The sequence below is a fragment of the Pan troglodytes genome, chromosome 15 (genome assembly GCF_028858775.2).
Source record: "Pan troglodytes isolate AG18354 chromosome 15, NHGRI_mPanTro3-v2.0_pri, whole genome shotgun sequence".
NCBI classification, from domain to species: Eukaryota; Metazoa; Chordata; class Mammalia; order Primates; family Hominidae; genus Pan; species Pan troglodytes.
In genome coordinates this window covers 102,583,391-102,644,338 of record NC_072413.2, presented here as the reverse complement: position 1 = coordinate 102,644,338, position 60,948 = coordinate 102,583,391, and the positions used below count along the sequence as shown (strand labels likewise).

Genomic DNA, 60,948 nt, shown 5'->3' with positions numbered 1-60,948 from the left:
TCTCTTATAAAAATGCCTGTGCAAGCACACAAACATATGTGTACAGGAATGTTCACATGACAGCATGTGAGACAGGAAAAACTGGAGACACAAAACATCCACCTTAAGAGGAATAGTTATGCAGATTGTGGAATCATCATTATAATGGAGTCTTATGCAGTTATTAAAAAGAACAAAATAGGTGTATGTGTAGGCAGGGAATAATCTCCTTGACATTTTGTTGAATAAAAGAATCAGCCTTCAAAAAACTATGTATGGTATGAAGCATTTTTATTAATTCTGTGTGTGTGCTTATGTGCTTAGCAAAATGTCTAGAAAAATAGATGCCAGGCTATTGAAGTGGTCACCCCTGGTAGTGTGATGGGGTAGGGGAGGGGGATGAGGAGAAGGCTTTCTATTTTATTGTATACATATCTCTATTACTTGACTTAAGAAATGAGCATATATTACTTAGTCAATAAAACAAAAAGATTTTTTAATGCTTGCAACAAAAATGCTGATGGAATTTTAAACCAGGAGGAGCAATGTTAGGGCTTCCTCACTCTGGGAATTGGACTAAAGGTGACTTAGTCTTAAAGGCAACTAGAAAAGGCATTAATTCTATTAATTAATGCCTCAGCGATTTCCATCTCAGCAAAGATGTCTTAATGAGGCGCTCGGGGCACCCATTATTTATCTTACAAATGCAGCTCCAGGGTCCTGCCCGTGTCAGGCAGTGTAACACACGTCCCCGCGGAGGGCTGGCGCTGCAGAAGCTCCCGGTCCACCCCCTCCTGCCCACACCTGGCCTCACCCTCCCCATCTCTTCGAGGATGACCTCTGTCCCAGTCCCTTGCACCCCGACTCCTCCACGATCTGGCCCCTCCCCTCATACGTTGCATTTCGGGACCCCCGCAAAGGAATCACTTCAGCCTGGACTGCAAACCGCACTCCTACACCTCACTATGAGCACCTTGGGGGTGTCCTCCAACACCCCCCACCCCGCCCTCTCTCTCCTGGTCTCCTTTCTTTAGAGCTGATGAGGAACTGACGACCCAGAGTCGGCCTGTGTGAGGCCCGTACAGGTGGCTCCCGCAGTCTTTAGCGGCACAGGGTCGGTCTCCCCAGGCCGACCTGGTAAAATTCCCGCATCTCCCGCAGGCCGCCCTTCTCTGGCTTGGCCGGGACTGGCCCCTGGACCCCGGGCTCCTGGCCCGCACGCACCAGGAGCTGTCCGCGGTGCTGACCGCAGGCGCTTCCCGCGCTCGGCCGATGCGCACGCGTCCCGGGAGGGGCGCGCGGGACCCGCCGGCGCCGCCACTGCGCAGCCTCCCGCGGCCTCCCCGCCCGGCGCAGCCTCCCGCGGCCTTCCCGCCGCCGCTGTCGCCCGGGCCGGCCATGGCGCTCAACAATTTCCTTTTCGCTCAGTGCGCCTGCTACTTCTTGGCCTTCCTGTTCAGCTTCGTGGTGGTGATCCCGCTGTCCGAGAACGGCCACGACTTCCGCGGCCGCTGCCTGCTCTTCACCGAGGGCATGTGGCTGAGCGCCAACCTCACGGTGCAGGAGCGCGAGCGCTTCACGGTGCAGGAGTGGGGCCCGCCGGCCGCCTGCCGCTTCAGCCTGCTCGCCAGCCTCCTGTCTCTGCTGCTGGCCGCCGCGCACGCCTGGCGCACGCTCTTCTTCCTCTGCAAGGGACACGAGGGGTAAGTGGGGGCCGCTCCCGGCGCGGCGCCCCTTCCATGCCCCCAGCGCCCCCAGACCCACCTCCCGGGGGAGGCGCGCGAGTCCCTCCGTCTCTCAGGCAGCTCCGAGGCCCGCAAATGTCAACAATCCGCCCTCACCCCCTCCACTCAGACCGCCCTTTGTCTACACACACATCCAGGGACCATGACGACCACCGGTCCTGCGTACAAGGCCAGTGCCTCCCCTCCCCAGGTGCGCATCGCCTCCCGCTTCTGGGCATCTGCCCCCTTGGGTTGCAGATGTTGCACCGTCATCACCCAGCAGGCCTGGACCTTCCTGGGCGGGCTCAGCCGGGCCACACTCGCCAGGACCGGCGACAACTCCCAGCCCGGTCTAGGGCTTGCACTGAGCTCTCCAGGTCCCAGTGACAAGGCGAACTGGGGAGCCCCACCCGGCACCATCGCCCCGGGAAAGGGACGGCAGACGGCTGTCTGGAGGGGAGCCACCCAGGCCCACCTCGAGCTCAGGCCTTGGATGGGGAGCTGGAGAGAGACTGCAGGGCGAGGGCTGTGCCTTGTGGGCTAAGCGCCTTCCTCCTCCTGGCCTGCATTTTCCTCTTTCTCTTTCCTGCTCCGGCTAGATACTGGAGCCCATACAACCTGGTTCACCTGGGGTGCGGTGACACCCTTAGCCAGTGGCACCCTGGGGGCCCTCTGGGGGCCCACCCACTCCCTCTGCAGGTGCTCTCTGTGAACCCTCCCACTCCCTCTGGGGGCCCACCCACTCCCTCTGTGAGCCCACCCACTCCCTCTGTGGGTGCCCTCTGTGAGCCCATCCACCACCTCTGTGAACGCACCCGCCCCCTCTGAGCTCACCCACCCCCTCTGTGAGCCCACCCACCCCCTCTGTGAACCCACCCACCCCCTCTGTGAACCCACCCACTCCCTCTGTGAGCCCACCCACCCCCTCTGTGAATCCACCCACCCCCTCTGTGAGCCCACCCACCCCCTCTGTGAATCCACCCACCCCCTCTGTGAACCCACCCACCCCCTCTGTGAACCCACCCACTCCCTCTGTGAACCCACCCACTCCCTCTGTGGGCCCTCCCACTCCCCTGGCTGAGGCCTGCTGTGCCCAGGAGCAGCCTGAGATCCTGTAGAGGTTCCGGGAGAGCACTCATGAAACCCAGGCTCCTCCCAAACTCTGCCCTCACCCCCATCCTTTGTTGTAGGTTTTCACTTCCTGCACACAGGTGGGAGATGAGAAGGGCTCAGAGGGGTGCGGGCGGCAGGAGTGGGGAAGCCCTCCTGTTGCCCCCGCTGTGAGCCCACCGCTTGGTTTTGGCTGAGAGAGGGGCCAGAGAGGGGAAGAAGAGGGGCTTCAGGGAGAAGGGAGGGAGCCAGGACTATGCTGAGTGGGGCTGCAAAATCTGGAGGAGGGGTGAGAATCCCAGTGCCTGTGGGTAGGAGCGCCCTGGGGCTGCTGCAGCACAGTTGCACCAACTGGACTGAAACCCACTTGTCCCACCACCCTCTGCCGCTGTCCTCACAGGGCGCCTTTGCTCTGCTCTGTCCTCCCTCTTTTTACAGGGACACCAGTCACTGGATTCAGGGCCCACTCTAAACTCAGGGAGATATCCTGAGATCCAGAGCTTAATTACACCTGCAAAGATACTATTTCCAAACAAAGTCACAGTCACGGGTACCAGGGGTGGGACTTGGGCATATCTTTCGGGGGACACCATTCAACCCACGACACTAAGGTTCTGGATGGGGGTCAGTAGCAAGCTGGCTGTCAGCCTGGGAGGACCCAGGTACTGTGGGGCCATGGGCCCAAATTGTGTGGCTGGACCCCTGCTCAAGGTGGGGTCAGGCCGGGCGCAGGGTGGTGTCCTGCCCATTTGCAGCCGTCCTCCTTCCCTCAGCCCACTCCAGGGCTGGTGTCCCAAGAAGAGGCTTGAGACGTCATCTGCACCCATGTTGCCAAACCGAAGAGTTGCCCAGTCCATGCTGTGCATGCAGGGCAGGCAGGTGGAAGCCTCCCTGAATGAGACAGGTGTGAAGAGGGAGTGGGACAGCCAGCGAGTAGGGTCAGCCTCCCAACGCTTGAGGTCCCTTTAGTCTGGGAAGCTGAGGGTGAAGGGTGCAGGCCAGGTGGGGCCACAGTTGGTTCATCGCTCACGCACGTCTTCTTCGCCTCCTGGGTGTCCCTCAGGGTGCCTGTGGTCCAGCTGGGGCTGACAGAGGGTGGCTCTCTAGATAGGACCCAGCTATGTGGTCAGAGTGATGGGAGATTTTATAGGGGGTTCCACCAGAAGCTGGGGGACAGGGAGAGGGGAGAAAAGAGCCCCAGAGCTTGCAAGACAGGAGTCCAGGTCGCACAGGGTATGGTCTATTTCGCACACACTGGGCGGCAGACCCAGGGATGCCGTAACAGCAGCTCTGCCTCTTGCCATCTCATGGAAGGTGACTGTCTGTCAGCCATGGCAAACTGCCAGCACCATCTCCTTCCAAAGGCAGAAAGCAGATTCCTGGGGAGTCTGCAGGCCTTCCCAGCACTCTTTGTGGTGTTCCATCCTCCCAAGGGGTGGAGCCGGCTGGGATGCAGGCCAGCTGTGTGGCCTCTGCTGCAGCTCTGCTGACCGGCCCATATGGGATTTAGGAAGCCTTAGACGGCCTGGTGTGCTCAGGCCTGTGGGGGTTAGGGTGAGGGTTAGGGTTGTCGAGGGGGGCTACATTGTGGAGGCTCACCATGGCCTTGACCCCACTGGAGGTCAGGTCCGGGCAGCTCCTGCTGTCAGGGAGGGGCCTGTGGTGGAGCATTTCAGGTTCAGCCCCTTTGCTTCAGTTCAGGGGTTCACCAATCCTCCCACCACTGACCTCCGCCCAGCCTGCTCTTTTCCAGGGACATCTGGTGCCTGTGTCCTTCTTGACCATCAGGAATTAGTGGCTGAGTTCACGTGGTCATGTGGCCACCTGTCCCCCACCTCATGCACTGCACAGTGCATTGGCAGATGGCTTGTGGGGTGACATCTGTCAAACGTGTCAGCACTCCATTGAGTTCTGGTTGTAGGCGAAGGTTGACGCTCTCAAGAGCCATCTCAGGCCATGGGTCCCCACCCTAGGGGACCCCACCCTAGGGGACCCACAGCTGGGTGAAGCCAAGGCAGACATGCACCTTATTCATCTCTGTGTCCTTAGGGCTGAGCACAGGGGATGGTGCGTAGGAGTCCCCAGATAATGTTTGTTGAATGACTGACAGAAAGATGCCTGGGTCCTGAGGCCTGCTGCCTTCTGGTCACTCACCTGGCCCCGATACCTGTGCAGACTCAGTTATCTGGCCTACAGGTCCACCCTTCAGACTTGCCATGTCAGGAAGTTCTGGACCCCTGGGAAGATGGGGTCTGCAGGGTCCAGCGACAGAGCAGCCAAGTCCAACTCAGTTGTTGGTCCAGCTGCATAGACTAGGTGAGCAAGTGCCAGGTAGGTAAAAGGGACTCAGGACCAGCCACGGAGCTGAGACGGGCCTTTACAGGGAGCTCATGTGGTGGACAAGGGCTCTCAGGGCCATCGACGGCCACTGGACGTCCAGCCCAGGGAGGAGCCCACTGACCCCATCAGACTCTGGCCGCTTGAGGTCTGGGCCTGGTTAGGACAGCACATGCTCTAATCCTCCAAAGGGGACTCCACCTCCAGGGGCCACCCGGCTGCCCTCCTGCCAGTGTGAGGGCAAGGCCTGTTTGAGGTCTGTTTGAGGGGCACACGGCAGGTCCAGAGCTTGTGGAGCAGAGGCCATGTCTCAGGTGCCAGCTTCCTCTTCCTATGGGGGTGTCTTTTATGCAGAGTCTGGGCCCTGAGAGCTCGTGCCCAGAAGTGTGAAAATTAGTCTGGGGGTAGCTTTTTGCAGAGGAGTGTCATCTTGATGCTCCATTATTGGCTGCTGAGTGAATGAGTGAATGAGTGAATGAATGAATGAGTGAATGAATGAATGAATGAATGAAAGAATGGATGAATGAATGAATGGAATGGCACCTGTGCTTCAGAGGGGCTTGCCATTTCGGGGCAGAAGGGTTTGCTGAGGCAGCCGTGGGCCTGGGGCAGCTGTGCTGAGGGAGGATTGAGCACGTGGGCTGGCAGCAGTTTGTGGTTGGCGGGCCGGAGGGACGCTGCGTTAAACTCATCTGCCTGCCCGTGCCGGCGCTGAGCCTTCACATTGCTGGGCTTTCCAGGACAGCGGTCACCATGGAGATGGCACATCCTGGCAGGGCACCCTGAGCGGCAGTGAAGAGAGACAGGGTTAACCCTGCGTGTGCCGGGCTCCTGTTCCTGACCACTGTCCTGGCCTGGCCTTGGTGAGGGAGGGGCTGGGTGGCCCTGTGACCTCTGGGGAGTTGGATCCGGGGATGCTCTGGACACATCCAATTCTTCAACGACCTGGACAGCCTGGGCAGGATCCCTGGAAACCGACCAGAAAGGAATGGGAGGAGCAGACCGAGGCTGTCAGCTGGCAGTGGCCCCAGCCTGGGGTCCCTTCCCTATCTCATGGGGAACTCCTCGATCTGGTCATGGGAGAAGACTCCAAAATCCGGCCATTTCATAGGGGTGAGGCTGGATGTTTGAAGTCTCCAGATAATTGGCTTTTCTGTCTGTTGGAGGTTGTGTTGTGGTCCATGCTCAGTGGTGGGAAGGGGACAGTGGGTCGCCTGGGCCCAGAGCCTCTGCCGTATCTCAGGTGCACCGGGCCAGGTATTTGCAGGCACCAGGGTCTTTCGGGGAGACCTTGCCCTTAGGGAGCCCGGCCACACAGGGAAGCTTAGGCCATGCACGTGCCTGTCTAGAATTCGGTATACTATAGATGTGGAGGGTGCTGCCCCACCCTCCCGAGGGGGTTGGGATGTGGCACTGGGTAACGACCCTAGCCCAGCCTCCTCTCTGCACTGTGGTCAGTCTGGCCCTCCAGGGAGGTCTCTGGGATGGCCTGTCAGGGAAGTCTAGGAATGCCAGGTGCCGGAGGGTGCTCCTGCCAGACCGGGTCCCTGGGAGGACCGCAGGAGGGTTGTCCAGCAGGTGGAGGGGTGGACGTGCCCTGTGGGAGCCTGGCAAGGGGCTGTCCCCTGCCCCTACTCCAGCACCATCCAGCGGGCCGGGTTTTGTGAGTCTCAGAGCTGTCATACATGGGACTGGCTCCATTCGCCCTGCCCAAGCCCGCCTGCTCTTCAGAGTGCGTCTCCTTCTCCATTCTCTCTCTGGAGGCTGAAAGGTGTGGACCATGGCAGTGGCCCCTTCCTTGCCTCTGGCTGTGGAGCTGACCCTGGCCGTGCCTCGCCACCACCTTCTCCTTGGCTGGGGCGGAGCAGCTGGTCCAAGACTGCAGAGGTGGGGCAGGCTTACTGCGTCCCGCTCTGTGACTATAGGCCCCTAGCCCCTCATTTGCACCCCCAGGCCAGATGGATTTTGGGGTTCAGAACTGTGTCCTCAGGGTCCCAGCAGCAGCAGATGGCTCACCCAAGGAAGGGTCATTGAAGGAGGGCTGGTTGACAAGAGATGAAGTGGTGGGGTTCATGGGGTCAGTGGAGGTGGTGCTGTCCCCATCCCTGGCTAACGGGACCTGGACGGGTGGGTCACCTGGAGAGGAGCAGTGACTTTCAGTGGAGGGACCTGGTAGCAAATTCCCACCTTGCTCTCCCGCCCTCCCACCCCATTGCCCAAACCCAGCCGGAAGCCAGAGGGCATGGGGTCACTGCCATGGTCCACACCTTTCAGCCTCCAGGCAGAGAATGGAGAAGAAGACGCACTCTGAAGAGCAGGCGGGAGACACTGGCACATGGTGATTCAGGCTTGGGCAGGGCGGATGGAGCCAGTCCCATGTATGACAGCTCTGAGACTCACAGCACACTGGGCCGGAGAGGGACCGAGAATGGCCCCACACCCATCCCGGCGAACTTTTGCTGCTGCTCTTTCTGTCTTCAGAGAGCTTTGGATGTGGTGCTGTGATGGGGGTTGTGGCTTGTCTACTGGCACACGGTACCCACTCTCCAGCCATCTTCAGCCGTGAGGCCTGGCCAGAGGCTCGGTCACCCCCCACGCGTACGTGTGTGAGTCCTGCTGGTCCTGCCCTCATTGGTGTGGTTGTTGGATCACAGCCCATGGCTTTAAGAGTGTCCCTGTGTCCTCTCCCCTTGTCTGGGACTCCCTGGGGTGGCTCAAGCCCTCCCGTTCCTGGGGGGTGGTTCTGCTGTCAGCCCAGCAGTCACCAAAACAGTGTGTCCGGGACTGGGGCCAGTGGACGGGTTCCTTGGAGGCACCAGATGTTACAAAGCAGCCTGGTGCCGCCTGCTCTGAGTTGGGCGCTGTGGCCTGGGTTTATCCTCAGCATGTTGGCTGGGGCACCTCCCGGGGCCAGGACTTCGTCTTTTGTATCACTCTGCCCTCTGTGTCCAGCACAGGGCGAGCAGGTGCTCAGAAAGTGCCTGCTGAATGAATGAACAGACAATGCGCTGGCCTCCACTTTGCCTCATCAGCAGCTGCCGAGTTCGGATGACGGTAGCGTTGATGTTTTCTTGGCTGAGATTCCAGGGAGACCTTGTTTATTAAATGATCGCTGTGAAGCTGTTTCCGTGGGTCACCTCCCTTAGATCCAGTGTGCTGACAGCATGCAGGCTAACATCGAGCCTGCTGGCAGGTGAGAGGCGGGAGCAGCCCCTTCTCAGCCATGCTGCTAGTGCTGGTGTCTGCCCGTGAGGAAGTCCCCCTCAGGGCTCCCACTGGAGGGACAGTCCCTATCCCTACCCCCTCTCCCTACCCCCCGGAGCCTCCGTGTGCATTCCAGGCTGAGCCCACCCCAGGCCCATTCGAGGGACTTTGAATCTTGATGGAGCAATTCAGAGATGGTGGATGTTTGCAGGCCAGGCAGGAGGGCCGGGTGGGGTGGGTGTCCCGACCACGTGCCTGGTATCCTCAGAAGAGGAAACACGAGCATCCTCTGAAAGCCATGGCCGTGTGCGCCCTGGCAGAGGCCTCAGACCCCTGGGGCAGTGTGGCCCAGCCCTAAGCGAGCTCCTTCCTCATGGCCCTGCCTCCTGCGCTCCCCATGCTCTGGCCCTGGTCAGATGGGCCCAATCACAGCCTGGCCTTTTAAGTTTAAATGGATAAACCAGAGCTGGCCCATCAAGCAAGTCCTACCAGGGGTCCAGGCCACGCGCTGATGACCTGCGGGTGAATGGAAGCTCTCGGCATCACAGGCTGAGGGCTTGTAAACAACAGGCATTTACTGCTCACACTTCCGGAGGCTAGAGGTCTGGGATCCAGGTTCGATGCCTGCTGAGGGCCCGTTCCTCTTGCTGTGTCCTTATCTGCTGGGAGCTCGCTTGGTGGGGTCTCTCCTAGGAGGGCACTCATTTCATTCATGAGGCTTCACCCTCATGACCTCCTCTCTTCCCAAAGGCCCCACTTTCTAACCCCTCAGTGGACTGGAACATATGGATTTGGGGGGACACAAGCACCTGGGCCAGAGTTGCTGGTGACTGTGGCTGGACGGCTTTGGAAGGGTGTCATTCACTTCCACCCCGGGTGCAGCCTCTTTTATGAAATGGTGGGGACCAGGGTTCCAGGTCCTGGGTCTTTGGGAAGGTGTGACCTGCAGCCCAGGGCGGGCACACGGAGCTGCCCAAGGGACCGCAGGCAGGGGGAACAACTCCTTGAGGCCCCACAGGGCCCAACCCAGGAATCCTGAGGGTCCGGGGGGTGCTGCTGGTGGGGGTCGCCCAGGAGATGGCGTCCAGTGAGCCTGCCCCTCCTGTTTCTGGCTGCAGCCTGGGGGCGGGGGTCGCCTGGGAGGTGGTGTCCAGTGAGCCTGCCCCTCCTGTTTCTGGCTGCAGCTCCTTCTTCTCCGCCTTCCTGAACCTCCTGGTCAGCGCCTTCGTGGTCTTCCTGGTCTTCATTGCCAGCACCATCGTGAGCGTGGGCTTCACCATGTGGTGCGACACCATCACCGAGAAGGGCACCGTACCCCACAGGTGCGCCCGCCCCACCCGCCTCGGCCTCGGCCCACCTCCCCGGAAGATCCCTTGACACCCTGCCCTGCTGTGGGTGATCTTCCCTCACGAAGCCCATCCTGAGTCTGCGGTCCCTGGTCCCACTGTGCACTGTGCCCCTGCCTGTGCATACCTGTGCAGCCCCTTCCCTGAGACCCACCCTGCAATGTCAGACAGCTTCCCGCCCTAGGAGCTGGCAGTGTCACACGTCACACACGAGCGATCATCCCTAGGGCTGGATACAGCTGGGGGTGGCTCCAGGTGGTCAGAGACTCTGGCTGCCCCGTTCTTGCCACCAGGGCTTAGATGACAGATCCCGTGCAGCATGGCCCCGGGTCCTGGGAGGCTCGGTGTGGCCACACAGCCGGAGACCGTGGGGCTTCTGTCCTGTGCTGGCTGCATGGGAGAGCCCAGGGAGCATTAGGCTCAGGGCTTTGGTCCTCATGGTGAGGGGTTTGGAAGATGGTGGAAGGGACGGGGATGGTGAAGAACAGGAGCAGAGGAAGCTTCTGGCAGGGTGAGGGTCAGCTCCCAGGCGGGTTGGGGATGGAGGCCTTTGAGCCATGGTGGTCCCTCTGGGATCTTAGCAGGGGCATCATCTGGCTTGTGGGGGGCCCCAGAGTGGAGCACAGTGACTGCCTGCCCCCCACAGTGGGATGCCCCGCCCTGAGGGGCACCATCCAGTGCCCCAGGCCAAAACCCTGGAAGACAAGAACCCTCCAGAGTTTCCACATTTTTCCCTTAAGCAAACCCAGACCTGAAACCCCACCATCTGCAACAGATGCAGCAGAGCCGAAGGGGCTCCCTGCCTGTCTGTTCCATGCCTCCACTCTGGGGTACCTGGGGCACAAACCAGAGGAAAGCAGGAGCACCTGGGTGTGTGGCCCTGTAGGGCCTCCTGTGCTGAGCTGTGCCCTGTGCCTCATCGTGCACTGTCCCAGCTCTGCCTGCTGGCTCGGGCTACCTGCTTCCCAAGAGTGTGGGCAACCCCTGGTACACACGCAAAGTTTCCTTGGCCTCACGGACACTGTTTCCAGCCCTTCAGCCCCTCCAGGGGATTTGGGGCCGCTGGGCCCCCTCTTTCTGGCACCCTGCTCCTGTCAATGTGTCCTGGCTTCACGTTTTATGTTGGGGGTGCAGGACACCTACCGGGAGCCCAGGCCTGGCTCACTCCCGGGCCCTCTGATGCCCACTGCTTCCACAGATGCCTCCATGATGGGGGCAGAGCTTCTGGGCAGCATTGGTGGGGATGCCACCTCCATCTCTGTCTGGCTGAGGCAGCCCTGCATCTCCTGCCTCTGAGACCCCGTGACCCTCAGAGTGTGGGGCATGGGGGGCAGAGGGTCCAGAAAAGCAGAGGCTGAGCTGGCGTCTTCCGGCCGTCCTGGGTCAGGACAGGGAGGGGCCTGGCCTCTGAGACCCCGTGATCCTCAGAGTGTGGGGCATGGGGGGCAGAGGGTCCAGGAGGGCAGAGGCAGAGCTGGCGTCTTCTGGCTGTCCAGGGCCAGGACAGGGAGGGGCCTGGAGGTTTCCTTCCCCAAAGGCTGTCCTGCTCCATGGAGGAGGCATCGAGGCTAACCCTCCGTGGTGTCCCCAGAGACTCCCTGCTGCCCACCCCCCCCCGCCCAACAATTGTAGGGCAAAGCTCCTGGCTCTCTGGCCAGCGGCTCAGCCTTGTCCCGCACTGGCTGTCCTGGTGGTCACCCTCCACCCTATGTCCTGCTGTTTTAGCTGTGAAGAGCTCCAGGACATCGACTTGGAGCTGGGCGTGGACAACTCCGCCTTCTACGATCAGTTTGCAATTGCCCAGGTAGGGGGCTCTGGGCAAGAAGGGAGGCTTGCAATGCTGGGAGGGGGCCATTTACTGCTGGACATTTGCTGAGCTCTCCCCCAGCCAGAGGAGGAGGCAGGCTCCTGTGTGGATAAGGTAGTTAGCAATGGGACCAGGCAGTGGGAGCAGTCGGGAAGGCTTCCTGCAGGAGGTGGGGGAGAGCTGGGCTTTTGTAGGTGGGTTTGGGGAGGAGATGGCCACAGTGAGTTAGAATCAGGAAGTGGCAAGGCCCTGGGGTCTGGGGTGGGAAGTGTGGGGGTGTGGGGGGAGGTGGTGCCAGAAACGAAACCAGGCATCAGATCCTGGGGGTCCAGTGTAGGGACAAGGGCTTTGGACTTTGGTGCTGGCGCTAGGTGGGCCTATTCAGATCAGAGCTGGAGGCTTAGAGGCGTCCCCTAGCCAGGGGGAAGCTGATACAGAGTCCAAGGAAGGAGGCAGGGGATCCCACTTGTGAATTCAGATTTGCCACCCTGCCCTTGTATAAGCTGCGTCCCCTGCTCCCTAGGAGACTTGGTGGAGGGCGATGGTGGCCCCCACTCTGAGGGACGCTATTTGCTGAAATGCAGACATGTGGGGACACATCAGTGGCCCGTGAGGGCCGGAGGGGGAACCCTGGAATTGGGTTTGCCCCTTGAAATTTGCAGGTGTGCCCCAGACGGAGATGAGGCAGATGAGGGGTGCCGGGTGGGGGTGGCTGAGACCAGACACCTGGCTCCTGCCAGCACTGATCAGGGCCCGCTGGCTTCAGGTCCAATTCCGGACCCTAGACTGGCCTCTGAAGGCCCTTGCTGGCCGTGGCTGGCCTGAGGACGCTTCTCCTGGCCAGGAGCCCTCCAAGGGTGCTGGACATGGGTGGGCCTGAATGCTCTTTGCCGAGATGAACTGGATCTGTCAAAGATACCTTCATGCAAATTTAGTGAGTGGAAGAGGCCTCAGGCCTAATTTGTGCCAGTTGGATTAAGGTGTGAGTGCAGTCTGATGGCAAATATGCTCAAATGAGAATCAGCTTAATGTAGCTCAGGCCTGGTTCTGATTAAATTGTTTCTCCTTCAACTGTTTGGAAACAGCGGCTAAAGGTCAATTTATTCCGGTGGTTGGAGGAGCCTCCGCTGTTTACCCGCCCTCCTTAGAGCCGACAGGCCCGAGCTGCTGGAGGAGAAAGCACTCGCCACTGGCCACTGCCCCTCCTCAGGGCCTCTGGCTGGCCTGGAGTGAGGGTTGGTCTGAGTGCCCAGGGCTTTTGCACCAGAGTGGGTTCCGGGAGGGCCACAGGTGCTGGAAAACGATGCTGGCTGCAGGAAGGAACTCAGAAGCTTGATCCTGGGCAGGGTCTTCAGGAGCTGGCCCTGCCCCATGTCCCCGGCCTCCTCCTTCCTCTGAGTCCTGTCCTTTCCCTGCAGAGCAGAGCGTGGGGGCTGGTGGGAGGGGGTTGCACTGACAGCGGACCCCCAACGGCCTCTGACCCTGCCCCTGCCCTCTGTGCAGTTTGGCCTCTGGGCCTCATGGCTGGCCTGGCTGGCCATCACCACGCTCGCCTTCCTGAAGGTCTACCACAACTACCGTCAGGAGGACCTGCTGGACAGCCTGATCCACGAGAAGGAGCTGCTGCTGGCCCGGCCGTCCCCACGCACCTCCTTCCAAGAGGAGAAGAGCGCTGTCATTTAGGCACAGTGCAGGCAGGGGGAGCTGGCCCCGACCTCCCTGCTGCGCTCGGGGGCACGGGCCTGCCTGGGGAAGCAGCTGGGGGGCTCTGCCTGGGCCCTGGCCACATGCAGCCCTGCGTGTGTCCCCTCGACACCACGTGTAGTGAGGTGAGCGCCCCAGTGCCCACCTGTGAGCCTAGCAGTGGACTGGGTGGGTGCCGGCTCCCTGATGAGGATGGTGCAGAGAGACTATGGGTGTGGGGCGGGGGCGGGGGGCACCTCCAGGCCTCGCACAGGGCCCCTTGGCTGTCCCAGTAGGACCTGACTGGCCAGCCTATGTGGAGGGCATCCAGCTTGTCTCCCCCAACCCTGGCCGGATGCTGTCTCCATGCCAGCTGGCCCAGGGGTGGCCAGACGTCACTCAGCCCTGAACGAATTCTGCATGAATTCTGCCATCCAGGCAGAGGCTGCGTGTGGGGAGGAGCTCACGGCACCTTCCAGCCTCTGGCCCCAGGTTGGCCCCCTCCCCAGCTGAGTCCCCCTCCTGGGTGGGTGCCATAGGCCTGGGAGACCCTGTGGCCGGGCTCAGGGAGGCTTCTGAGGCCTGTGAGTTTACCTCACTGTGTGTGGGTCCTGTCTGTGCTTGGCTGAGGGTCAGGGAAGTGGTAATCTGAGCTCCACAGAATTGGGGGCATCATCTGGTTGGGGATTTCGGGGGCACACGTACCACATAGAGGACTGGGCCAGGAGCCATGGCAGGGGTCTGTGTGTGGGTGAGTATGGGAGGATGTGATTGTGAGTGCCTTTGTGCATGGGAGGGTGTGATTGTGTATATGAGTGCATGAGAGGATGTGACTGAGTGTGCATGTGTGGGTGTGACAGTGCAGGTGTGACTGTGCATGTGAAGGTGTCACTGAGTGTGCACGAGAGGGTGTGACTGCATGTGAGAGTGAATGTGTGACTGCATGTGCAGGTGTGACTGCATGGGAGGATATGAGTGCATGAGTGTGCATGTGAGGGTGTGACTGAGTGTGCATGTGAGGTGTGACTGCATATGAGGGTGTGACTGTGAGTGCATGTGTGGGTGTGACAGTGCAGGTGTGACTGTGTGCATGTGAAGGTGTGACTGAGTGCATGAGAGTGTGACTGCATGTGAGAGTGAATGTGTGACTGCACGTGCGAGTGACTGCATGGGAGGATGTGAGTGTGCATGAGTGTGCATGTGAGGGTGTGACTGCATATGAGGGTGTGACTGAGTGCACGTATGGGTGTGACAGTGCAGGTGTGACTGTGTGCATGTGCAGGTGTGACTGCATGAGAGTGTGACTGTGTGCATGTGAGAGTGAATGTGTGACTGCCCGTGCGAGTGACTGCATGGGAGGATGTGAGTGTGCATGAGTGTGCATATGGGTGTGACTGCATGTGAGGGTGTGACTGTTGTGCGTGTGAAGGCTTGATTGTGAGTGTGCCTGGGAGGATGTGAGTGTGAGGGTGTGACTACCTGTGACATGACTGTGCATGTATGTGAGTGTGAGGAGGAGTGTGTAGGTGTGAGTGTCTAGGCAGGTGTGTCTGCAGTGTGTGCAGCATGTGCGTAAGTGCATGTGAATGTGCGTGTGTTGCATGTGAGCATGTGCACGCCTGTGCGTGTGAGCATTGTGTGCGTGATGGGAGCCGTGGGTGCTGTGTGGACAGCCCCTCTGCCCCTCCCATGGGCTCCCACGCCCAGCATCCACCTGAGAAAGGAGGGAGCTGCCTTCCCATTCTGCAGAGTCTGTGTGCTGAGGCCCCGCAGAGGCAAGTGGAGGAGCTGGGATGTGAACCTGGGACCCCAGCGTAGGGGGCTGCTTGGCTGTGGACCCTGCCCCTCAGGAAAGCCCAGGTTCCACCTCCAGAGGACTCGTTCCAGGGCGGGGGCGGGGGCAGGGGCGGGGGGCCTCCCCACCCGGGGCTCGATGAGGGGCTGTCCGTTTCTTGGCTCGAGTGCTGCCAAGTGCTGCCTGCTGCTGCGCCCACCTTCCCGGGGAGAGGCGAGCCCCTGGCTCCCTGAGTTCGTGACCCACCCTGTCCACCATCAGCAGCTGGCTTGTGTCTCTGGGTGGCTGGGCACCAGCCTCCTGGAGGCCACGTGCCTGGGTCCACATGGAGGGTCCTGGTGGGGGCATCATCCTGGGTCCCGGGAGTGAGGCTGGCAGGTGCCCATCGGGGGTGTCAAGTCCAGGGGGATCGAGGCTCTGGGAGCTCAAGGGGGCTCTGGCCTTGGGGACCAGCTGAGTTTCCAGCTGGCAGCCATGTCCTCGAGGGAAGGGGTTTGGACAGAATCCGATGCCCCCTAAGCTGATGGGGTCCCCTGTCTCCCCTTCCAGCCCTGACCCACTGGACATGGGGACTCTTTCCAGTCCGGAGAGCTCCTTGTCTGTGTCCCCAGCAGAAGGTGGGGTGGCTCCTGCCTCACCCTCTGCCCAGCCCTGATCCAGGCCACAGCCATCTAGGGCCCTGAAGGAGGGGCAGGAGGCAGGGGTGGCTTCTGGAACCTGAGGGTTGTCCCCGGTTGGGTCTGTTCTTGGGGGCTGCACTGCTGGATCCCAGGAGCAGGTGTGGAACAGCCCCATGGCCAGGGTGACGGAAATCCTCGGCTGCATGCAGACATAGACCCACCCTGGACTGGGCTGTCCCTGGAGCCCAGACACATCGCCCTGGGAAGGGGCAGCTGGGCCTGCAGTGTGCTGGGCTGGGGCTGGGGGCCCTGGTCGTGGGCTCTCCAGGGTCCCTCAGGGGATTGGGCCTCTCCCCAGACAGGAAGGTGGGAAGTGCAGGCATGACCCGGGGTTCCTGAGGCGGGTCCACCAAGTTGCTTCTGAGACGCCTTCGCTTCTGTCCTGGCTGGCTGTTAATGATATCCCTGTTCTAATTCCACTCTGGCTAAACTGAAAGTAAAGATCCTTAAGCTTACATGTGTCTATTCCTCAAAATCGAAATAAAAACAAAAGCACCCGAGTCTCCAACAGGGATGAGGAGGAGCATGTGGGGCTTCTGTCTGCCCTCTCCGCCTTCGGCTGGCCTGGCTCGTGGTTCTAACTGTCTGTAATTTGTGGGTCACACACAGTGTGCTCAGGCTTTGAGCCTTTCGTGTCCGAAGCTTTTAGGAATTAGAAGTTGGCCTTCCCGAGGTTCTGCCTTCCTCTCTGTACATTTTCTAGTGGCTTCGAGTCTCACTGCTTCCCATGCAGCTTCCCCAGGTGGGAGGATCCATTTCGAAGGATCTCTTGGGGGTGTGGTGCCCATCTTTGAGCAATGTTTATTCAAAAACACCTGAGGTCGTAGCGTGGGACCCCGCAAAGCCAGGCACATCCTTGCGTTGCCTTTGCAGTGGACAGACAGCAGCGGCTGGGGGAGATCGGCCTGGGCGGCGTCCCCCGTCAGAACCGGGGCTGGAGGGGTGTCCCAAGCACACAGGGCTGAGCCTGGGCCTGTGACTGCCCTGAGAGACCCAACCTCTGGGAGCCGCTGCTTCTGCATCCAGAATATGGGGCAGGAACCTGCCCATCCTCCTTCCTGGGGTGGGGTGGGATGGGCTGGGCCTGGGGAGAGATGCTGGAGGGTCCCCGGGGGAGCCCCCATCATGGTCCCTTCTGGAAACAGCCCGTTTTGTTACCTCCACCCGCAACTCTGGGCTCCCTGGATTCCAAAGCTGGAAGCGACCCTGGAGACCACTTCGCCTGTTCCCTGGCACCTGGAGTTGCAGGGACACACCCTGACTGCAGGGCGAAGGGAGCCGGCCGGGCATCCCTCAAGACCCAGGGGCTTGGTCAGCCCCTGCCAGGCCTGCAGGAGACGGGGAGGTTCCAGGCGCCCAGGACATCCGCTTTGGCCACTGAGGCCGATTCCTTAGCAAATCAGTTCTGGTTTCTCTCATTTCTATAAAGACACCAAGACTGAAGGAAGCCACGGTGTGTTTTAATAAAACAGTGTCTCCCAGTTAAGTGGTGGGACAAACAGGAACCACCGGATGGATCGTCGGCCGTGCCCACCCGCCTCAGGCTAACCTCGAGGACGCTGGTCTGATTGTCCCTGTGTCTCTCCTGGGCAGTTCTGCCTGGTGTCTAACCGTGGGCCTCCCTGCTTTGTTCAGCCCTCCCCCCACGTAGGGTCTGGAGAGGCCCCTGGTGTTTGTCACCCACAGGGCTCCCTTCAGCTCTGCAATCCGGCGACAAAGCCACAACCACAGACGGTCTCTGGGACCCACAGGCCCCAGCTGGTGGGTGGTGCTGGCTGGCCCCGGGCTCGGCTGGGTGTGCCTGGCCTGCAGAGCTGGGCACAGATGGCTGTTCTGAAGGTCGGGGGTGTCTGGGCCCCTTGCTGTCCCCTCAGCTTCTACACCTGAAGCCGCCCCCAATGAGGGGTCCTTCCCTGGGGCCTCTCCAGACTCACGGGGCTGGGTAGGGGGACAGACCTGGGCTCAGAGGATGGCACCTCACATCAAAGGGACCCACCTTGACAACCAGACCCTTCCCTCCCCGTGGGGTTTCGAGGTCTGGATTCCCCACAAGCCATAATCGCAAAAGGCTGGGTTTGCCTCCTCCGAGCAGCCCCTCGAACACAGTCAGTGTGTCCCCTTCCTCAGGAGGGTGCACACGGCGATGGCCGGGCCAGGCCCTAGCAGCAGCAGGAGTTCCTGCTGGGACGAGGGAGTGGTCTTTGGGTGAGCCTGGGAAGCCTCAACTGTTAGCAGTCGAATCCTCTTTCTAATAAAATCTCACATGGACCCAACACAGGAGACAGGAGGGTTGTGCTGACTAGTGTGGCGGGGCCGCCCACTGTGCCCCCCATGTCCGATCTCATGCCACGGGGTCCCCCTTTTCCTAGTCAGCCCTCAGGCAGCAGCCCCTTTTGGCCCCTGTGATTCACCAAGCAGCAGGGCCAGGGCTCAGGCTGTCTCGGAGCCCCCGGAGTGCTTGAGCTCTCCTGGAAGCCCTGCCCGTCAGAGCCGCAGGAGGCCGCGCCAGCAGGTGAGGGCCACGTGCCGCAGGTGCAGGACAAGCCCGAGGAGCCGGGCCCGCAGGTCCTCCAGTACCGTTGCCACAGGCTTGGCCCGGCCGCAGTATAGGCCCAGGGCCAGCACGAGCAGGACGCACACACACAGCTGCAGGAGCAGGGAGCCGCCGTGTGGCCTGGGCCGGCCGGGCACTGCGGCCAGAGGGCAGGCAGGGTCAGCGCCAGCCAGCGCGACCCTTCCCTGGAGGACTGGGGCTGGTGGGGAAGGGATGGGGAGATTCCACTCTGTCCCTGCCCATGGCCCCTCCCTAGCCTCTTGGGGTCTCCTTGCAACAAGAGCCCCCCAACTGGGGACTCCTTAGAGGCCCTGGCCCTGTGACACCTCCCTCGGGGAGGGAGTGAGGGTGGGTGCACCCACGGAGGGGGCAGTGGGGCACAGGGATGTGGGCTCAGAACTCACCCCTGACAGTGGCCGTGGCGTTCTTGTCAGCAATGTCTGGGAAAGAGAATGGAGAGTCAGCTGGGGGCACCTGCCTCAGTCCATCGGGTGCCCCCGCCCTCTCGTCTCACCCTGCACCCCCGAAGGACCCTAAGACTATTCATCAGTGAGAGACCCAGGCCCAGCCGGTCCTGACGCTTCCTCAAGGGGACAGTCATGATTTGAGAATCCGCCCTCATGTTCTTCTCCAGTTGCTGTTTCACGGACTGGGACTGTGTGTCCAGATGACCCCAGGGGCCCAGGTCTTACTGGGGTTGTGCCACTGAAGGCAGGTGGCCATGGCCCCCCCATGTCCTGGGCCCTGCCAGAGCTGTGTGGGTGTGGCCGGCGTCCCCGCCTCCCTCTGCCTGACTCCACCCTCTCCCAGCTGCTTGCTGCGGGTGCCCTCTTACAGTGGACGGTCACCGCTGGGGGTTCTCGGAACCGCACGCGCCTCGAGGTCCTCTGGGGCTTGGCCTCTGGGCGGTGGTGCTCCAGCCGGCTCCGTTTCAGGATGGAGGGGGGGCACTTCCTGTTGTCCTCCTGGTGCGGGGGCGGGAAGCAGACTGGTGAGTCCCCGGCAGGAGGCTGGCGGGACCCAGGTCTGAGCCGTGTGGGGCCCAGCAGCACCGTCCTGGAACCTGTACCCTGTCCTGGCTGGTGCGCTATGCTGGGCCTGTCACTTCCTGTAGGGTGAGGGGCAGCTCCTGGACAGGGACTGCAGGGCAGCCAGACTCAGCCTCAGGGGCCCAGGCAAGACAGGAGCCCCTCCTGCCCCCGTCTCTTCACGCAAGTCCGCTCTGAACCTCTCTTCGTCTGCCCGCTGTCTCGGATGCAGGCTGCTGGACAGGGTCCCCAGGACGTGTGGACAGGGGGAGGGGGCTGCAATGGCAGAGGGGCTCTGGCTAAGGGGCCAGAGTTTGCAAGCTCCATGGGGCAGGGGCCGGGCCAGGGCCGTGAGGAGGGCTGGTTGGTGGCCTCGGCCTCCTTTTCCCTGGGGCCGAGCCTCCCAGGCTGCAGGCGGGGGCAGCTCCGACACATTTGCCTACCTGGGCCCTTTCCGTGCTGGTCTGCTCACGTGTATGGGCCCAGCCTGAGTCTGGAAGATGGAGTGGGAGTTTCGGGCTGCTGTGAACCTCAGCATCCTTGTCTGTGACATGGTGACAACTGGGGCTGAGGCACCCTGGGAGCCGGGCCAGCTCTGAGGTTGTTCCTGGCTGGGGCATTGCTCGCTACACACAGCCTGCTGCTCAGCGTCTGGCGAGGCTGCCCCGCGAGGGCGTGAGGCCTGCCCATGCTGAGTCTGGCCCAGCTCCTGCTGTGCCTGTGGTCTGCCCCAGCCTGGCAGTGCCTCAGAGGCTGGATGGAGCCTCAGGGTCTGAGGTCTGGGCCCCTAACCCTAACACTGACCCTTGGTGACAGTCTTGACCTGTCCTCCTCTCTCCACCCTCTTCCCTCCTCCAACACCCTCCTCCCTGGGCTGCCTCTTCCACAGCCCTCCATGGCTCCCACTTCTTCTGCCAAGCTGTGCCCCACCTGGAGACCTCCAACCCCCTCTGCCAGACCAAATCCTTCAAGGCACCCATTGCCCCCCGCTGCTCCCCCCAGCCCACAGTGATCCCCCTGCCCTCCTCCTATCACCCCCTGATTCCTGGGGTGGAGGACGGCCTTTCCACGTCTGTTGCTCCCTGCCGCCTCCAGCCCCCAGTGGAAGGCCAGCTTGCAGAAGCTGTGTCCCGGCAGCCCGCCTTACCCTCTCTGCCCTGCACACCCGCGGGCCCCACGCGGCCTCCTCATTCTTTCTGGTCTGACGTCGTGTCTCTGGCCGGGAGTCAGGGCTCACGGCTCCTGCTGCAGTCCTCATTTACTGGAACATGGTCCTAAGATAAGCAGAGATGTTATTTATTATTTACTGCACAAGTGGCCCTCAGAGGAATGAAAATAAGAGGAGGAGAAAATTCTTCCCTGGAAGCCAGGCTGGCTTCCCGGGCCTGCGACCGGCCACGCTGTTGAGCAGACACCACTTTTCCTCTGTGGTGTCCCCAGTGCAGGTAAATCCTGTTCCCTGCTCGTTCAGAAATGCCATCGCAAGCAATTTCCTTTGCTGCCACGGTCTTCATAATTATCATCTTTAATGGCTGCATAATATTCCACTGGGCCGAGGTCCCGTCACTGAAAGTCACCCTCGATGATTGGGTATTCATGAGGGTGGCATTTTAGTATTGTCGTTTGCAATGTTTGGAGGTCATGGATAAGGCTGCAAGAAACATCTTCGCTTTGTCTCCTTTTGGTAGCAGGAAGCCCTGGGGCTGGGGACTGGGAATTGTCAGGGCTCTGAGACCGGGCCCACAGAAAGGCTTCCCAGAGGGTCATGCCCACCTTTTTGGGCTGGTGCTGGTGGGGCGCCCCTGGGCTCCTGGGGGCCCACCTCTCAGCACGGCTCACACTCTCTCTCTGTGTCTCTCTCTGCACCGCGCCCCCCCGATTCTGTGTCTCTATCTCTCTGTCTCCATCTCTCTGTCCCCCCTGCCTCTCTCTGATTCTGTCTCTATCTCCCTGTGTCTGTCTCTGTCCCCCTGCCTCTCTCTGATTCTCTCTCTATCTCTCTACCTCTATCTCTGTCTCTCTGTCCCCTCCTCTGCTGGTTGCTTCCTGGCTGTGAATGGCGCCTCCTTGCCTCCACCCCCGTGTCTTTGGCAGCAGAGGCTGTGCTCTTCTCATTCGTGCTCACCGGTGGAGCCCCGCAAGTGTGAATTTTCTCTCACAGCCTTGGCAGGGTTCTTGACTTTTGGGCACTCCTCCCTACAGAGGGGTGCAGTGCCTACCAGGCATCTGTGCAGGTGCAGGTGTCTGCCTTTCAAGGGCTCTAGGGGTGATGAGCCTGCCTCTCTTGCTTCAGGTCGGGAAACTGAGGCCAGAGGGGGCTGGGGCTTCCCTGGGAGCTGATGCCAGGCCAGGTCCTCCCTGCCCTGCTCCCAGCTGGATAGGGGGCAGTGTGGGGGCCTCCTGCTGCCCTTCAGGTTCTCCCCTGCTCTGGGGTCCTTGGAGGGTACTGCCGCCCCTGCCCCTCACAGGGCAGGTGTTTGCATTTCCTGAGATTCTTCCCTGGCTCCCCATGGTCCTCCAAGGACCCTGCCCCCAAGGGCTGAGAAGGGGGAGGGTGAGAGTGAGGGGCCTACATGATCCTCAAGGATAACTCCTCCAGGGTCCCCCAAAGGGATGGGTGCCTGAGAGGTTCAGGGCAGGCCTGTGGGAGGAGTGGTTTGGGTGGATACGGCAGTGACTCCAGCAGCCGTGTGCCGTCCTCTACAGGAGATAACAGGGTGGCCGTGACCACCTCCCCAAGTGGGCATAAATACTGCAGACAAGCAGAGTGCCCTGTTAATGATGTCTGGGAGGACACTGTCTGGACGGGTTCAATTATTTCAAAAGAGAGAGCAATTTTCTGCTATCGCCTGATCAGGTTTTTATTGCAAATAGGGTTGTGGCAGGAGCCGGCCATCCAGGGGGGTGGCGGGGAGGGGCGGCTTATCTTCAGGACCTGCTCTCAGAGAGTGGCTGTGGGAGAGGTTGTGCTTGCAGGCCCAGCTGAGCTGGGGCCCCGTCTCCTGGGGCCAGGTCACCTGGAATGTGGGCTCTGCGTGATCCCCAGGGTTAGGGAAGCCACAGAGTGCCAGGCCTGTCCTGGTGTTTTGGGGATGCTGCCTGGCAGGGCAACCTTGACCGCCTGTCCGTAGCAGGGCTGGGGCTGGAGGGGCTCTCTGGATGCCCTTGACTCAGTTTCCACCCTGGGTGGGATAGAAACTCTGCTAAGGCCCAGGGTGGGGTTGGGGGTGGAGCAGAGCCCCCCAGTGACCTCTTGGACCCAGAGCCCGGGCTCTCCCACTGCCCGGCGGAAGGAGGCTTGTGCATTCGGGGTCATTTCCTGGGGCTGCATGGCCTGGGGCTGGCTGGCGTGCCCAGGGCCACAGCCCCTTGCCAGGCGACCCTGCGGCAGCATTCCAGGGGGCCCAGCCAGGTTCACTCCTCATGGGGGAAACAGGCCTGGAGAGGCTTGGGCCGATGGAGTCACGCAGGGATGCAGGGCTGGACGCAGTCTCCCCCAGCTCCTGCCAGCAGCTCTCGCTATTCACCCCTCCCTGGCCTGGGGTCTGTCCAAGGGATGGTGGGACAACAATGTGTGTGTGCACGTGTGTGAGTGCACACATGTGTGAGTATTCCCCTGAGTGTGCAAGTGTGAGAGTGGGCACGTGTGTCAGAGGGCGTGAGTGTGCACGTGTGGGGTGTCTGTGTGTGTGAATGTGTGCATGGAGGTGTGGCTATGTGTGCATATGTGTACTTGTATTTGTGTGCGTGCATGTGAATGTGCACGTGTGTGGGTGTCCATGCATGTGCCCGTGTGTGTGTGTGTGAGTGTATCTGCGTATGTGTGGGTGAATGTGTGTGTGTGTGTGTAGAGTGTATGTGAATGTGCAGGCGTGGGCAGTGTGTTTGTGAGGGTGCCTGGCTGTGGCATTAACCATCTGTTGCTGAGCAGCATAACTTGGGGAGGACGCGACTTCGCCTTCTGGGGCACAGAGCTCTGGCGGAGTGTGGACAGCCAGGACTTCCTACCGGACAGCACCTCCCCCTCTTCGGGTGTGGGCTCCAGAGCACCTTGTGTGACCACGTGTGACCTTAGGCAAGTCTCCTAATCTGCCTGGGCCTTGGTCTGCTCAGCTTTGAAATGGGGGTGAGGAGAGCAGCAGCCTCTGCGGGCTCGCATGAGGGTGGGAGTCAGTGCACAGACCCGAGTCTGCACCAAGCCTGTGCTCTGTGCCATCAGCCACTGTTGGCATCACTCGGGGAGGGAATGTGCCCAGGAACAGAGCTCAGGTGGCTCTGGCTGTGTCTGGACAGTCAGGACTTCCTATGGGATGACACCTCCCCTCCGGGAGCCCTGAGGTCCCCTCTCCAGAGATGCACCTTCCCCTGGGCCACGCTCTGCTCCTAGGCAGCCTCCCTGAGCCCTGAGGTCCCCTCTCCAGAGATGCACCTTCCCCTGGGCCACGCTCTGCTCCCAGGCAGCCTCCCTGAGCCCTGAGGTCCCCTCTCCAGAGATGCACCTTCCCCTGGGCCACGCTCTGCTCCCAGGCAGCCTCCCTGAGCTCCGCGGTCCCCTCTCCAGAGATGCACCTTCCCCTGGGCCACGCTCTGCTCCCAGGCAGCCTCCCTGAGCTCCGCGGTCCCCTCTCCAGAGATGCACCTTCCCCTGGGCCACGCTCTGCTCCCAGGCAGCCTCCCTGAGCTCCGCGGTCCCCTCTCCAGAGATGCACCTTCACGTGGGCCACGCTCTGCTCCCAGGCAGCCTCCCTGAGCCCTGAGGTCCCCTCTCCAGAGATGCACCTTCCCCTGGGCCACGCTCTGCTCCCAGGCAGCCTCCCTGAGCCCTGAGGTCCCCTCTCCAGAGATGCACCTTCCCCTGGGCCACGCTCTGCTCCCAGGCAGCCTCCCTGAGCCCTGAGGTCCCCTCTCCAGAGATGCACCTTCCCCTGGGCCACGCTCTGCTCCCAGGCAGCCTCCCTGAGCCCTGAGGTTCCCTCTCCAGAGATGCACCTTCCCCTGGGCCACGCTCTGCTCCCAGGCAGCCTCCCTGAGCCCTGAGGTCCCCTCTCCAGAGATGCACCTTCACGTGGGCCACGCTCTGCTCCCAGGCAGCCTCCCTGAGCCCTGAGGTCCCCTCTCCAGAGATGCACCTTCCCCTGGGCCACGCTCTGCTCCCAGGCAGCCTCCCTGAGCCCTGAGGTCCCCTCTCCAGAGGTGCACCTTCCCCTGGGCCACGCTCTGCTCCCAGGCAGCCTCCCTGAGCCCTGAGGTCCCCTCTCCAGAGATGCACCTTCCCCTGGGCCACGCTCTGCTCCCAGGCAGCCTCCCTGAGCCCTGAGGTCCCCTCTCCAGAGATGCACCTTCCCCTGGGCCACGCTCTGCTCCCAGGCAGCCTCCCTGAGCCCTGAGGTCCCCTCTCCAGAGGTGCACCTTCCCCTGGGCCACGCTCTGCTCCCAGGCAGCCTCCCTGAGCCCTGAGGTCCCCTCTCCAGAGATGCACCTTCCCCTGGGCCACGCTCTGCTCCCAGGCAGCCTCCCTGAGCCCTGAGGTCCCCTCTCCAGAGGTGCACCTTCCCCTGGGCCACGCTCTGCTCCCAGGCAGCCTCCCTGAGCTCCGCGGTCCCCTCTCCAGAGATGCACCTTCACGTGGGCCACGCTCTGCTCCCAGGCAGCCTCCCTGAGCCCTGAGGTCCCCTCTCCAGAGATGCACCTTCCCCTGGGCCACGCTCTGCTCCCAGGCAGCCTCCCTGAGCCCTGATGTCCCCTCTCCAGAGATGCACCTTCCCCTGGGCCACGCTCTGCTCCCAGGCAGCCTCCCTGAGCCCTGAGGTCCCCTCTCCAGAGATGCACCTTCCCCTGGGCCACGCTCTGCTCCCAGGCAGCCTCCCTGAGCCCTGAGGTCCCCTCTCCAGAGATGCACCTTCCCCTGGGCCACGCTCTGCTCCCAGGCAGCCTCCCTGAGCCCTGAGGTCCCCTCTCCAGAGATGCACCTTCCCCTGGGCCACGCTCTGCTCCCAGGCAGCCTCCCTGAGCCCTGAGGTCCCCTCTCCAGAGATGCACCTTCCCCTGGGCCACGCTCTGCTCCCAGGCAGCCTCCCTGAGCTCCGCGGTCCCCTCTCCAGAGATGCACCTTCCCCTGGGCCACGCTCTGCTCCCAGGCAGCCTCCCTGAGCCCTGAGGTCCCCTCTCCAGAGGTGCACCTTCCCCTGGGCCACGCTCTGCTCCCAGGCAGCCTCCCTGAGCCCTGAGGTCCCCTCTCCAGAGATGCACCTTCACGTGGGCCACGCTCTGCTCCCAGGCAGCCTCCCTGAGCCCTGAGGTCCCCTCTCCAGAGATGCACCTTCACGTGGGCCATGCTCTGCTCCCAGGGAGCCTCCCTGAGCCCTGAGGTCCCCTCTCCAGAGATGCACCTTCCCCTGGGCCACGCTCTGCTCCCAGGCAGCCTCCCTGAGCCCTGAGGTCCCCTCTCCAGAGATGCACCTTCCCCTGGGCCACGCTCTGCTCCCAGGCAGCCTCCCTGAGCCCTGAGGTCCCCTCTCCAGAGATGCACCTTCACGTGGGCCACGCTCTGCTCCCAGGCAGCCTCCCTGAGCCCTGAGGTCCCCTCTCCAGAGGTGCACCTTCCCCTGGGCCACGCTCTGCTCCCAGGCAGCCTCCCTGAGCCCTGGGGCCCTCTCCAGAGATGCACCTTCCCCTGGGCCACGCTCTGCTCCCAGGCAGCCTCCCTGAGCCCTGAGGTCCCCTCTCCAGAGATGCACCTTCCCCTGGGCCACGCTCTGCTCCCAGGCAGCCTCCCTGAGCCCTGAGGTCCCCTCTCCAGAGGTGCACCTTCCCCTGGGCCACGCTCTGCTCCCAGGCAGCCTCCCTGAGCCCTGAGGTCCCCTCTCCAGAGGTGCACCTTCCCCTGGCCACGCTCTGCTCCCAGGCAGCCTCCCTGAGCCCTGAGGTCCCCTCTCCAGAGATGCACCTTCACGTGGGCCACGCTCTGCTCCCAGGCAGCCTCCCTGAGCCCTGAGGTCCCCTCTCCAGAGATGCACCTTCCCCTGGGCCACGCTCTGCTCCCAGGCAGCCTCCCTGAGCCCTGAGGTCCCCTCTCCAGAGATGCACCTTCACGTGGGCCACGCTCTGCTCCCAGGCAGCCTCCCTGAGCCCTGAGGTCCCCTCTCCAGAGGTGCACCTTCCCCTGGGCCACGCTCTGCTCCCAGGCAGCCTCCCTGAGCCCTGGGGCCCTCTCCAGAGATGCACCTTCCCCTGGGCCACGCTCTGCTCCCAGGCAGCCTCCCTGAGCCCTGAGGTCCCCTCTCCAGAGATACACCTTCCCCTGGGCCACGCTCTGCTCCCAGGCAGCCTCCCTGAGCCCTGAGGTCCCCTCTCCAGAGGTGCACCTTCCCCTGGGCCACGCTCTGCTCCCAGGCAGCCTCCCTGAGCCCTGAGGTCCCCTCTCCAGAGATGCACCTTCACGTGGGCCATGCTCTGCTCCCAGGCAGCCTCCCTGAGCCCTGAGGTCCCCTCTCCAGAGATGCACCTTCCCCTGGGCCACGCTCTGCTCCCAGGCAGCCTCCCTGAGCCCTGAGGTCCCCTCTCCAGAGATGCACCTTCACGTGGGCCACGCTCTGCTCCCAGGCAGCCTCCCTGAGCTCCGCGGTCCCCTCTCCAGAGATGCACCTTCACGTGGGCCATGCTCTGCTCCCAGACAGCCTCCCTGAGCCCTGCCATCCCCTCCCTAACTGGGCTTCATGCTTCCCCTTCTGGAAGAGAGGTCTGGCTCAAGTCCTGGGCTCTGTCCTTCTTTGGCTCTGTGACCTCGGGTAAGTGGTGTGACCTCCCTGGGCCTCATTTTCCCCAGTGGAAGCAGGGAAGGAGTGGCTCTGGCATGCTCGGCAGGTGGGGGCGGGGAGGCCTGGGGCCTCTGGCAGGGACAGTGTGTAACTGGAGGCCTCGTGACAGATGGGAGATAAAGGGCGGAAAATAGCTTCAGAGCCTGGACCTGTAAGTGTCCCGCTAGGCCCGCTGCTGGGGAGGGCGCGTCCACCCAAGGGGACTCTACCCCCACTCTGGGAACAGGAACCCCATGGCGCCTCCCTTGGTGCTGGGGGGCTGGGGGGGTTCTTACCAGCTCCTCTACTGAGAGGGGGCACCGAGCTCCCTGGCGCAGGGGAAACTGAGGCCCAGAGAGGGAGAACAGCCTGCCAGGTTTCAGAGCCTGGGTTGGGACAGAGGCGGGAGTCAGGGCCTGGAGCTCCCAGTTGTGGGCATGACCGGCCCGTACTGCTGGTGGGAGGTGGGGCCATGAGGGCTGAGGCCCAGGACCTTGGTCTGGGGTGTGACCCTCCAACAGTCTTTGGGGGTCTAGCCCAGTACCCCAAAGACCCCACCTCATCTTGAAGCTGTTGAGAGACGTGAGGGCACTGATGGAGCCCAGCGGCCGTGGCAGTGCCGAGTCCCTCCCCCTCGAGACCAGCCTGCAGTGGGGCGTGGGGGCGGGCCAGTGGTTCTTGCCTGGTTCAGTGGCTTGGATAATGCCAAGCTCTGGGGCCCAGCCACTGCTGCTCCCTCCCACTCCTGCCCCGTCCTCCAGGACGCCGCCCGCCGGCTTCCCGCCTCCTCCCAGGCTGCTGCCTCTGCCTGCCCCGTGCCGCCCGCCCTTTCGCCCACAGCCCACCTCCTGATGTTTCTCTGTCCTCCCTGAGGGTTCCTCGGGGTGGGCAGGGCCCCCCATGCAGCAGCTGGCTCGTGAGAAATCCTGACATCCCACCCACCCCACATGGGAGGTCCTTCCTCGGCTCCGAGCATGCAGCCCCACACTCCCGGCACCCACCCCACATGGGAGGGCCCTTCCTCAGCTCTGAGCATGTGGCCCCACACTCCCAGCTCACCCCTCGCCTGGCACTGCCCTTCCTCGGCTCTGAGCGTGCAGCCCCACACTCCTGGCACCCACCCCACATGGGAGGGCCCTTCCTCAGCTCTGAGCATGCGGCCCCACACTCCCGGCTCACCCCTCGCCTGGCACTGCGCCCGTTCACACGGCAGCCTCACAGCCTTCCAGGGGCAGAGGGTCCCGGGGCCTGAGCGAGTGCAGGCTGGGGCCGGGCTCCCTGCTTCCCTGTTCCAGGTGCAGCCTCCCCCAGGGCAACTCACTTGGGAGCTGGAGACAGGGGGCCAGGCTCCTGGAAGCCAGAGACCTCCCTGGGAGAAGCTGGAGACTCACAGCCCCCACCCCCACCACTTACACACACACACATACATACACTCTCTCTCTCTCTCTCTCTCTCTCTGCCCACCTGGGCTCCTGCTGGTGCTGTTCCTCCAGGGTGGCTCACCCGCCTGATCAGCTCCGAGATCCACTGGCGGTCACAGCCTCGCTGTCGCAGGGTGTGAACCAGAGCTGTTGCAGCTCACAACCAGCTGAGAAGTTTCCATTACGGTGACACTGAGCAGTGGCCTCAGCGGCCCTGAGGGCCCCGGCTGACTTGCTGCTCTCGGGACAGCCTGGTCCATGGGGAGGCCGTCAACCACGGGCTTGGTGGCCCCAGGTGGAGCCGGGCCTCCTCAGTCTCCCAGCACCTTAGTAGTTTGGCCACAGGCCTAACCCAATGGCCCTGGGGCTGCAGATGCAGGTTGTGCCTTCTTCCAGTGGAAGAAGACTGGGACCATGGACACTGCCTCGCTGGCCTTTCCTCTGCAGGGCGGAGGCAGAACACGGCCAGGCGGGGTGGCTGGGCTCCTGGGAAAAGCCTCGGCTCCCAGCCCAACGCTCACCACTGGAACCACGCTGGCGGCTCCCCAGACAACATGCGTTCTCGACTTAAGTAAGAGGGAGAACTTGTGGGGAGGCCCCTGGCTGGGCTGACCACCCGCTGGGCTTGCTCAGGTGCCTGCAGGCCCTACCGGGCAGGAACAGGAGCAGGAGCTGCCTGGTGGCCCCCTGAGGCCCCTCTCCATGCCTAGATGGGCCCTCACATCCCGAGGTGCAGTTAGGGCTCAAGGTAGCAGCAGTACCGGGTGATGGCTGCTCATCTGCTGGGTGCAGGGGCCACCCTAGGCCTCGAGAGCTCCAGACAGACAGGGCGGGGGACCCCCCAGGCCCTTCCTCCCATATGTGGAATGGGGGCTGTTTGCCAACTGTCCAGGGCACTGCAAAGCTCAGTAGTGCCCAAGAAATGGCGTCCAGTGCTGGGTGGGGGTCCCATGGCCACACAGGGCAGGACAGGGATTCCTTCTGACTGACGGCTCAGAAAAGAGCCAGTTCTCAGGGATTCCCAAACACTGAGAACTAGGCTTCAGTTACTGGAGTAATGAATCCATTCCTGCTAGGCTGGGCCTGCGTAGACTTGCCCTTGGAGGATGCCCCCCACCAAGGCCCTTCGGGGAAGGCTGGTTGGGTTCATGCCTGGCACGGCTGCCTGCATTCCCCTGAGAGTGCAGCCCCTTCTCCCACTGCCCAGGCTGTTTCGCACAACATCAGGTGCCCTTTGGAAGCTCCTGTGTGGCCAGGAGCACCCCCGCTGCTAGGTTTGAAGTGGCCGTGTTCCCTGCTTCCCCCAGAGGCGGCCTGGCCTCAGTGTGGACACAGGGCCGGCCTGGGACTGTCTCCGTTTTAGGGAAACCATCAGTCCCAGGAGAAGGGGGAAGGGTGGCCACCCTGGAGCTTGTCCAGGTCACTCAGGGTCATCAGTGTGTGCTCTGCCCAGTCTCTGCCCACACCTGCTGCCCAACTGGGGCAGGTTCCCCACCTGCACCTGCGTTTGGCAATCTCTCCGCTCTGGCATCTTCACACCCAAGCAGGAAGTGAGCCCCCTCTCCCTGGGGCTGGAACTCACCTGGTTCCCTCCTGGCTCCCCAAGGGACAGAAACAGGCTCTTCGGGATCTCCCTGTGGGGCACAGTCCAGTGAGGTCCTGGACCCTCTTGGCCGGCAGCACCCCTCCCAGGCCCTTGAGAGTTGAGCCTCGGGCAGAACTGCAGGGCACACAGGTGAACGGGCCAGGCCCGCCCAGGCCTCCTTCCCGAGGGCTCTGATCTGGAGGCGCCACCGCCCGCTGGCAGGGCCGGGTCTGTTGTGGCCTTCGTCCCGTCTCCAGCCCTCTCTGCTGGATCGCAAAGCTGGGCCAGCTGGCAGCGGCCAGGCTATAATTACCTCTCCCCTTTGGCAGAAATAGCAGTGAACCCGAGGACAGGCCGCTGGCCCCGGAGCAGAAGGGGGTGGCTGTTTCCCAGGCCCCCGGTGGACAACAGACCACGATTTCAGATAAAACCAGAGTTTGCTGCTGTTCCTACCCCTCCCGGCCCAAATGTGCCCCCTCCCAGGTCAATTCCAGAGCTGTGCAGCTCTTGGAAAAACCTGTGGATTGGAATTCGGGGCAGAGTGGGAGAGGGAGGGCACTGTGGGGCTGCGGGAGGTGAGGTGATCACAGAGTCCAGCCTCCGATAAGACCCTGACCCAGCATGGGGCCTCCGCGGTGGCGAGAGTGCCCGCCCTGCCCCAGGCCCCGGTGCCCCTGCGAGTCCTGACCTGGGGTTGCCAGAGGGAGAGGCAAAGAATGGGTCCCAAGCTGCCATTTTGGGGCACACTGGCCGACCCTCGATATTGCCCTGGCAGGAAGGGGCAATGTATGGGTCAGTGAGCAATGGCAGGGGCGAGGGATCAGCCTTTCTCAGGGTCTGTCCTGGGTGGGCGTCCAACTGCCCTGCCTGGCGCTGCTGAGTCTGCCCCTCATTTGTAGGTGAAAGTGCAGCTCAGAGAGTTGAGGCACCCTGTCCAGAGTCACACAGCCCGGAGGTGGTAGCCTGGCTCAGGCTTGGCGGCCCATCCTCGCCAGCCCCCCCCCCCCCCCCCCGTCTGCTGGTGCACGTAAAGGCAGGTCTGAAAGAGGCTGGTGAGGGCATCACTGGCGCAGGGCACCACCACATGTGGGCAGACCCCTGCCTGGTTTGTGGGGCTTTGACCTGTTTGAGGGGACTGCTGGAGGAGGTGTGGAGAGACCCGTGTTTCTCCATTAGGAATGGGGGTGCATCTCCCTTGGGTAAAGCTACAGGACCCCTGGGAGCCCAGGGTGTGCCAGGCTGGGGGACAGTGTGCACAGAGGGTGACTGCTCAGGGCCAGCCGTGGGGCTGCATGGACACAGAGTCCTGGAACCCACTGTCAGAGCATGCGCAACGCAGCCACTGGGATGGGGTTCAGCAGACCGGCCCTCCCCTCACTGCCGTCTTCAGTACAGGGCACGGGGGAGCAAACTTTTCTCTTAGAGGGCCATATGGCACACAGTGCGCTCTGTGTCTACATAAACGGGGTGGGCCAGATTGGCAGGAGGGCCTTGGCTCGCTGACGCTTGTTCCAGGGACAGCACTGAGGAAGGCTGGGTGGTCCTGCTGGCAGTCTGGCTTCCTGGGAAGAGTGAGGTCCTGTAGCCAGACAAGACCCTCTCCCGCCTTTGCCCGATCTGGGTGCTTCTCCTTGACTTCCCAGGGCTGGAGCTGCTCCTCCCAGATTTCAGAGGTCAGGCTGCACTGCCCGAGGTCGGGGGGCTCCGGGACAACTCCTTCCTGACCCTTCTCGTTGACAGAGGGGAGGGAACGGTCAGCCCACAGACCTTGGGTGCCGCCCCCTCTCTGTGCTCCCTGGAAAGGCGATGCGGGCTGACCCTGTGGACATTCGCTCTGGGTAATTTATTAGTGAGCTGATGGCTCGGCTCGGGGCTCAGGTCCCAGCAGGGTCATATTTCCGGCCTTATCTGATAGGGCTCGACTGCACCCTCCTCACCTCCATCCATTGTGCCTCACTCCAGCCTGGGCTCTGCAGGGCAAGATAAGGCTGGCCCAGGGGAGTGCTGAGCTGCCGGGTCCGCAGAGGGTCCCCAGTGCCTGTGCCAGGCTGTGCCAGGCAGTGCCAGGGAAGAGCCCAGTTGTGTCAGGCCTGCCTGCAGCCGGCAGGTGGGCACATGTGCCCACGGGCAGTGGTGCCAACGACGTGGTGCCCAGGTTTGGGCTCGGCTCTGTCACTGTTCAACCAGGTGACCTCCGCCACACCCTCATCTCTCCCCGGGAGCTGGGAATGATCGGATGCCCCACCCTCCCCAGATCTTTGTGGTGCACCCACCCTGAGCAGTGCCCCGGGGACACAGCAACTGAGGCCAGCTGTCATTCAGCGGGAGGGCGGAGCATGTCCAGTGGCTGGGCACTCCTGAGCGCTGGGAAAGTCCAGCGAGCTGGCTGGGCTGGGCTGTTTCCTTGGGGTGGTCCTGGAAGGCGGCAGGGGTGGAGTAGGGCGGCACGTGGGAGTGGAGGCTGCAGGGGCTCGAGATTGTGGCTACTCTGGTCATGGCCACGTGGTGCTGGCCTAGACTTCCAGCCCTCCCTGGACCACGGTCTGGCTGGAGTGCGGAGAGCCCTGGGCCTCAGCATGGCCTCATACATGGCTCCAGGCAGGGTCGGGGGTGGGGCTGGAGGGTGTGGAGGCCCTAGGCTGACCTGGGCCAGAGAAGAAAGGGCCAGTGGGTGGGGGAGACGGGGGTGGGGTCCACAGCTGGTTGAAGTAGAAGGACCCCAGGCACAAGAGAGGCCAGCGTTGGCCCAGGGGGTGGGAGTTGGCCGTGGCCCTCTTGCGCAGAGGCCTGGAGGCTGGCCCTTCCCCTGTCTGGCATACAGCCTGGGGGGAAATTCGTGCAGCCTGTGCCGACTGCAGCACCAGGGCTTGTGGTGGAAATGGGTCCAAAGGTTCTCCGGGCGTCTCCGGGGCTCAGGGCTGCACCCCTGTCAGCTGAGGCTATCCTGAGCCCAGCTCCCTCTGTGGCAGTGAAAACACCCAGCTGAGGCTGTCCTGAGCCCAGCTCTCTCTGCTGTAGTGGGAACACCCAGCTGAGGCTGTCCTGAACCCAGCTCCCTCTGCAGCAGGAGGAACGCCCGGCTGAGGCTGTCCTGATCCCAGCTCCCTCTGCTGTCGTGGGAACGCCCAGCTAAGGCCGTCCTGAGCCCAGCTCCCTCTGTGGCAGTGAAAACACCCAGCTGAGGCTGTCCTGAGCCCAGCTCCCTCTGGGGCAGTGAAAATGCAGCTGAGGCTGTCCTGATCCCAGCTCCCTCTGCTACAGTGGGAACGCGTCTTTGTAGCTCTCGTCTCTGCAGTGGGTCGTCAGCTGCTTCATGACCACAGGAAACCCCCTGAGAGGGCTTGGTTGAGGGTCTCCAGCTGGGTGGGGACGGTGGCTGATGGGGTCATGAACCATAAACCATGACCACGGTGAGAGGGCCCTGGAGAGGACTACGGGAGAGGGCAGGCAGGGGTGGCGGTGGTGGGTGAGTCCAGGGCCGGTGGAGGCCGCATGAGCAGGTCTTTGCCACTGGCACACTCAGAGCCAGTGCTAGGTCAGGAGGGACAAGGAGTGAAGTCCTCACAGGACTTGCCACGTGGTGGTCACAGGTGGGCTTGGCCCAGGCACCCTGGGGGTTGGTGGGAGTGAAGCCTGAGGGTGGGGTCTAGGAGAAGAGGAGAGGAAATGAGGGAAATGAGGGAGGAGTGTGGGTTTGGGGTTAGAGGGGCTGACGCATGCTCTGGGTGAGAGCCGGAACCTGGGCTGGGGCTCCACAGGCACAGGCTGCTCTGCGCAGGGGCTGGTGGGGGGAACTCCCACCAGGCAGAGCTATCCATGGGAGGAACAGCCGACAGTAAGGTAGTGAGTTCCCCATCACTGGAGGCAAGCAAAGGAGGATTTTTGCCTTTGGGGACTCTTCAGGGCCCCACAGACCACAGGTGGGGAGGGAGGTGGGAGGACGGGGGAGCGGACTCTGGGCATATGGGGGTGACCTGTGATGCTCTGGCCCCTGTGTCTGCTCACTGGCCCCTGACATACGGCTTCCTGGAGAGATGCTGCTCTTCCGGCTTGCGGATACAGCTAGAGTCCTGCCCCAGGTCACGGCCTGGAGTGGGAGGTCCAGGCCCCTACCATGGAGCCTGCAGCTTGTCATTCTCAGACTGAGGCAGGGCCCTTTGACAGGGCCATGTACGGTCACCCCGTCGCCAAGTCAGAGCCCTTATTAAGAATCCAGGACGCATGGGCACTGCGCCAGCCCTGAGTGTGGCGGGGGCCCTGGGTGATGACCACACTGGTCTCCACGAGTGAGAACCATAGGCTGCTGGGGCCCCCCCCGCTCCCATCAGCTGAGATAATGGGGGCCTCTGGGCCCCGCGGAACGCTAACCAAAGCGGCCCCTTTCCTCCTCCTCCATTATTCATGACCTCCAAGAGGCTGTAAAAGTCCTTTTTCCTCTACAGGAGCCATCGTTACGATGACAAATTTTATCTATGAAGTTGGTCCCTCCCTGAAAGCCAGTTGGCTCGGGGGGCCGTACATAAGCCATAACCGAGCCGGGGCCCCCCGAGCTGCCTGCCACAGCTGTTTTTCCAGCAGCATCTTAGGGGCTGGCTGGAGGGGCCGGGAGATCCTTCCACCACCCCGCCTGACCTGCTGAAGGTTCTGGGCTCTGAGGCGAGGCCGTGTGGGGGTCTGTCTGGGCTTCAGTGGGGCGACTGCAGGCGTGGGCCCCGGGGGCAGCCGGTCAGCCCAGGTTCCCACTGTGGGCGCCATCCCTGGTCTCCGGGCCTGAGGACCCACCGCAGGGACCTGGCTGCGGCCGGCCGGGGCTGAGCATTCACACGTCACACACAGCCTCATTCTCACACCAGAAGCGTGCATTCTCTGGGGCGCAGGCAAGCCACACATCTGTGGACATGTGCTCAGAACTGTGCGGGCCACGCTGTCCGTGTGCAAAAGTGCTGCGTGCTGTAAAATAAAAATAAAACCCTAAGGCCCCAACCGACTGAACAGGCCCCTCTTGGCCAAAGGGACTCCAGAGAAACCGGAACAACTGAGTTCCCAGTCATGATGGGACAGGAGGGCAGACGTGCCTCGCTCTCCCCCTTCCCTGCGGGAGTTCAGGCAGGGCTGACCAGTAGTGACGTTAACCTAGTGATCAGAGGACTGTGACCCTAAGACTCGAATTATAAACAGGACCGAAGGCCGCCAGCCCAGGGTCAAGTCATGCACCCCACACGCCACTGTGACCTGGTGTATCGGTTAAAAGACTTCTTAATCTTCACTGAAAACATTCCTTTCTGATGACTGCACATTTATAGACAAAGCTTTACTTCTTTAACTAATTGCAAATGAAAGAATCTCTGGCCCCGCTGACGACCTGTCAGCCCCCTGCTTCAAGACACCCTGCCTTTCTGGGCTGACCCAATGTAGAAGCTCCTTGAACTATGACTGCCTGCAATTCTGTCACACTAAGGTGGGTGGGAAGCAGAGCTGGTGTCTGGCTGCCTCAGGACCCCCCACTCAGGGCTCCCTGGGTGTGTGCACTTTTTCCTGGGCCACCGTCACTCATATTGGCTCAGAAGAAAGCTCCGTGTTCTACGGAGTTGGGTCTTTCCATTAACCATGCTCTCCAAGCGCTAGATGGGCAGAATGCATACTTGTGTGCAACGGCTTAGCTCCTCACAGGGCTTAGCTCCTCTTCCCTCCCCACCGCCTCCTGAGCCCCAGGCCTGGCCTCATTGGCAGATAAGGACAGGGGCTCTGTAGGGGGAAGCTCCTTGCCGGGCCGTGAGGCGGCAGCTTACGGAGTGGGCTCAGAGCCAGGGGACTGGGTGCCGCCCTTGATCATGACTCCCCTGCACACAGCTGCTGGGACATGGGGCACAGGCACAGGACACTGGGAAGAGCTTGGCACCAGAACCAGGGGAGGGAGGGCCCCACCCACACCCTGTCCTGGCCCTGCGACCTTGGGCAGTCAGTGCCTGGCCGAGAGCTGCTGCCTCCTGCCCCAGGGGAATCCTCTCCTTGCAGGGCCGTGGCAGATTCTGAGGGGCTACTGTGTGCCTCCTTGTGAAAGCGGCAAGGTTGGGCTGGCCGGGCAGGCACACAGTTCTGGTTCACGCGGGTGCCCACCTGGCAGTGGCTGAGTGGCCCAGAGCCTGGGTGCCCAAAGTTCCCTCAGCCCAGGTGTGCCCGTCACTGGTGCTGCCCTCCCTGTTGCCGCCTGGAGCCCTCCGGCCCACTGGGGAGGGCAGCTTCTCCTGATGTTTCCACCGTGTCAGGAGCAGCTGGCCTGAAAGGGCAGAAGTCAGTGTCCAGGGCCCAGAGAAACTATATGCTGGGCAGGAGACTCTCCTGATCTTTTGAGAGCTGTGGGTACAGGCTCTGAGCTGGCAGTGATATCAGGGGACCCAGAACCCCGCTGTGGGTAGAGTAAGGGCTCCCGGAGACCTGGAGGCAAGCCCGCCCTGCAGTGACCCTGGGACCCTCAGCCTCTCGTGCCTAAGGGAAGGGGCTGCCTGTACTCTGCAGTTGGCAGAGCCTGCCCATTGGTTCCTTGACCTAATGATTATGAGCCATTTTGGCAGGAAAAAAACCCAAACGAACAAGTGGAAGCTTCTAAGACCCTGGCCAAGAGAGTCATTCCACACATCCTGAGCATCTGCAGAAATTAGGACCATCCCCAAAGACTCAAAAGATACAGGGATGGTCAGTCCCACTGTCCCCACTGTTCCCACTCTGTTCACCCATATGGTCCACAAAAACCAGCAGCATCATGGCCGATGGTGATGGATGAACCCAACCCAACGCAGAGTCAGCCCACATGGAAAATGCGCCGCCGGATGCGGTACCTCGACTGAACCGAGTCACCACATCCTCTGGCCCTGGGTGTGTGCGGTGTGTCTAGCAAGTGTGTCCTTCTCAACCACCTCAGTAGAGAGGGGCCCACCCAGCTGCCTGTGAGAGACAGCAGTGCTCCAGCCACTGGCACTTTCTTGCTACTCTTGCAATCCAGTGCTCTGGGACACTCCTGGTCTGCGGAAAATGATGCTGATCAGCTACATTCGTGACGTCATGCTTAGTACGTCACGTGGCAGGTGGTCCAGACCTCCAGGAACCCATGCAACAATGGTAGCCATGATTAATGGACAATGGAGGAAAAACTCTGGCCCCGGTCCCCAGGCATTTAGCTGGGGAAGTCAGTGCAACATAACATGACTGGCTGTGGCACTGGTGACCCCTCGGGTGGCCCTGAGGGCAGGGATGAGCTGTGAGCACCGCCTTGGGTGTCACTGTGGCTGAGGGAAGGATGGATGCAGGCTCCTGGGCCATGGCAGCTGGCCTGGATGACCAGGTAGGAGCCTGTGGGAAGCATAGGCTCGAGGACCAGGAGGTATGGGGGGAGGGGTGTGGGTGGGTGTGCAGGGTGGGCACACAGCTTGTGGCTCTCTGGTCCTGTGCCTGCTGGAGAGCATTGAGGGACAGGCTGGCTGGGGGAGGGGCTGCTGCAAGACACCCTGGGCAGCAGCCAAGGCCCTGTCTTGGGACACAGAGGGAAGGGATGGGTGAGACTCCTCTGCGGGGCAGTGCCTGCCTCCCCCTTGCCCCGTTCTGGGGCACATGCACCAGCAGCTCTGAGTGGAGGAAGCTGGGCAGGGCCAAGGAGGCTTGGTGGGGTCCACTCAGCCCAGGGCCTCGGGGACTCAGGAGTGGCCCCTCCCTCGTTCCCAGGGCCTGACCTTGCTCAGAGCCCGCAGGAGGCCAGCCGGGGTGGCAGGAGGGCTCCCAGAGGTGGGGCAGCCAGGCAGGGACCTGTTGACCGTGTCCTGTGGCCGGGGGTTGGGATCTTGGGCCTGGACTCCAGGGGCCGCTGCATGGGCCAACAGAGCCTTTCCCTGCCCTTTCCAGAGCCCGAGGGGAGAAGCCTTGTTCCTGAAACTGGCTTTTCCTTGCCACATCCTGTTTCCATTTCTTACGAACGACAAAATCGATTGGATGTGCCGGAAGTGCCATTGCTTGCGATTTAATGCCACCTTCCCTGGGGCTCTCGGGTCTTTCTGCAATCCCACGATGAAGCCAGCCACAAGAAGTTCAGAGAAAGTCACTAAAAGAGGGCCCGAGAAAAACCCTCTGAGGAGCTGGGCCCGAGAAGCCTCTGGCGGCAGCAGTGATGGGCTCACGACGGGGCCTCTCTACCCAGCACTGGGTGGGCACGAGGGGCCAGGCTGGGGCGCCAGGCAGGGGGCATAGGACAGTGGACACTGGAAAGTCCGGCCAGGCCCATCCCACCACTGCACCGGGGCTGCTGCAGCTTCTGCTGGGGAGGGGCCTGAAGCCAGGGCTGCAGGAGAGGAGTGTGGGGATAGGAAAACAAAAACAAAACCGAGAGAGGGAGGGCTGGGGAGGGCTGGGGAGGGAGGCCAGGGTCAGACTGAGGAGTGGGAGGTGGAGCTTAGCTCCCAGAGGAGCCACCAACCCCGTCCACAGCTTTCCGGTCTCGGATGAGAGCGTGAGGTCTTTGTACAGTCAGAAGCAGGGGGCTACACGCAGCTCAAGTGTGCCACAGAAATTCCGCTGGACCGACGCCTGTCTGTGTTTCATACGCACGCAGTCACGTGCACAACCAGGCACACCGAGTCTCACACGTGTGCACACACACACCTTCTCTCTCTGTCTCACGTCCCCCACGGGGCCCCAGCAAGCTCTGACCCCGAGAGGCTTTGTGTGGCCCCAGGCTTCAGCAGAGGTGGGCAGATGCGCATGTGAGCCCCACTCTCCCAGTTCCCCGGCACGCGAGGTGCATGCGGCCATGGTGTCTCCTCGCTCATAAGGGGAGGACCGCGACGTATGCACGTCCGGGGCCCCCAGAGCCTGAGTGTGGCCAAGTGCTGCCACTGCCTTTGTCACCAGTGCCCAGCGCCTGCCCGTCACTTTGACAAGGCCCAGCCTGTAGAACCCACTGGGGTGAACGCAGGGAGAACGCACTGTTACAAAGCCACTCTGCGACTCCTCCAGGCCTGTGGGGAGAGGGGAGTCTGCAAATAGCCACTTAGGCCAAGAATTGCCCCAGACCCCTGCAGGAGTGCCCCTCGTGCTACAGATATTGAACGAGGTATCTGAGTACGCAGGGAGGTTTCTGGGCCCCACGCGTGAGCCCTGCGTACACACCCCACAGCTGTGTCATGCCCAGGCAGGTGTGCACACGCGCCCGGCCCACGGGTACCTGTTCTCCTAGCATCTAGGGTACTGTGAGGTTATTCATGTCTCCCCCTTGCCCTCCCACCTCCCTTGCTCTTCTGTCTGGGGGAGAAGGCGTGTGAGTAAGTGGCCGGCGTCAGGCGGGAGCAGCAGGGGCATGTGTGTGCTGCGTGTGTGCTGTGTGTGTGCTGCATGTGTGCCGTGTGTGTGTCATGTGTAAGCTGCAGTGCCTCGCCTAGCACCACACAGGGAAGCCAGGCTCTGGCCTCCAATTTACAAGGCAGTTTGTTGGGACCCCTGAATGTTGGCCATGTACAGTTGTCCAGGTTGCACAATAAGGAACTAATTTAGGTTTACTGGAGGAGGGGTCAGATGTGCTGTGGGGGCGCCTCGATGTGGAGCACCCAGGAGAGATGTTGGAGATCAAAGGGCACAAGCAGGCTCTTGTAGGAGGAACTGTGTCCGACCCTGCTCACCATGTCCGTCGTCTGGCCTCACCTGCCCTGGCTCTGTCCCTCACTTGTGCTCCCAGCCCCCCGCAGCTGTCACCATTCCCACGTATGGTGCTGCTGCATCCTCGGCATCTCTTCTTCCCACTGGAGTTGGAGCAGACCCACCGTGAGCCGGCACATGTGCCCACCCTGGGACCTGGAAAACCGTGGAGGGCGGCACCCTCGCCAGCGGGGTTTGCACAGTCGCCTGGGCTTCCCCAGGAGCCCACATGGAGGTCATTCCCAAGACCGCCAGCTCCCTGCTGGGAATCACGTTTGCTTGTGAGGGATGTGTGTGTCCCGGTGGGAGAGCCATCAGGGAGCTGGGGATTAATAACCTGCACCCACTTGCCAGGTGGGAGGCCAGGAGCCCTCTGGGGTCCTGAGTGCTTCATGTTTGGGGCATGCTGCCCATGCCAGCCACAGGGACGCTGCCTTGAGACGGTCGGCGACTTTGTCATGGTGTGTGGTCTGCGGGTGCATGAACACACCCACTCCATAGCAGCCCGAGGAGCTGACGGTGGCTAATTAAGTTCTAGGCTTTATATTACACGAAATGGGGGAATCTTCTATAAAATCACCACTAAACGAAAGCCAAGTGCTGTGTGTGTGCAGAGCCACCTATAAAGGATTCCCTGCCTGGCGGACACCCGAGAGGCTGAGGCTGTCTGGCAAACGTGGGGAGGGAGTTTATTGCTCACCATACGATAAAATAATGGAGTCATTAAGAGAAAATACTTTTCAGAGCATTAAAATTAGAGGTGAATTGATTCAGTGGTAAAACAGTCCCATTTTCCTTTTTGGGGTTTATTTAGAGCTTTTATGCGGCGTTCTCGCTATGATCCTGTTTGAAAGCCGCCCTGTGACGCGTCAGCTTCCCCGTGCTGGCTCCGGTCGCCCCGAGGCAGGACGGCTGCTGTGGGTGGGAGGGTGGCAGCCTCCAGAGACCCTGCACACACCTTCTTGCTGAAGGTATTGGGGAGGCTGAGGGCAGGAGGGGCTTTCTGGGGATGCGGGGACCCCCCTTTGCTGCACAGATCCTGTCACTGTTCATGTAGCACACTTGAACCCTGTGTCCAGTGCGCTGTGGCCCCAGGACCAACCGTGAGTGATGTCCAGGCAGGGCCTGCGGCTGAGGTGTGGCTAGGGGCAGGGCAGGAGTCCCATAGGGCTCAGGGGCGCTGGGAGGGGCTGGTGCTGGGGGTGGCAGTGGGAGCAGGACAGAAGGGGCAGCTCGCCAAGCTGGGGTTGGAGGGGCTGAGTGCAGGAGCCCTGGGGAAGGGCTGGAGCAGAGAAATGGGGTGGATGAGCTGGAAAGGCAGCGAGCTGGCCTCACAGACCCCGGGGTGCACCAGGGAGGCCCTGAAGGTGCAGGGCCCACCCAGCACCACTGCGGGGCTGCACGTGACCTCCCACGTGGACCACGGCAGCAGCACGTGCCTGACTGAGGCCTCTGTGCTCCAGCTCCCTCTGCGCTTCACAAGTAGTGGCCCAAGCTCATGGCTCCCAAGGAGCTGTATATCCCCTTTACAAGGGAGAAACTGAGGCTGAAGGTAGAGCAGGTGACCCCGTGGCCACAGGCAGCATTGCTGAGCTCCTGGGCAGAGGGGCTGACTCCTTAGGGTGGCCAGACAAGGCCCGAACGACCTCAATTCTTCCTGCCCTGGCTGCAGCCTGGGTTCTGTCCTCACCTTGGTGTGGTGAAGGTGGAACAGCCCTGTCCCTGGCCAACTCCATCTTTTTTTTTTTTTTGAGACGGAGTTTTGCTCTTGTTGCCCAGGCTGGAGTGCAATGGCACGATCTCGGCTCAGTGCAACCTCCACCTCCCGGGTTCAAGCAATTCTCCTGCCTCAGCCTCCCGAGTAGCTGGGATTACAGGCATGCGCCACCACGCCCGGCTAATTTTGTATTTTTTAGTAGAGATGGGGTTTCTCCATGTTGGCCAGGCTGGTCTCGAACTCCCGACCTCAGGTGATCCGCCCGTCTTGACCTCCTAAAGTGCTGGGATTACAGCTGTGAGCCACTGTGCCCGGCTGCATGCCCTGTCCTTTTATGGACGAGGATGCCAGGCTTGGCAAAGGCCTTTGAGACATGTCATGGCCATTTGGCCCTGTCCCTGGGGTCCCCGAGCTGCAGCAGGTGCCCCTCGGGGGGCGCCTCAGTTCATTGTCTAGCCTCCCGCCCCCACCGGACCCAAGCAAGCGTTAGGGAGTGGGGGGCCCGTGTAGGGGGCCGGGGTCCTCCAGAACCCCTGCTCCCCAGGCTGCCCTGGGGCTGGGAGTGGGGAGGATGCCCAGGGCCGCCAGCACTCTAGAGCTGCTGGGTGTTTATCTGGGAGGCGATCTCCCTGCTTCTGGGCTGAGTTACAGTTCCATTTCTGTGGCTGAGGAGCGCTGGCCTCATGGGCCCCCATAACAGAGGACTGTGCATTTTAATCCCGGCAGGGTCCAGAGAGGGTGCGTGGCTCTAAAAGCCAGCGTGATGGATTTCTCTGGTCTTATCTTCATCTCGGCTGCCTCCTCAAAGACGATGTGGCTCAGCCTCCTGCACACCACTATCTGGAAGCTGCTTTTAAAAGTGGGAATATTTGGATTCCGGACAATGCGGGGAGAATATTGGAAACGGAACTCAGAGGTGGAGCGAGCGACTGAGCTGCTGTCTAGAAGTGCTAGCCTCTCCTGGTTCCCACCTCAGGCCCCGGAGGGCCCCTCCCTGCTGCACAGCCGGCTGTGGCTCCTCCCGTCCCAGGCTGGGTGCCACACGCACTCCCACCTCCGGCCTTTCCTCCCCCAGGGGCCCCCTTAGGTGCTTGCGGGCCTGGGCCTCCTGTGCCAGCGTTTGCCCCGCCTCGCTCCTGAGCCTCCTTCTTTGGCAAGTCTTGCTTGACGGGTCTCAGGTGTGCCCCTGCCCATCTGTACCCCCAGGCCAGGGCAGCCCTGGCTCCCAGGACTGGGGTGGCAGTGTCTGGGGTGCTGAGGGGTTGTGTGAGCAAATGCCTTCCCGTGGGCCCCATCTTGCAGTGTGGGTGGAGGCAAGGAAGCCGGGTGCGGGCAGGCTGGTGAGGTGCAATCTATTCCCTCTGTCATTACTTCTGCCAGCCCCGGGTCCTCCGCTTCCGAGGGGCTTCCCTACCATCCCCCACACAGACCTCAACAAGCACAGGAGAAACCAAGGCCCTCACGAGTCAGGCGGGCCAGGAGTCACCCCCAGATTGTCCTCTGCCCTTTCTGACTTTTGCAGCCGCCCGCGCCTCCAGTGACTGGTCACTCCTGGGGAACCCTGCCCCCGGCTTGTCCTTAAACCACAAACCGGCCTCTCCAAAGCCCGAGGCAAGGCCTGGGCCTCACAGGGGGGCATTTTTGACAAATTTTCTCTCTGCTGTGGTCGGCGAGTTCAGGTCACGTTCACACAATTCAAAGGGAGAGAAGTTGGGGTTCTCTCCATTCAGAGTCTCCGGAGCCCCGAGCCACCTGGTCAGTGCTCACCTGCAGAGCCCGTACCTGTGACTGTCTGAGCACCTGCTCGCTCACACCTTGTACACCGGTGGTGAGTCAGAGACCCTCCTGACAGGGTCAGTCAAATGGCATGGGGGTGCAAGAAAGCCCTGGGGAGCAGTCTCCAAGGCAGGGAGGTGGGTCTGTCTGTCACAGACGAGCTGCGGCCTCTGCAGAGCCGAGACAGCAAACTGAAAAGGCCGCATGGCCAGGAGCCCTGGACCCCGGCAAGGCCGTCCTTCCAGCCCACTCGGGCGTGTAACTGACATCCAGGGGGCACTCTGGGAAGCTCGGGAATCACCCCTAGAAAGAGCCTGTGTTAAGTGCATCCCCGTCTCTCCTTCCCAGAGAGCCTCGGGCTTGCCTCCATTGGGTGTGCACTAACCCTGCGGTCCCCGGCAGCCCCGGGTTGAGCAGGGACTTCACATTGTCTTCTGGTCTCATCCATCCTGCCCAGCTCTGCTGCCTGGGAGCCTGAGTGTGCCAGGGCAGAGCCCCACCAGGGAGTCAAAGGTGTGCGGAGGACAGGAGGCTGGGGTGGCTGTGAGAGGGAGCTCTGCCCAGCAGGGATGCTGCCCTCAGGCTGAGATGGCTCTGCCCATGGGGTGAGCATCTGCCATCTGTCTTCCCCTTCATGGTGCCCTCCAGCCTGAGGGTGGGCCGGGTGGAGGCTGAACAGAAAGGTCAGGCGGTGGCAGGGACAGGACCCTGGGCAGGAGCTGGCTGGAGCCCCACCGTGACTTTTGCACAGACTCCTGCGGGTGGTCAGAGGTGCCTAGAGCAGAGCGTGGGGGTGCTCTGAAGTTGTGAGCCAGCCAGCCAGGGAACCCACGTGGGCTGGGACATGTATGTGTCTGGGTGGGGTGGGGGTGCCTGCCTGGGCCCCCCTTTCTCAGTGCGGTGGTGGGGGGGACAGCAAATCGCATCTTGGCCCCTCTCTGGGGAAGGAGAGGGTGCGGCCGCTGCTGCAGTGGAGGCCTGAGGGCCCCAAGGGGCTGAGCACCGACTGCCCTGCTGGTTCTGTCTCCAGGGCCCTGGCGCTTGTCCTTGTCCTCGGGGCTGGGCTCTTGCCCTTAGGCCAAAGCTGGAGGTGGTTCAGGAGCCAACAGCCAGTGTGACCTCCATGGGGACACTGGCCAGAACCTGCAACTGGAGGGAATGGGGAAAGGCAAGCTGCCTTGGAGATGTGTCCGGGGAGGGGCACGGAGGGGCCAGGCCCCCCACAGCTTGCACACTCATGGTGACAAAACTGCCTGCTTCCCACAGCTCACATGCTCCTCCTGGGGACAGGCTCCTTGGAAGCCCTGGGGCCCAGAGCTGGCTCGGCAGCCTCCCGCTGGAGGCCCCCAGCTCGTGAGGAGTCGACTCCCCAGATGATGACTAAGGAGCTGTGGGGCACTGGGTGCTCTGTCCCCAAAGGCTCTCCCCGAGCCCGTGGACTGCTCCCTCTGGGCTCTGAAGATGAGGGGTGCTCGGGTCACTCATGGTGCATGGCCGAGAGTGACTCCAACCTGACTTCGAGACGGTGCTAATCCTGGAGCACCAGGTGGGGAGACTCGCCCCTGAGAGGCTGACCTGATAAGGTCCACAGGGTGGTGGTGCCGCGGGCCCGGGGCCAGTGCACTCCAGCTCTGTGCACACCTGGATGTGGCCCTGGCCAAAGGCATTGCTGCCCTGTGCAGGGCTGGATGGTGGCCTTGAAAGCAGCTGCCTGGGGCCTCAGACACCCCGTCCTGCCGGCAGGTCAGCCTGGCTTCCCACGGTGCTGGTGAGACAGGCGCCATGTACTGTCGAGACAGCGGAAAGCAGTGACGTCTTGGAGGCTTCTCGGGTCTGGCAGGCTGGGGACCACCATGTATGCCCACGACAGGACCCCTAACCTTTCAGCGCCACCCTGGCTGCCAGAGACAGTCACGTGGAAGATACCGATGTTAATAAATAACTTTTGAGTTACAAAACCATTGCTATCGCTATGATGGGTGACAAAAGCCCCATGGTTGATGGGCAGCCGCGGGGCATGAAATGGCTCATAAATGTCCCTCCCGCCAGCCCCACGAAGCTGCGGAGGCAGCGCTGGGTGCTGAGACGTTGCGGTTTAAGACCAATGTTGATTAGAATTTTTTTATAAGTTTTTTTTTATAAGAGTAATAACAGCTCTTTTGAGACAATCACATGGCTCAGGAAGGGTTTTAAAGACCTTCAGGAATGAGAATTGGATTCGCAATCAGGAAGCGCCTCCCCCGGGCCACTCTAACGCTGCCTGTTTGTGTCTTTTTATTGCCGTTTGCCCTCCAGGGATGGAGCCCCTTTGATGACTGAAGCTCCTTTTCAAGATCAAGGGCGCTGTTCCAGCAATGCCCGGACCGGGGCGCCTCCCCATCTAGGATGGAGGCTGGGGACCCCTGAACCCTGCCTTCTGCCAAAGTCTGGCGAGTTCAGGCCCAGGACAGCTGCCCAGTGTCCACCCAGGAGGCGCCGGTGCCTGGAGGAGCTCGGGTCGAGCGGGTTGGCGGTCCCGGCGGTCGTGGGGCAATGGCCACCAGGTGGCGATGGAGGACTGGCCAGTGAAGAGGGATGCAGGAGGCAGGGCCTGACCCCGGGGGTGGGGATTGGCGGGACTGGGGGCCTGTGCTGTAGGGCTGTCCCACACTTCCCTCAGGCCCAGGAGCTTCGCTACCCAGAGGAACCCAGAGACAGCAACGCATTTCCTAAGGGCAGGAGCACCAAGGCCGGAATCTCAGGTCGGGAGGACCCACGTGGGTGTCTGGGCTCAGGGCAGCTTTTTTATTGGGACAAACTGCAAACTCGTGGGCCCTGCAGTGTGCGGTGGCCTCGGGACACCCGGGGGAATCCCTGCCCAGTGGGGCCACGTGGCTCCCCAGTGGCATCCTCATGCATGGGCTGACTCCACTCTGGGGGCACCAGGGCCCCCTCTTCCCCCCCACACAGCCTCACATGGGTCAGGGGTCCCCACAGGCAAGAGGGCTGCAGACAGTTCTGGGGAGGGGCTCCCAGCCTCGGGGGCCTGGCCATTGGCCCTGGTGCTCGGTGCTCAGGGAGGCAGCACACGCCTGTGCCCCTCGAGGGCTTGTGGGCTGGCCGGCTCAGCCCTGGCTTTGGGGGTGGGGTTGTGCAGTGGGCCACGCCCACACCCGGCTTTCTTTGTTGTGCCAGGAGGCAGGCTGTGTTCTGGGGAAGGGCCAGAGCTCCTCCTCACGGTCACAGCCCTGGATCAGGGTGGGTGTGCAGTCCGTCCCCAAACACCTGGGATCCCTCGGCAGGGCTGTTAGGCCGTGTGAGTTGGTGCGGCCTCCCCAGAGCATCTGGCAGCCGTGGGGGTGTTGGTGTCCTGACGCTGTTTCCTCTGCTGGGGGTGGGGTTTCCCACTGGGAGTTCTTCTATGGGACAGGAAGATGGCTGAGGGTCCTCTGCCCCTGCTCTCGAGTTCGGGGATAGTGATGGCAGCCTGCGCTGGGCTGAGGGACCAGGGGCCTCAGTTCCCCCGCAGCACAGGAGGAGGGGTCTGTGATGACTCTTTCCTTGGAAGGCAGCCCCAAGGCTCACCCTACAGGCCCTTGCTCTGTGCAGCCACCTGCTCCTGGCTGGGACAACGTGCCCAGAGGCAGCCTTGCTCTCCCTCCTTCCCTTCCTTCTTCCCTCCCTCCCTCCCTCCCTCCCTTAGGGAGCAGCCTGGGCTCATCAGGGAGACCCTCTCCCTCTGGCTGCCAGGGAGTGGTGAGGTAGTTTCCAAGCCGTCCTTCCTGGGGCATGTGGGTCTGAGCCTCAGGGTATCTGCCCAGCGTCCTTCCATGTGCTTGGACCCCGTGTGCTGTGCAGGTCCCAGGGGACCCTGGCCACCCCTTTCATTGGCCAGACAGCTGTGTCCGTAGAGCTCTGAGGGACTCACAGCCCAGACATGGGCTGCAAGGGGGGTGGGTGGCTTCTCCTGCAGGTGGGGAAGAGCAATGGGGCCTGAGCCGCATGGACCCAGGAGCTCCACCAGCACCTGTCGCCTGCTGTGTGACCGTGAGCAAGTCCAGCCACCTCTGTGAGGCCACGCCAGAGCATTTTGACTCAGCCCCAAACTGAGCCCGGATCCTAGCCCACATGGAGCCCTGATCCACCTCACACAGAGGCCTGACATTAGCTCACACTGAGCCCTGATTCCAGGCACATGGAGCCCTGCTTCCAGCCCACCCTGAGTCTTGATCTCAGCCCACCCTGGACCCTGATTCCAGCCCACCCTGAGACTTGATCTCAGCCCACCCTGGACCCGGATTCTAGCCTACCCTGAGTTTTGATCTCAGCCCAGCCTGGGCCCTGATTCCAGCCCACCCTGAGCTCTGATCCCAGCCCACCCCAGACCTGGATTCTAGCCCACCCTGAGTCTTGATCTCAGCCCACCCTGGACCCTGATTCCAGCCCACCCTGAGACTTGATCTCAGCCCACCCTGGACCCGGATTCCAGCCCACCCTGAGTTTTGATCTCAGCCCAGCCTGGGCCCTGATTCCAGCCCACTCTGAGCTCTGATCCCAGCCCACCCTGGACCCGGATTCTAGCCCACCCTGAGCTCTGATCCCAGCCCACCCTGGACCCTGATTCCAGCCCACCCTGAGTCTTGATCTCAGCCCACCCTGGACCCAGATTCTAGCCCACTGTGAGTTCTGATCCCAGCCCACCCTGGGCCCTGATTCCAGCCCACCCTGAGCTCTGATCCCAGCCCACCCTGGACCCTGATTCCAGCCCACCCTGAGTCTTGATCTCAGCCCACCCTGGACCCGGATTCTAGCCCACTGTGAGCTCTGATCCCAGTCCACCCTGGGCCCTGATTCCAGCCCACCCTGAGCTCTGATCCCAGCCCACCCTGGACCCTGATTCTAGCCCATCCTGAACTCTGATCCTAGCCCACCCTGGACCCTGATTCCAGCCCACCCTGAGCTCTGATCCCAGCCCACCCTGGACCTGGATTCTAGCCCACTCTGAGCTCTGATCCAGCCCACCCTGGACCCGGATTCTAGCTCACTCAGCTCTGATCCTGGCCCACCCTGGGCCTTGATTCCTGCTCACACAGAGTCCTGACTGCCGCCCGCACAGTCTGACCCAGGCAGGGCTCTGAGAGTCCGTGCTGGCTGAAGGAGCATCAAAATGGAGGGGACACATGGCGGGCTGGCATACCTCCTTCTGCTATGGGGTGGGAGTGGTCTTGGAAAATGTCTCCAGGAAGTATTTGACTCCTTTTTTTGATCCTCCTCGTTGTGGTTCTGGGGCCCACGCGACGTGTGGGGCAGAGGCTGTTCGTGGCCGTTTCTCCTGGTGTGGATTCCGCCGTTAGAACTTCTTTTCCATGGAGCAAGACTTGCTCTTAACCAGCAAACCCCAGAGGGAGGAACTCCCCATTGCTGGGCAGGCCCTGGAGGCTCTTTGTTGGAGGGCTGCAGGCTGGGTGGGGTCCCAGCCACGGGGTGGGCATCAACGCAGGGGCTGAGCAGAGGTGAGGACATCAGCCGGGCAGGAGGAGCAGCCTCTGTGGCCCCTCCAACCCGAGCCTGGGTGCCTGGCTGAGCTGGAGCTGAGCTGGAGCTAAGCTGGAGCTGAGCTGGAGCTGGATGCACAGGCAGCCCTGCCTCCCACTCCGTAAACTTCCCTGATGATGCCGCCTGTCAGGCTCCCAGCCCCGTGTCAGTTCATTCTCTCTTCCACTCCACCCAGGATCCTGATCCTGCGTAACCACACTGCCTGCGTGTGAGTGGGGGGGAGTTCTGAAAGATTACCTGCCACCAGCGCGTATGTAAATCCCAGGTGATTTATGAGCATGGACAGTTTTAAGGTCACCGGTGCGCAGAGCAGGTAGTCGGCCAGACTGCTGAACCAACAGTTTCCAAAGTGAGCGTGAAAGCATGAACCCGGCGCCTGCCCCAGCCTCCGTGCTGCTCAGGGCAGCTGCCTGTGTCTCTGCTGGGTCCTTGCAGAGGACGCTGGGGGGGTTCTGTGGAGCCTCAGGCCTTGTGGGCTGTCGAGGGGAAGGGCGGTGGCTCTGCCTGGGCATGTGAGGCTCACAAGAGCTGAGGGGCGGGTCCCGGTGGGTGCGCTGGAGTCCGGGTGTCTGGTGGGGCCCGAGGCAGGGAATGGGGTCCCATTTCTCCTGGGATGAGGAGGGTGACAGCAGGCTGGGTGGCCCAGGAAGCTGAGCTGAACATCTCTTGCTCTGTAAGCGGATGCTGGCCAGACATGGTGGGGCAGGCAGCTGGGGCAGGGAGGAAACAGTCCAGCCCCCACCCATCCCCACCTGGCTGGGGAGGGCACCCCAGCCTGCTGGCCTCTGGGGGCTGGGATGGGAAGCTGATGATGGAGGAGGGTGGGAGGTGAGGGGGAGACCTGCCTGGTGGAGGGAAGCAGGTGGAGACTACAGAGAGGCTGAGTCCCCACTTTGCCAGCCAGGCTGGACAGGGGACACAGATATGGAACCTCCTAACTACTGAACACTGGTGCCCAGCTCAGACCCTGTGGAGGGGGCCACATTGCCTGCTGAAGAGCGTGGCTGGGCCCAGCTATGGCAAGGACAGGTGTGAAGGGCTGTGGGCTCAGGAGGAAGTGGACACAGTCACTGGTGGGGCCAAGGGGAGTCACAAGGCTGGGGCAGGGGGGTGAGGGCATCTGGGGAAGGCACTGCCAGGCACCCAAGCTTGCAGAGTTTCCCAGCCAGTGGCCACTGGGGGACTCTGAACCAGGCCCCTTCCCTTTCTTGGCCTCAGCTCCTCTGTGCCTGAAAGAGGGGCGCTAAGAGTGGTCCCTGTTGGCCAGTGGCTCCTCAGCTGGTCCCCAAGGACAAAGCACAAGGTGGCATCACTCAGTGGCTTTGGGAGCTTGCTCCTGGCCGTGTGCGTGTGTGAGCATGCAAGCCTGTGCCTGTGTGCAATGCACGCATGTGCGTGTATATGGGTGTGTGCGTGTGTGGCATGTATATATCTGTGTCCATGTATGTGGGTGTGGACATATGCATACATGTATGCATGCATGGATGTGCGTGCATTTGTGTGAGTGTGTGTGTACGTGTGTGTGCACCGGGGAGCAGGGCTGACTGTCCTGGAGGAGGAGGAGCCAGGCCTGCACGCATGAAGCGGCCCGCGTCGGAGGCTGAGTGAGACTTGCTTCTCCCCGTTGCAGTGGGGCAGGCTGTGGATTGGCACGGCTGCCATGTCCTTTTCAGTCCCCTTAATGTGAAGTTAATTAGGCAGAACATTCAAGAAAGACATTTGGAAGTTGATCTCAAATCAGGAGAGCCCTCAGTGTGAGGAGAGGGAGGGCGAGGAAAGCCCCTGCAGCTGGGGAGCCTGTCTGTGTGAAGCAGGGTGGGCGCACAGAGGGACCGGGCTGGGCAGCCGGGGTCCTGGGCTGGGTGGCACTGTTGCTGGGGGGCCCCTGGGTGGGGCATTCCTTCCTGCCTGGTTCCCCCTTCCCCATCTGCCAAGAGTGGAAACAGTGAATGCGGGGCGCCCAGGAAGTCTAGGGGGAGTAGGGGTGGGTTCAGGGGACAGCCCGGCTGTCGAGTCTTGGGGAAGTGGAGGGAGGGGCTTCTCTGGTGGCCCCACTAGGGTTGCAGGTCCTCCCAGGGCTCAGGTCCCTCTAGTTGGCCCTGGGGTTGAGTCCTGCCCAGGTGTCTCTGCTGTCCAGGGAGTCCAGGCCACAGCTCTGGCAGCCTGGGGACCTGCCTCAAGAAGGATGGCAGCACTGGATGCCTGAGTGCCCTCCTGGCCACCCACCCCCTGAACACCCATGGTCGGGGAACATAACCTCGTCTCTGCAGGTGAGGCAGACTCTGCCTGTGGGGCCAGTGTGGAGAGGCTGGTCAGGAACTGGAGGCCTGAAACTCGGGTCAGGAAAACCCCATGTCTGTCCCTGGGTGTGCATCAGACCAGGAAGAGGGACAAAGGCCACGGCAGCCCCGGGGAGATGCCAGTGGGTGAGTGTGCCTGGAGGTGGGGATGGAGGGAGGCCGGGTGGCAAGGAGGCCTCGCACGCCAAGGCTATGGCACGGCCTGGAAGGCTGGTGAGGGGATGTGGGCTCTGCCTGCACCGAGGGCAGCCCTGGGCAGGCAGAGGTGAGCCATGGCCATGGTCAGGGAAGGTGGCACCGCTGGGCCGTCACCTTGCACGGTGGTCCCAAGGCCAGCATCCCCGGGTGCTGGGACAGCATGGGGCACAACAGCCAGCCCACATAGAAATGAGGCAACGGGTCACAAGTGCAAACCCACAGCTAGTGAATATTTAACGCCTAACAAAAGTGCATGCATAATTAACCAGGTGCTGGTGGAGGAGCTGGAATAATTTGTCTTCTTAAAGGGGATTTGGTAATTTGTTAAGCTATTTTGAAATCTGCAGTCTAGCTGTGGGAGCCGCTCTGATTTCTAAATTAATTTGTGTGATTTAGAAAGTGGAAGCCTCTTGGTTCTGCAGGGGCCGCGGGCAGCAGGGCGGCCTTGCAGGCTCCTAGGTGTGCTCTGCATTTGTTGATTGTCCCATCCATGGGGACCCTGCTGAGGAGCTCGGCCCTGTGCACCCCGCCTCTCCCACCACCCTCCTTTCCACGTGTGGAACCCAGCGGTCCCCCACCTCCCAGATGAGTTAGTTTACGAGCAGGTGCCACAGGAAGGTGGTCTCTGGAGGCTCAGTTTAACCCCCCTCCTAAGAGGATGCTCTTGGGCTGGAGATGGGTGAGGCCGTCTGGCCTGGAGGTGCTGGGCTTGGCTCTGAGATTGGCTGACCCATCTGCAGCTCAAGGACCAGGCTGTGAGAGTCAAAGTGTGAGTTGTAACTATCACAGAGGTGACCACATGAAAAGCCCCAATTTCCAGCCCCAGATCCCCAGACTGTGAGTCCCAGCTGTGGGTCACTGACTGGGAGCCTGCACTGCATCCTTCAGGGCCCTGGCAGGCCCCACAGGGCATCGCCACCCAGCTGGCGCCATCCCTGAGTCTCCAAAGGCCACTCTGCCAGCCTCTCAGGCTGGCAGCTGCCGGACAGTGGGGATGTCAGACCAGTGGATTCTGTGAGGTTGAGTCCATTGCAGCTCAAAGGGAGACCCTTGGCTAACAGCAATGTTGTGCGGAAGGCCAGGCTGATGGGGAAAGATGGTCATATTTGCAGAAGCCTTGTGGCCAGGAAAGACCAGTCCATATTCAGATTAAGCGTCTCTTCTAGTGAGAACTAAGCGCTGCCTCTTTCATACAAAAGCAGTCCAACGTCATCATCTGTCACGGCTGCCCTGGTGATGGTGCTTCAACCTGTACCGAGCCTCAGTTTACCTCTCTAGCCAAACCTGAGTCTACCTCCCAGCTGAGCCTGGGTCCATCACCCCAGCTGAGCCTGACTCTACCTCCCAGCTGAGCCTGGGGCCACCTTCCAGCTGAGCCTGAGTTCACCTTCCAGCTGAGCCTAAGTTCACCTCCCAGCTGAGCCTGGTTCCTCCTCCTAGCTGAGCCTGATTCCACCTCCCACCTAAGTCTGGGTCCACCTCCCAGCTGAACCTGGGACCATCACCTCAGCTGAGCTTGAGTCCACTTCCGAGCTGAGCCTGCGGCCATCATCCCAACCGAGTCTGAGTTCATCTCCCTGTTGAGCCTGGGTCTACCTCCCGGCCAAGTCTGAGTTCACCTCCCAGCCGAGCCTGGGTCTACCTTCCCAGCTGAGATGGGCCCTTGTGATTTGAGCCTATATCCCTATGGAGCCGTGTTCACCATGAGTGATTTTGGTGGTCCCTTCATTTGGTGACTTCTGGGTGTCAAGCACAGAGAGTTAAGTGAATCCCACCTGGATTGGCTGGGGGTCCCCAGCCAAGCGTGCCCATCCTCTTGGTGGCCCAGTCCTCACAAACCTGGGACATCAGACCCTTGGGCAGCTCCTGAGCCCGACACACAGGGTCTGTTGGTGTGTCCTGGAATGGTGGGGAGGTGGTCCCTGGAAGAAGAGTAGGGGGAGATCTGGCACACTGCTCTCTCCACGAGCCGTGGCCCGTCAGAGCCTGAGCACCTCAGGGACTTTGCCAGGCCTCTCAGCACTGGAACTGCTTCTGTCTGTGAGGCATCTGCTGCTGGCTCCAGAGGGGGGTCTAGATAGGGGAGCAGAAGCCTCTCCAGCCTTGCCCTCAGATGGGCTGTGTGGAGGAGGGTCTCCTGCTCCCTGGGAACTAGAAGACATGGCAGAGAAGTCTGTGGTTTCCTTTGATTCTGGAAGGTTCTGGGGCAACCAGGGAAGGGTCAGGTTAGAGACTCTTCCTGGGGAGGGGTGGCCAGCCGGGAGTGGACACAGTGACCATTTCCTGCAGGGCCTGGGGGCCTGGCTGGGGGCTGGCTATGGGGGCTCAGGGCATCACTCCCTGGGTGGGTGAGGGGGCCTGGGGGCTCCTGCAGACGCTGCCTTCCCTGACTCCCTGTCTTCTCTCAGCTCCCCGGGGCCTTTGGCCATAATTTGGTTTGGGCATCCTCAGTCTGTGTGGGCTGGGAGTCCCTGAGGGGATCTCCTTTTGGGCTCCTCTCCTTGGGCTGCAGGAAGAGGGGGTGACCCTCTGGCCCACGTGAGCCTGTCTGGCCAGGCCAGCCCATTGCCAGCGTCCACTGGGACAGGATTTGAGGGCCGTGATGGCCACTTCCTCTGAGCTCCAGGTTGGACAAGGCTGCACAGGGAGCTCGGGTGCTCTGGGCCAGAGGAGAGCCCTGGACCCCGGGGGACCAGCCCAGGCATGGTGTCACCACAGCCCTCTTGTCTATCCCTGAGTGCCCCACCTCTCCTGAGTGGCCCCCTAGTCCCTCGTCCCTCCAGGGGTGCAGAGCTTCATGCAGGAGGCTGGGAGCCTGGGGTGAGGGGCAGGGCTGGGCATGTCTTCAGAGCCATGTGCTCCAGCAAAGCCTAAGCTGGGGCTCCAGCAAAGCCCAAGCAGGGGCTTCAGCTGCCACAGCCTCTGGCTTTGAAGATGGCAGCCCCGACGGCTTCTTTTCCACCTATAGTGCCTTTTTCAAGCTCTGGGCTTCAAAGCCAGCCTCGTAGCTCCTGGAGAGGCTCAGCCCCTGCTGGATATGACTGGGGTGGGGTGGGGATGGGAGATGGGGGAAGAAGAGCTGTGTCCCCAGGAACAGCGCTGGTGGCCTCAAGCCACTGAGATTGAACTTGAGGGAAGGGAAGCTGTGACCCCAGGGCAGATGGCAGATGCTCAGTTGGGTGTTTGCTCCTGGGAAAGGAGCAGAGATGACTGTGGATGGCCATCTCCACAACCCCCTCCCCAGCTCTGCAGAGCAGCCGCTTTTCTAGGAGCTCATCCAGTCCTTGCTGTACAGGTAGGGAAAGTGAGGCTCAGAGAGACTCGCCCACAGCTGCACAGCAGGCAGGTGAGGGGCTGGACCCCTCCTGGATCCTTCTTTCTGGCAGGGCTCACGTGGCTCTGATTTTGGGCTGCTGATCCCCACCTGGAGACCCACTAGGTGGGGAGCCCGCCCCTGGTCCCGCAAGCCCAGAATCTCTCCTCAGGGCTCTTCAGCGGGCCGCCGAGCCTCCAGCCTCCTCTTTGTTCTGCCCAGCGCAGTCCCTCAGCAGCTCTCTCCATGGCTGGATGCATCCTGAAATTCTCTTTCCATTAAAAATAAATGCCCCATTTTATCTGCCTGAAATGGCCCTGCTCTCTGATTGTCTTTTCCGTGCCGCTGTATATGGAGAACTATAAAATCATAATACAACTATTAATCCCCTGTATCTGCTTGTACCTAATTTTTATTAAAAATATCCTGTGCTCCAGCTGCCTTGTAAATTATAGTGAGGTTGAAAAGTCTCCAACTGGATTAGCCAGGAAGGAGAGCGTATTGGATCGGAGACAGGCTCACTCTGGAGCACGGGGCCTGGCGGTGTGGGTTAGGAACACGGCAAAGCGATGCTGGGGCTGCCCCGTGCCCTGGGCAGCTGGGGGAAACTGGTCTCCATGGCTCGGTGGCAGCCTGCCTCCCCCTCCCAGCCTGGGCTCCCTGGGCCTGGGATGGGCTCAGGGGTCTGGTGCAGAGGAGCTCAGGGCCACCAGAAGTCCTGGCTCTGCTGCTCCTGGTGTCACCCCATGCAGACTCAGGTTTGAGTCCAGCTGCCATGACCATGGGCCATGGGACTCTTCTGAGGTGCAGTTTGCCCCCTGCACAGAGGAGTCACAGCGGTGCTGAGGGGAGGGCGGGGAGCAGAGTCCGGGGGTCTCTGCCTTCCAAGGTAGGCATACCCCCACCCCTCCGAGGCCTAGCGTGGCTCCTGCCCTTCTCTCCCCTTGAAAGGGGCCGCAGCCACTCTGAGGGCTTTCTGGGTGGCCGTTGAGGCTCTGAGCTCCAGCAGAATGAGCTTCTCTGACATCATTCGATGAAGCCGGCACACTGCCCCAGGCCCTCACAGTCCAGGCAGACGAAGGGGAGCCCAGGGCCCCTTCCTCCCAGCCTGAGCCCTGCCTGGCTTGTTGTGTGGGGACAGGAGATGCCGTGGGGGCTGGGGTGACAGCTGGACGTTCGCTGGCAGCCACCCACAGCCAGCATTGCAGGAGGGAGGCCCCGGCCTGCAGGAGGGCAGCGAGGCTGAGGATAGAAGCATGCCTTCGGCAGGCTGCGGGTGCCGGGGGCCACTGTGGCTGGGTTGTGGGGGCTCCCGAAAGGCCAGCTCTGCAGCCTTGCCTCTGAGTTGGGCTGACCTCCCAAAGTAGGCCTTTCAGAGGAAGGAAGGCAGGAGGCCGCCCGATGGTGGCTGCAAGGCTGATGGTAGCACAGCAAGGGGTTCAGGGATGCGGGTGAGTGCTGGGGCTTAGGGAACAGCAGGACAGAGGTGGCCCCTCCTCTTGGGGGTCCCCCCTCACTGCGGAGGGGGTGTTGGCCAAATCCACAGGTGCCACAGAGCTGTGGACAGACAGCGGCCATGGGGTGCCCCACCTCTGAACTCGGGACCTCCAGTCAGCTCCAGCCCCCTCCTGCCCTCCTGTCCCCTCACCCCAGGCGGCCTTGGCTTTCCCTGCTCAGCTCCCCGCCCTCCACTCGGGAGGCCTGGATCCTTGTGCCTCAGGGAGTGTTTGGCTCACAATGTGGGGGGGGTCCCAGGCTGAGGACTGGAGGGCTGCACAGAGGAAGGGCCCCTTCCCAGAGTGGATGGGTTGGGCAGTGGGGCCCTGTTGCCCCTGACACCCCAGAGTGGCCAGGCCCCTCTGCAGGTCTCTATGTGAGCTCCTTCCTCAAAAGGTGGTTGTGGAGAATTCCAAGCACACCACGGGGAGGGGACAGTGCTGTGGACTCCGTTTCCCTCCGCCAGCCTCCCAGTGCCGACCCGCAGTCTCCTCTCTCCTCTCTAGCATCTGCATGTCCATACCTGGGGGGTTTGGAGCAAATCCCCAGGGTTGGATTCGTGTATCTGTAAATATCGCTAAACAATAAGGCCGCCTTGAAAAGTAGCCACGGTGTGGTTATACCTAACAATGAAAAACAACGTCTTCACATCATTGCCTACTTAGCTACCGTTCACATCTCCCCGGTGTCCTGTGTCTGTTTCTGCAGGGTTGCGCCTCTGCTGGTCTTTTCCCCTGTGCAGTTTGTGTTTTGCAGAGGCTGGCTGTTTGTCCCAGAGCGTGCCCAGGGTCTGTGGCGGTGGCACCCCGCCCACTGTCCTCAGTCCCCTGCCTGGCCTGGCATTGGTCGAGGTAGCTAGAGGTGGGACCCACGGGGGTGCTGCTGTGACCCCCACCCGGCCGTGTGCCCCTTCTGCTGGTCTCTTTTTTCTGGCTGTCAGCAGCTGTGGGAGTCCCTGCCCCGGCAGTGGCCAGCTGGTTATTTTGGTCCCCTTCCTTCTTGGTTCCTTTGCTGATGCGGCTTCCGCAGAGAGACGCCTTCTCCACCAGGCCCGGTGCATCATCCGTGGAGGATGCCAAGAGGAGGAGGCACACGATCTCGGGCCCTGTGGGGTGCGGGGAGGGCCGGCACCCCCTGAGAGGGCTTCCTTGAGTTTTGTGCCAGGTGCCTCCCGTGGTCTGGCCCTACCCACCACCCTGAGTCCAGGCTCCTGAAGTTAGCCTGACGCACGCCTGGCTTCTGCACACAGCCTGTCTCCTACCGGGTGGATACTTCGGCCAGTGGCTTAACCTGGTGCTCCTATAAAATAGGTGATGCCGCCTGTCTCATTGCAAGATGTCATAGGTTAGATCGCCCAGGTTTGGCAGAGACGAGTGGAGGGCGTCTGGTGAGTGGGGGTGGGTGAGAAGTTTCCTTTCCTGCTCTGTCCTTCCAGCCCCCTTCACTCCCTTGTCCTCCCCCTCCCCAGCCTTCCCTCTGGTCCTGTCCCGCTGGTTCCCAGAGGGAGGTTACCCAGGGGCAGCTGTTTGGGGTCCAGGTCTGGTGAGCAGAAGTTCTTTGGTCAATTCCAGACTTTCCCTGGCCAGGCGCAGCTCCCTGTGATGCCGCTGAGGCCCAGCATCTGCTTCTGCAAGACGCACAGGGACATCAAAACCGATTCCCCATGAGACAGAGCCTTCAATCGACATTTCACTTTTATGAACAGGTTTATTATAAAGTAGATTTCCCACAGCCAATTCCCTGCGAAGGGGAGAGGCTGAGCCACAGCAGGACAACACGGCAGCCTCCCGGGCATGGACGCTGCGCACTGGAGTTGCGCCCGAGGTTGGCGCCTGCCCACCTCCTGCCCCAGGTCTTGCGGGTGTCCCCGGGATCTGACCTACCGGGACTGCCGTCAGGTCTGTCCTCAGCAGTAACAGGCCACGAGACAGGGGCTAGCACAGGTCCCCGGGATTGGGCTGCTCACCCGGGGGGAGGGAGAGCCGAAGGAGGCGAGCTCTGCATTCAGGCGGAAGCAAAGCCACCCTCACAACAGCACCCCAAAACCACCGTCACTTGGCACCCCAAAACCACCCTCACAGCAGCATCCCAAAACCACCCTCACAGCGGCACCCCAAAACCACCCTCACAGCGGCACCCCAAAACCACCCTCACAGCGGCACCCCAAAACCACCCTCACAGCGGCATCCCAAAACCACCCTCACAGCGGCACCCAAAACCACCCTCACAGCGGCACCCCAAAACCACCCTCACAGCGGCACCCGTGGGTCCTTCCTGCACTGGCAGTTCTCCCCACCGTCATAGCTGCTCCCCCGCCCACCACAGGAGCATCACAGGTTGGGGCGGACCTCCTGGAAGACTCGCGACCCCTTCTGGAAGACTGGAGACCCCAGGAGGAGGTGTGGGCACGGACAGACGTGTCACCCCAGTGCCTGGCTGCCAGCAGCAGGGGGCCGGCCTGTCAGGGACCTGAGGCAGAGCTGGGGCAGCCACCAGCCGAATGTGGTGGATGTTTTAGCCTCAGGGAGGAGAGGATCTCAGGTCTGGCCGTGGCTGGAGTGGGAGTCGTGGGAGTTGGCAGGCCCAGCCCAGGAGGGAGGGTGCAGCAGGAGCCGTCCACTGGGCTAGGCTGGGCCTGGCTGATCTCAGCGGCTCCCGCTGGCCTGAGCGTCCTTGGCTGCTGTCTGGACACATCCACAGCTGGGCATTCTCCAGGTGGCTTCAAGGGCCTCTTTTGGGGCAGGGTCCCTAAAAAGCCCTGGATGTGAGCGGAAGCCTGCAGGAACTGCCTGCCTGCCCCTCCCAGCTCGGGATCCCTCACCTGCACACCTGGACTGGATAGGGACCTTGACTGGATAGGGAGGGCAGAGGATGGGTGGGCCGTGGGATAGGCTGTAATTTTGACCCCAACTTGGGGGAACTGGCTGTAGCCTGGAGTGAAGCCCCCTGCTCCCAGCCCCTGCCCTCCATACCCCGACATCGCTGCAGGGAGCTACCTCCCTCGGCCTGGGAGATGGGGTGCTGCCCTCCATACCCCGACATCGCTGCAGGGAGCTGCCCTCCTTGGCCTGGGAGATGGGGTGCCGACCTCCATTCTTTCTGTAGGGCCAGGAGGTGCGTCCAGGTGAAAAAGGAAGGGAGGAGGCCCAGAGAGAGGCAGGCTGGGAGCACAAACAGTGAGAGGAAAAGGGGGTCCCCTGGGGGATGTCTGGAGGGAGGCAGCCTGCTCAACCCCCTCATCCAAACTTGCCCCAACATTGATTCCCTTCCAGTCCTTATTGGTCAGTCTGCCAATAGTGGCCGGTCACCGGGGACTGCAGTTAAGTGGCCTGTGACTGATGCGGTTTCGGGAGCTGAGAATGATGGGTGGGACAGCGCAGGTGCCTGCAAAGCCACTGACGGATCAGTGCCCGCTGAGTCCTTCCAGGTGAAAATCAAAGGCGAGCTGATTGCTAAGGGCGGTGGAGGGAAGGATGCTTCCAGGGAGATGGTCTGAGCACCGTGTCGAGGGGCCTGTGACTGTCGTGGGGGGTTCACATGCAGCCGCCCGTGCAGCGTGGCCAATCATTTTCCTCGGAGAACAGATAACAAACTCAAACAATGCATTCTCCTTGCATTCTAACAACCAGCGCAGGGTGGCAGTGAAAACTCAAATCTCTATCCAGTGCAATATCAGACTATTTTTGAGGTTTTACTTTTCAAGATAAAGATCCATTTAAACCTTTCCCCCGCTATTTTCTGTGACACGTTGAGCTCGGCTGCACCGTGTGGCAGTAACAAGCCATCTCCCAGCTGCAGCAACTCCACACTGCTGGCCCCACACCACCTCTAAGGCCTCCAGGGCACCTGCCCTCCTGGGGAGGGCTGAGCGTTGACTTCTCCATCAACATGTGTCGCCTGTCCCAGGTTTTCTGAAACAGGAACATAGAAGTAGGTGGAGAGCTGAGCACTGCCCGCTGAATGCGGCTTCCCGGAGGTGACACGGAACTTTTCCCATTCCATCAGCCAAGCCAAGTCCAACCACTATGCCTGACTTTGCAGGGCAGGCGGGATACAGGATCCAGGAGCTGGGGAGCTGCACGGTTACACAAATTCACTTCCACTGACTACAAGGGGCTTTCTTTGGTTTTGTTGTTAGTAACAATTATTCTTGGGTACATTGCTTAGGAATACATTCAACTTTGCACTACATAAAACCCAACTTAACATGATTTGGCAAATGAGTTTTCAATTTCTATGTATCAAGAAGTCTGGAGTTCAGCAGGCACCCAAATTTGGTGTGGGGTCCATGGTGCCAGCAGGGACTCAGGCTCTTTCTGTCTTTCTGTTCATTCATCTGCAAGGTAGCTTTTGTCCTTCTGCTTTTAGCCTCATGGTTGCAAGATGGCTGCTTCACCTCCAGCATCACATCCGTGTTCCAGGCAGGAAGAAGGGTCAGGACCAAGGACAGAAGAGAGTGAAAGAGGGAAGCAAGACTGATGGCTGAGTCTTATTCTTCTATAGTACTTCCTGGGGCACCCACCCAGGGCCGCTCCTTACATCAGTGGCCCAGAACTGTGCCATGTGGTCATTGCTGGCTGCAAGGTGACCCAAGATACATTTACGTTCAAGAGGATTCATTGATGCCTGGGCAGAATCAGTGGCTGCAGGTCCTGCCCCCAGAAGGCCCAGGAGATAATGGGAAGGCTGTCATTGGTCTCCCCTAGGTGGGGACATCCTGGTGTGCTATCATCTTTATGGAGAGGAAACACAATTCCTCTTTCAATTCACTTCTTTTACCGTAAAAGATCCTGGGCCCGTTCCCCCAGCCATGATGACAGACGCACTGCAGGCGTTCACAATGAGGACGAATGTGCATGGTGCCTCCTTTTGTGCTTTTTGCAGGGGT

General features: G+C 61.5%; 3 protein-coding genes across 10 annotated transcripts; 2 read left to right on the top strand and 1 right to left on the bottom strand.

The window, feature by feature from the left end:
* Positions 1 to 1,297: 1,297 nt before the first annotated feature.
* TMEM179 (transmembrane protein 179) lies at positions 1,298 to 14,844 on the top strand. 2 transcript variants are annotated; one of them, XM_009428585.4, is made up of 4 exons: positions 1,298 to 1,682; positions 9,539 to 9,676; positions 11,426 to 11,504; positions 12,274 to 12,994. In XM_009428585.4, the coding sequence occupies exons 1-4, from the start codon at positions 1,378 to 1,380 to the stop codon at positions 12,385 to 12,387; spliced, it is 636 nt and encodes a 211-aa protein (XP_009426860.2). In that variant the 5' UTR covers positions 1,298 to 1,377; the 3' UTR covers positions 12,388 to 12,994. The 2 variants fall into 2 exon arrangements, with proteins under 2 accessions (XP_009426860.2, XP_529658.6); XM_529658.9 differs by lacking the exon at positions 12,274 to 12,994 and adding an exon at positions 13,011 to 14,844 and having other exon boundaries at positions 1,303 to 1,682.
* LOC107968260 (uncharacterized) lies at positions 14,800 to 16,216 on the top strand. The gene has a single exon (XM_016926818.2). The coding sequence runs from the start codon at positions 14,800 to 14,802 to the stop codon at positions 15,352 to 15,354; it is 555 nt and encodes a 184-aa protein (XP_016782307.1). The 3' UTR covers positions 15,355 to 16,216.
* Positions 16,217 to 17,104: 888 nt separating this feature from the next.
* Positions 17,105 to 30,451, bottom strand: C14H14orf180 (chromosome 14 C14orf180 homolog). Of its 7 annotated transcripts, XM_016926821.4 has the most exons (7): positions 30,047 to 30,451; positions 28,508 to 28,631; positions 27,340 to 27,429; positions 20,395 to 20,521; positions 19,055 to 19,184; positions 18,624 to 18,659; positions 17,105 to 18,311 (listed from the first exon to the last, which is right to left on the bottom strand). In XM_016926821.4, the coding sequence occupies exons 4-7, from the start codon at positions 20,503 to 20,505 to the stop codon at positions 18,073 to 18,075; spliced, it is 516 nt and encodes a 171-aa protein (XP_016782310.1). In that variant the 5' UTR covers positions 20,506 to 20,521; positions 27,340 to 27,429; positions 28,508 to 28,631; positions 30,047 to 30,451; the 3' UTR covers positions 17,105 to 18,072. The 7 variants fall into 7 exon arrangements, with proteins under 7 accessions (XP_016782310.1, XP_009426857.2, XP_016782309.1 ...); XM_009428582.4 differs by lacking the exon at positions 27,340 to 27,429 and having other exon boundaries at positions 30,047 to 30,340; XM_016926820.3 differs by lacking the exon at positions 27,340 to 27,429 and having other exon boundaries at positions 28,508 to 28,588; positions 30,047 to 30,340.
* Positions 30,452 to 60,948: the final 30,497 nt, after the last annotated feature.

Bases quoted from the DNA above. Each gene is read 5' to 3' on its own strand.
- TMEM179 (XM_529658.9), top strand. From the start codon at position 1,378: ATGGCGCTCAACAATTTCCTTTTCGCTCAGTGCGCCTGCTACTTCTTG. The intron at 1,683-9,538 runs GTAAGTGGGGGC...TTCTGGCTGCAG, and splicing joins CTCTGCAAGGGACACGAGGG to CTCCTTCTTCTCCGCCTTCC. The intron at 9,677-11,425 runs GTGCGCCCGCCC...CTGCTGTTTTAG, and splicing joins AAGGGCACCGTACCCCACAG to CTGTGAAGAGCTCCAGGACA.
- LOC107968260 (XM_016926818.2), top strand. From the start codon at position 14,800: ATGTGCACGCCTGTGCGTGTGAGCATTGTGTGCGTGATGGGAGCCGTG.
- C14H14orf180 (XM_016926821.4), bottom strand. From the start codon at position 20,505: ATGAGGACTGCAGCAGGAGCCGTGAGCCCTGACTCCCGGCCAGAGACA. The intron at 19,185-20,394 runs GTAAGGCGGGCT...CCCCCGCACCAG, and splicing joins GGGTGTGCAGGGCAGAGAGG to GAGGACAACAGGAAGTGCCC. The intron at 18,312-18,623 runs GTGAGTTCTGAG...CTGCTCCTGCAG, and splicing joins CGCCACGGCCACTGTCAGGG to CTGTGTGTGTGCGTCCTGCT.